The sequence below is a fragment of the Papaver somniferum genome, chromosome 7 (assembly GCF_003573695.1).
Source record: "Papaver somniferum cultivar HN1 chromosome 7, ASM357369v1, whole genome shotgun sequence".
Classification (NCBI taxonomy): domain Eukaryota; kingdom Viridiplantae; phylum Streptophyta; class Magnoliopsida; order Ranunculales; family Papaveraceae; genus Papaver; species Papaver somniferum.
The window spans coordinates 7,207,991-7,280,079 of NC_039364.1; the positions used below are offsets into that span (position 1 = coordinate 7,207,991).

General features: G+C 35.3%; 3 protein-coding genes and 2 long non-coding RNA genes across 8 annotated transcripts in view; 2 read left to right on the plus strand and 3 right to left on the minus strand.

Annotated features, from left to right (window-relative positions):
• The window catches only part of LOC113295043 (cystathionine beta-lyase, chloroplastic-like), an 8,312-nt gene extending 6,475 nt beyond the window's left edge, over nt 1–1,837 (minus strand). For all 4 annotated transcript variants that reach the window (XR_003332763.1, XM_026543405.1, XM_026543403.1 and 1 more), the window contains exons 1-3: nt 1,414–1,837; nt 1,161–1,327; nt 443–530 (exon numbers count right to left, since the gene is read on the minus strand). The gene's annotated coding sequence lies outside the window, so the exon portion shown is untranslated. The remainder of the gene's footprint in view (nt 1–442; nt 531–1,160; nt 1,328–1,413) is intronic.
• Nucleotides 1,838–10,047: 8,210 nt separating this feature from the next.
• On the plus strand, nt 10,048–11,148 carry LOC113298025. The gene is made up of 4 exons (XR_003333974.1): nt 10,048–10,138; nt 10,556–10,624; nt 10,732–10,867; nt 11,085–11,148. It is a non-coding gene; the product is annotated as an uncharacterized LOC113298025 (long non-coding RNA).
• Nucleotides 11,149–24,652: 13,504 nt separating this feature from the next.
• On the plus strand, nt 24,653–25,453 carry LOC113295047. Its single transcript, XR_003332766.1, has 3 exons — nt 24,653–24,785; nt 24,949–25,049; nt 25,313–25,453. It is a non-coding gene; the product is annotated as an uncharacterized LOC113295047 (long non-coding RNA).
• An 808-nt stretch (nt 25,454–26,261) lies between these two features.
• LOC113293998 (ATP-dependent DNA helicase PIF1-like) lies at nt 26,262–27,259 on the minus strand. The gene is made up of 2 exons (XM_026542434.1): nt 26,941–27,259; nt 26,262–26,845 (listed from the first exon to the last, which is right to left on the minus strand). The coding sequence occupies exons 1-2, from the start codon at nt 27,257–27,259 to the stop codon at nt 26,262–26,264; spliced, it is 903 nt and encodes a 300-aa protein (XP_026398219.1).
• LOC113293999 lies at nt 27,256–30,569 on the minus strand. Its single transcript, XM_026542435.1, has 4 exons — nt 29,417–30,569; nt 29,030–29,315; nt 28,414–28,884; nt 27,256–28,318 (listed from the first exon to the last, which is right to left on the minus strand). The coding sequence occupies exons 1-4, from the start codon at nt 30,567–30,569 to the stop codon at nt 27,256–27,258; spliced, it is 2,973 nt and encodes a 990-aa protein (XP_026398220.1).
• Between the last annotated feature and the right edge of the window lie 41,520 nt (nt 30,570–72,089).

Here is a 72,089-nt window from a genome sequence, read left to right on the forward strand (position 1 = left end):
AGCTTAAATTTTCCTTACAACTGGAAATACGAGCCTGTCTTATATATGGAGCAAACGGATGTCAGAACTAAATGTCACACTCAAAAAAATAGAGGAGACCTAAACTATATGCAGTGCAACTAATCGGTGATAAATAAGAGCGGATGAAAAAGCTGAGCGCTGCGAATATCAGCAACTACTTTAGTTAGACGGAGAATGACATCCAACATAACCAAGTCAAAGAGCAAAGGTTAATAGTTATTAATAGCATGGACACTACTTGGTCTCGTTGGCTAATGAGGTGACCCCTGTTTGTACAACATCAATTAAAAATTTCTGACTACCCGTCTCGAACGCAATAACTACAGTGTATTTTTTTATAATCAAGAAAAACCAAAAACGAACACATCAAAGCAAACCAAGCTCAACAACAACAATTCATGGAGAGAGAAAACAAGCCAACCTGTAAGATGTTAGCGACGTGCCGTGCCATTTTTACCCATACAGGATGGTATTCGCATTCAACCATTCCATGAGTCTTTCTTTTCCATCTGCGCACCCATTTAACACTTAGCATTCCATGATGATATGAGGCATTGACTTGGAATGCATCAAACAAATACAATAATAGAAAGATAAATTTCATTTTGAAAGTATAGACTAAAAAGTGTTTAGTTGCTAATTGTAAAAAAGGTGCTCAACAATGAAATCTACTGCTTCACATCCCACCACTCGGTCAATAACTTCTTCGCAGGCACCTCTATCAACATAATTTAACAATTTAGATATGCTGATACAGTTAAAATTCTCTAATTTAGCTGCTTAAACTCACGCAACCTAGTTTCAAGAGGCTGATCACCAGACATTAATAGGTTCAAATTTTTACACCCAATAATCTCTCCTTTAACTTAGCCGTTCGTTCCTCCCACTCCAAGACTAGTATATCAAAGAAATCGTGGTCATCAAAGCAATAACATTCAACGATTGAGTAAATACAAAGTCATCTCTTAAGTTGTACAACCACAGGCTCAAATGTACAAATCCCTCATCTAACATCAATTGTAAATTTCTGATAACCTTTTCCAATTCAATAACTACAATGTTATTTATAGTGAAGAAAAGGTACTAAAAATGAACACAACAAAGGCCATGTAAGTGAGACAGGGAGCTAACTACCCAACCTGTGTAATGTTAGTGACTTTCACCGTCTTCCTACCCCATACGGGTAATTCGGCTTTTTCACTCAACCATCCACATACCTCCCTAACAACACAGTCTAGTTCACTTGCAGGACCCATTTTGGGTTATGGCATGCCATGAAGACATGAGAAATTGACATCATTGCATCCTACAAATACAAAACTGTAAAGATGAATTGCTTGATAGAAATAGACTAAAAAGTGGAAAATTCAGGTGTTGAAAAATGAAATTTACCACTCAATTAGGTCGATAAGTTCTTCCCATGAACCTATGTCATACTCCTCCATGATTGAAGCAATTAAGACACGGCCAGCATACTCTAATTGCTCCCGTTTTTCATTCCACCCACACGAAGACATTTCATGGTTTTTGATCATGAAAGCACAGACATTCCATGATTGAGTCAATACAAGCTCGTTTCTAAACAAATTGTACAATTTGATTTGGAGTATTATCTGAAATCGGGAAAATTTATTTGCGTATCACCCCCTCTTCTTCCCTTCTTCGTTGATAGAGAGTGGATATGGCATGCCATGATTCTGAATTCTGACATTTTTCGTTGCAGAAGGATTTGAATTTTGAAAAAGGAAATAGCGAAAACCCTAGATTTCTAAATCACCACTTTTGAAACCAGATTTTATTTTTTAGGCACTCTTATCTACCGGTGCAAGCATTTACTGTTTTGGTATTTATCTTCTTAATTTATTCATCAATTTATTTAAATTAAAATGCTTTTTAATTTTAAATTTTTTTATATGAAATTAGTAGATTTAAATTGACCTCGGAAAGCAAATACAAATTTATTAACCAAAACATGACGATGTGGACGCTAACACTGTATATATTATTGAGTTTATATCTAAAGTATAACAGCGTGCATGCCATCTATTTCTATCTATTATATAAAGCCAACTAGGCTTACTGTAGCAGTGGAAGCTGTAAAAATGTGATTTCCAATTTTACCCTTATTTCATTTTTATTTTTTAAACTCAGCTAAATATATTGGGGGCATTAACATAATTTTGAGTATATCTTACAGAGTCTGAAATACAGACCAACACAGACTAATTTTCCATTACTGGATCTCCGACACTCAAATTTGTTCTTCTAAGTAACAAATTGCATTATATGACCTTCGTTGATAAAATCAGATCCTTGAGTTTTTCAACTAATTAAATGTATGAAGAATCAATTAAAATATAAATTCCTAGATTCATCATAATGCGTAGCTAAATTAGAGAATTGAATGATGCCTTCATATGGATTTAAGGAGAAAGAAAGGTAACGGTCAGAGCAGAGAGAGGGATGAATAAAAATGAATGAAAAAAAGAGAGGAAGAAGGTCGTAGAGGCGGGCAACAGAGGGAGGCTAAAGAAGAGTACCCAAATTGGGTTGAGGTTGAGGTTTTATACACTGATCACGATAGAAGTAAAATCCGTGTCAAACAGGCCGGCGTGGCCTGGCCTGCCTCTGATTGGCCTAGCCTGGGCCTGCATCCTGACCGGGGTTGGCCTGTCAATAAAGCTGGCCAGGCCAAGCCTGGCCTGGATCCTATTAAATGAGCCCAGCCTGAGCCAGGCCTGTTTTAATTTTGGCCGATCCAGGCCTGGCCAGGCTAGCCAGTTAAAGTATGACCTCTTTCTTTTCAAAAAATATATCCATAGTATTTCGAACTCATTACCTCGTGCTCATATATCAATGACCCAAACCAGTTGGGCAGCGTTTTATTTATGTCTAATTTGTCAATTGATATATTATATCAAATCAATTTACATATCCTAAGGTCAAACAATCCATTATTTATTTAAGGCAGGCGGGAAATTAGGAAACTCTTTAATGTATGGTTGCTATAAGCTGACAAAGACGTTGGCAACTTGGCATATTTAAAGGTCAATATATCAGGAATTTCCAATTTTATTAGGACAATTAATAGAAAATAAATGGAAGGAAACAACTAAATAATGAAATATTTATCGAGCATAGAAAGGAAACAACTAAATAAGAGATAAATTTATTAATGAAATATTTATTAAGTATATAGAAAAAAAAAATGAATTAATTTATTGACGAAAATTACTTACCGAGAAAAAAAGGAATTCATAAAGTCTAATAAATTTGTTTACGTAATAAATCACATATATTGAGAAAATATAACGGGAAAGATAATTAAGTCTTTAACGGGATAATTACTATTAATTATCTTAATTTTAATTTGAATTAGAATTGATAACGAGTTAATTACTATTATATGACCTTCGTTGATAAAATCAGATCCTTGAGTTTTTCAACTAATTAAATGTATGAACAATCAAATAAATATAAACTCCAAGATTCATCATAATGCACGATAGAAGTAAAATCCACGTCTAAAATTGATTCACATAGGTTATAATAGCACGTGCGGTGCGTTCTTGTGTTAATAATAGTATCATCAACTAAACCATCACTCACACTGGGTTCACGTGTCATGAGCAGGGATAGAAAAATTGACACAAAAAATCTTGATTTTCTGGCTCTTGAGTTTTCTCGGATATTTCCAAAATCATACTTCTCCTCTTATTGCCTACAAAAATTGACACAAAAAATCTTCCATTAGATAATATAATAGCCCAGCACAGCACGATAAAATTGAACACAGCTCAGTCCAGCACGTGACTTAATTAGCCCACACGGCATAGCACGTTAGTTAAATGGGACATGCTGGGTTTGATTAATGGACACAGTAACCCGGCACAGCACACGGCACGGATTAGCACGTGACACGACACAACACAACACGTTAAGAAAGCACGTCATAATATGTATAAAATACTTCAAAACATGGCATAATACATCATATTTTGGGTATATTTCACACACAAAAAAACATTTATCCTAGCAAATTATAGACATTTTATTATCGTTGTTTTGACTTATTTCATAATAACACATAATACCTAAATATTTGGAAAATATTTATATTAGAAAATATAATATAAATGTGCCCGGTACAGCACGACACGACACAATATGTTTATTTTTGTGGCACAGCCCAGCACAACACGCCTTCTAGCATGGCACATCACGGCACGTCATAATCTCCGGCACAACACATCACGGCACATAACACGCTAAGCACGTAACTGCTTACTTTTCGAACTTTTAACAATTGAAATACATACATGAATGACACTAACATATGGTAACTAAAACTCATTTGCGATAGAAATGACTTCTTAATGTACCATACTTTCCATGTGATCCACGAGAAGTTTAAAATACATCCAAAAAAATAATGGATATTTATAACTACAAGCAACCAAAAATGATGGGGATTTTTTTTTCATTTTCATGGAAATAAGACGCGGCATATGTGAAACACTCACAATTTCTATGCGTTTATTTTAAGGTTACGATTAGGTTTGGGTGCAATCATGTGTGTCAAACTTATCTAGATGCCTTATTATAGGAACGCCAAGTTTAAGTCAAGTTAAGTTTGTATGGGCCCACGTAGCACTAGAGGTGTAAATTGGGTTGTGCCAGCATGAGTACAGCCCAGCACAGCACGGTAAAATTTGAGCAGAGCTCAGCCCATCGCGTGACTTAATTAGCCCACACGGCATAGAACGTTATTTAAATGGGACATGCTGGGTTTGACTAATGGGTATAGCAACACAGCACGCGGCACGGATTAGCACGTGACAAGACACATCACAACACGTTAAGAAAGCACGTCATAATATGTATAAAATAATTCAAAACATCGCATAATACATCAGATTTTGGGTATATTTCACAGAAAAAAAAATTTATCCTAGCAAATTATTGACATTTTATTTTCCTTGTTTTGACTTATTTTCATAATAACACATATAATACCTAAATATTTAGAAAATATTTATATTAGAAAATATAAAATAAATGTGTCTGGCACAGCACGACACGACACAATATGTTTATTTTTGTGGCACAATCCCGCACAACACGCCTTCTAGCACGGCACAGTACGGCACATCATAATCTCCGGCACAACACAGCACGACACATAGCAGGCTAAGCATGTAACTGCTTACTTTTCGAACTTTTAACAATTGAAATACTTACATGAATGACAGTAACATATGGTAACTAAATTCATTTGCGATAGAATTGATTTCTTAATGTACCATACTTTCCATGTGATCCATGAAAAGTTTAAAATTCATCCAACAAAATAATGGATAGTTACAACTACAGGCAACCAAAAATGATAGGGATTTATTTTTCATTTTCATGGAAATAAGACGCGGGATATGTGAAACACTCACAACTTATATGCGTTTATTTTAAGGTTACGATTAGGTTTGGGTGCAATCATGTGTGTCAAACTTATCTAGATGCCTTATTATAGGAACGCCAAGTTTAAGTCAAGTTAAGTTTGTATGGGCACACGTAGCACTAGAGGTGTAAATTGGGTTGTGCCAGCACGAGTACTGCCCAACCCAGCACGGTAAAATTTTAGCACAGCTCAGCCCATCACGTGACTTAATTAACCCACACGGCATAGCACGTTAGTTTAATGTGACATGATGGGTTTGACTAATAGGCACAATAGCCCAGCACAACACGTGACATGACATGACACAACATAACACGTTAAGAAAGCACGTCATAATATGTATAAAATACTTCAAAACATGGCATAATACATCACATTTTGGATATATTTCACACAAAAAAAAAACATTTAGCCTAGCAAATTATTGACATTTTATTATCGTTGCTTTGACTTATTTTCATAATAACACATATAATACCTAAATATTTGGAAAATATTTATATTAGAAAATATAAATAATGTGTCCGGCACAGCACGACACGACACAATATGTTTATTTTTGTGTCACAGCCCAGCACAACACGCCTTCTAGCACGGCACAGCACGGCACATCATAATTTCCGGCACAGCACAGCACGACACATAGCACGCTAAGCACGTAACTGCTTACTGTTGGAACTTCTAAAAATTGAAACACTTACATGAATGACACTAACATATGGTAACTAAATTCATTTGCGATAGAAATGACTTCTTAATGTACCATACTTTCCATGTGATCCACGAGAAGTTTAAAATTCATCCAACAAAATAATGGATAGTTACAACTACATGCAACCAAAAATGATGGGGATTTTTTTTTCCTTTTCATGGAAATAAGACGCGGCATATGTGAAACACTCACAATTTCTATGCGTTTATTTTAAGGTTACGATTAGGTTTGGGTGCAATCATGTGTGTCAAACTTATATAGATGCATTATTATAGGAACGCCGAGTTTAAATCAAGTTAAGTTTGTATGGGCACACACATCACTAGAGGTGTAAATTGGGTTGTGCCAGCACGAGTACAGCCCAGCACAAGATGGTAAAATTTGAGCACAACTCAGCCCAGCACCTGACTCAATTAGCCCACACGGCATAGAATGTTAGTTAAATGGGACATGCTGGGTTTGACTAATGGGCACAGTAGCCCAGCACAGCACGCGGCACGGATTAGCACGTGACACGATAAAGCACAACACGTTAAGAAAGCACGTCATAATATGTATAAAATACTTCAAAACATGGCATAATACATCACATTTTGGATATATTTCACACACAAAAAAACATTTATCCTAGCAAATTACTGACATTTTATTATCGTTGTTTTGACTTATTTTCATAATAACACCTATAATACTTCAATATTTGGAACATATTTATATTAGAAAATATAAAATAAATGTGTCTGGAACAGCACGACACGACACAATATGTTTATTTTTGTGGCACAGCACGGCACGAGACAATATGTTTATTTTTGTGATAGAAATGCACATCACACCTTCTAGCACGCACAGCACGACACGTCATAATCTACGCCACAGCACAGCACGGCACATAGCACGCTAAGCACGTAAGTACTTACTTTTCGAAATTTTAACAATTGAAACACTTACATGAATGACACTGACATATGGCAACTAAATTCATTTGCGATAGAAATGACTTCTTAATGTACCATACTTTCCATGTGATCCACGAGAAGTTTAAAATTCATCCAACAAAATAATGGATAGTTACAACTATAGGAAACCAAAAATGATGGGGATTCTTTTTTCATTTTCATGGAAATAAGACGCGGTATATGTGAAACACTCACAATTTCTATACCTTTATTTTAAGGTTACGATTAGGTTTGGGTACAATCGTGTGTGTCAAACTTATCTAGATGCCTTATTATAGGAACACCAAGTTTAAGTCAAGTTAAGTTTGTATCGGCACAAGTAGCACTAGAGGTGTAAATTGGGTTGTGCCAGCACGAGTACAGCCCAGCACAGTACGGGAAAATTTGAGCACAACTCATCCCAACACCTGACTTAATTACCCCACACGGCATAGCACGTAAGTTAAATGGGACATGCAGGGCTTGACTAATGGGCACAGTAGCCCAGCACAGCACATGGCACGGATTAGCTCGTGACACGACACAGCACAACACGATAAGAAAGCACGTCATAATATGTATAAAATATTTCAAAACATGGCATAATACATCACATTTTGGGTATATTTCACACACAAAAAAACATTTAGCCTAGAATATTATTGACATTTTATTATCGTTGTTTTGACTTATTTTCATAATAACACATATAATACCTAAATATTTAGAAAATATAAAATAAATGTGCCCGGCACAGCACGACATGACACAATATGTTTATTTTTGTGGCACAGCCCAGCACAACAAGCCTTCTAGCACGGCACGTCATAATCTCCGGCACAACACAGCACGACACATAGCACGCTAAGCATATAACTGCTTACTTTTCAAACTTTTAACAATTGAAACACTTACATGAATGACACTAACATATGGTAACTAAATTCATTTGCGATAGAAATGACTTCTTAATGTACCATACTTTCCATGTGATCCACGAGAAGTTTAAAATTCTTCCAACAAAATAATGGATAGTTACAACTAAAAACAACCAAAAATGATGGGGATCTTTTTTTCATTTTCATGGAAATAAGACGCGGCATATGTGAAACACTCACAATTTATATGCGTTTATTTTAAGGTTACGATCAGGTTTGGGTGCAATCATGTGTGTCAAAATTATCTAGATGCCATATTATAGGAACGCCAAGTTTAAGTCAAGTTAAGTTTGTATGGGCACACGTAGCACTAGAGGTGTAAATTGGGTTGTGCCAGCACGAGTACGACCCAGCAAAACACGGTAAAATTTTCTCAGCCCAACACGTGACTTAATTATAGCCCACACGGAATAACACGTTAGTTAAATGGGACATGCTGGTTTGATTAATGGGCACAGTAACCCAGCACAACACGCGGCACGGATTAGCACACGACACGGATTAACACGTGACACGACACAACACAACACAACACGTTAAGAAAGCACGTCATAATATGTATAAAATACTTCAAAACATGGCATAATACATCACATTTTGGGTATATTCACTACACCAAATTTGCAATATAGCAACCCAAATTAGCAACAGAGCTAACGCTGTTGCGCATTAGCAACAAAGGAAAGCAATTGCTAAATTTTAGCAACGACTGAAATCTGTTCTAAATTCGTGAGTGCTTTTTTTTGTTACTATTAGCAACCTTGGGGACCTTACGCGTGCGACTTCGATGTGTGGCAGGTAACACTTTATAGTATTTTACCGCCCAGTCAACTGAAATCGTTTTGAAGCTCTAAGATTATTCTTCCCTTGACTCGAGTCCCGTCTATGACCTTGGTTACTTAAAAGATAAAACCTAGATTCTAGATTAGTTCTACTTTTCTTTCGCCTCCCCCCTTCTCACTTTCTTATGCTTCTCTTTCTCCTCCATTTTCTTCTTCTTATTCAAGTTCAGAAGCCTCTCATCCGACCACCGTCATCATCAATAATCCTAATAACCACTACCCTTCAACCGAATCTGAAGATTTTAAACCGTCTCTTTCAGTTGTTTCTCACTTTCATTTGTTTGTTTACCAAATCGGGAGAGAAGATCTCTTCGTTTTTTTTCTTCAAAATCCCACTACACCACTTCCATCACCACAAGAACTGGTACCCACCATCACCAACACCTTCGTCTTCTTCTCCCACAACCATAATCACCACTCGATCTTCTCTGACAAAAGTCACCATCAACAGCAGACTCGAAAAACTTAGTGGTATATCCGTACAAGTATTGATTTCTAATCTTCTCATTTTGAGTTTAATGTTTCGATTTTGTTTTAATTACAATTAATTCTTTCATATATATAAATCAATTTGGGGGTTTTCATTGGAATAAAACTCTAGGTTTTTGAAATTTGGGGTTTTTCAGCATCTGTATTTTTAGGTGGTGTTTGAATGGTTTGTTAGTGGTGGGAGAGATATATTGGTGGTTTTGGTTAATGGCAAGGGATTGGAAAAATTTAGTGGCGATAGAGGTATGTTGGTGGTGCTGTTTGAAACATGGAATACTGATCATTGAGACCTTTTTGAACATGCTCTCTTCTCTCTTCATTGGTGCATAACAGTGATTTTGAGTATTCACGAGCCTATTATATAGTTTTTTCATCTCCTGCAGATTATTTATTTAGATTAATGGTTTTTTGCATCTCCTATGCATATTTTCTTTGTAGGTTTCTGATTAAATTTGAGTGCATTAACCATGTAGAAGAATCTTCGAATATCCTTGAAATAAGTAATCCTGTATGTAAGCCTTTCAGACTGCAACAATATTTTCTTAATGACAAAGGTAAACTAGAATTCAAGTTGTACGTATTTCGTACGGTCATAGAAATCTTGTGAAACTTACACCTGATGGTTTATGTGCTATATATCAGCCATTGCACTTAAAAGCATCTTTGTTTATTGGTGATAAGAAGATCAATCTATCATGGAAAGAGACAGTTAAATCTACGCCTCCAACGACGTCTTCCACAGGGTATCTTGATCACCTTAGCTTTCCTGCTTTCATGGTTTATCATCAATCACCTTCTTTATACACGTTTAGATGCTACTGTCACTATTTTGCTAATGTTTGTTGTCTTGAGCTATAGTGGAATTTACAAACTATTAATTATTGGTTATGTCTATTTATTAAGTCAACACTTGTCATATCTTATAATTGCAAAGGCCTTTACCTTGACGTTTCATTTCTGATCAGTACATTTATGCGGGAAATTATTCAGTCAGCTTTCTGGTTGTCAGCACAGACTAATCTGCTTAACAATGATTTACCACCATTGCCAAATTTATTTTTAATAATGTGAACAAGACCACTACATTTGCTTAGTTTCATATTTTCTAGTATTTGACATGTAATTCCATAGCACCTAAACGAACTTGTAATTTCTTTCAGTTATTTAATAAGAAGAACTTCAAGAGTGCAAAACCATTTGGGAATAGAAAGGATACACGAATGCAACTGGTAGAAATATGCCGTATGCTATTCATGCTTTGTTATACATAATTTTTTATGGTTAGACTTGAGAATTTGGAATGTGGTTCACTATATTGACCAACTACTTGTCACAGAATTAGCAGAATTGTTCGCTCGAAACTATCCAAGTTGTGTTCTCGATCAAACAATGAGGGTGCTCAAAAGCTATTGCAGGAGATGAACCATTATGTTATTGGAAGCACCTCCGATCGTGCGAAGTTGTTAGTTAAGGTATTAAGTTCCGTATTATTTGGGAGTGTTTGCATTTTCTGTTTCTTCTGCTAATTTACTTTATCTTCTGATCTATCATCCACCCGCGCACAACCAAATGAGAGAAAACTTTGAACTTGAGGGTGTTGCACTGTAATGAAGATGTTTTTTTCGAGTTAAATAGGTTTATTGTAAGGAACGAATTAACTTGAATATTTGTGTTGTTGAATTAAAACAGATTGTGGTTGGAAGGAAATGAAAAACTGAAATTGATCCTGAATCATCTTGGTAAACCAGCTACCAGGTGTTAAAGTTGACGATCTGGCATATTTGGTTTTCGTTGCAGTTTGGGCTATTCATATTTGCAATGAAGAACTGCAGCATGCGGACGACATTTACCTGGAGTTACGGAAGAAGTATAGGTAAAATTGTTTCCACTTACCATTCAGGATGCAGACTGTAATTCATATGCAACTTTCTTGTTTAGTGTCACATTGTAGATAAACGTTTGTTTTTTTCCAATTTTTGGGGGTTTTCAGTGATCGCAGCATTACCTTATATGACTTGCGGTTGTCAGTGAGGAAGCTGATCATGAAGGTATTTCTTGCTAAATGTCATTAGAATTGTTTTGTATCATTCTCATGTAGCTTTTCCATATTACTAATTGAATTATCTTCCACGTCCGTGCTTTTAATACCCATGAGCGCATCTCAACTTATATTACTGAGAGATGCTAACATGCATTTGTATTTCTGACAGACAGAGTAATGCTCTCTGCTGAATAAGCCAACAATTTCAGTCATGAGAGCCTCACAAGTCTGCAGTACAAGCAGCTATCAAGCTACCAATATGCTAACTTATTAATGGTACAGTACTGCTTCAACTGAAAGCTTAATATTGTGATTCAAAAAGACATGGACTATTAGTGGGTATCCTTAATTGGAAGATGCTTGCTAAGATGATAATATTATGTAACCTGTTATAATTATGGAAAATCTCCCCTTTTTCAGTTTTTATTATAGTATGCTATTAGGTTTTGTTAAATACTCGAATGAGATTCATGGATTTTCCTTGATACTTCTTCTTGTACTTGCGCAGAAATCCAACTCTTTACCTTAAGCCAAATGAATGAAGCTTTCACCTGCGTACACAAAGCACATGGCATACGTCTTTCTTCCTTCCATTCCATGAGTAGGAGGTGTGATTACTGAAACTCTAATGTAAATAATTCACTCCACCTCAGTTGTATTAGACCTTCAAATCTTAAATAGTTTGAGATTATTTCCAAATGCATCATTCATTTCATGACTCAGGTTCACGACTTCATAGCCTTTTCCTCGTACTAACGGTCCCTGGTATGGAAGAACTTAAAAGTTGATTGGAGCGGAGGTATCCATACTTGCTCTCTTTTCATTTGTGCAATAAAAGAGTTAGTGTATTTCAGCTTAATTAAACAGTATGCGCAGGTAGTTCATGTATTTGTATTTCAGTTTTTTATTTTTTTTTTATTTTTTTTTGCCTTAGAAAAAGTTCATTTCCCCTTTCAAATATTTTGTAAGATTCCTTGATGTATTGTTATGTTAATAGATATATCCAAATAACAGTTCTTGTTATGTCATGACTTTTGTGTTGTGTTTTTTAGTTTCATTAAAATTTTATGTTGAATATGGGGGTTATTTGATTAAATTATCAGAGCAGAAAGAATCAGGACAACTGCAGGGAACTGGAACATTGTAGGACAACTGGGTTGGGGGCATTAGGTTCTTTTTTTTCTTGTTGCAAAAATTTAGCAACGCCAAGAACATGTTGCTAAATCTAAACCAGAATAATTATATCCAGTTCTAGTAAAAAATATCCCAGAATAGCTCTAAAATTAGCAACAAAGTAGCAACAACTTATTTGTTGTTGCTAAAATTTTGTTTCGCAACAGATGTTTCTGTTGCGACTGCAGTTGCTGACCGAAATTAGCAACGAAGATAGAGCTGTTCCGAAAAACTCCGGCAGGGTGTTTAGCAATGGCAAGAATCTAATGCAAGCCCGGTTCAGCAACAGATCGCAGCTGTTGCTAAACGTTAAATTTGGTGTAGTGATTTCACACACAAAAAACGTTTATCCTAGAAAATTATTTACATTTTATTATCGTTGTTTTGACTTATTTTTATAATAACACATATAATACCTAAATATCTGGAAAAAATTTATATTAGAAAATACAAAATAAATGTGCCCGGCACAGCACGACACGACATAATATGTTTATTTTTGTGGCATAACCCGGCACAGCACGCCTTCTAGCACGGCACGTCATAATCTCCGACACAGCACATCACGGCACATAGCACGCTAAGCACGTAACTACTTACTTTTCGAACTTTTAACAATTGAAACAGTTATATGAATGACACTAACATATGGTAACTAAATTCGTTTGCGATAGAAATGACTTCTTAATGTACCATACATTCCATGTGATCCACGAGAAGTTAAAATTCATCCAACAAAATAATGGATAGTTACAACTACAGGCAACCAAAAATGATGGGGATTTTTTTTTCATTTTCATGGAAATAAGACGCGGCATATGTGAAGCACTTATAATTTCTATGCGTTTATTTTAAGGTTACGATTAGGTTTGGGTGCAATCATATGTGTCAAACTTATGTAGATGCCTTATTATAGGAACGCCAAGTTTAAATCAAGTTAAGTTTGTATGGGCACACGTAGCACTAGAGGTGTAAATTGGGTTGTGCCAACACGAGTACATCCCAGCACAGCATGGTAAAATTTGAGTACAGCTCAGCCCAACACGTGACTTAATTAGCCCATACGACATAGCACGTTAGTTAAATGGGACATGATGGGTTTGACTAAATGGCACAGTAGCCCAGCACAACACGCGGCACGGATTAGCACGTGACACGACACAGCACAACACGTTAAGAAATCACGTCATAATATGTATAAAATACTTCAAAACGTGGCATAATACATCACATTTTGGGTATATTTCACAAAAAAAAAACTTTTATCCTAGCAAATTATTGACATTTTTATTATCGTTGTTTTGACTTATTTTCATAATAACACATATAATACCTAAATATTTGGAAAATATTTATTTTAGAAAATATAAAATAAATGTGCCCGGCACAGCACGGCACGACACAATATGTTTATTTTTGTGGCATAGCCCAGCACATCATGCCTTCTAGCACGGCACAACACGACACGTCATAATCTTCGGCACAACACCGCACATAGCACACTAAGTGCGTGATTTCGTGGACTGTGCTGTGCTGGGCGGCACGTTTTACACCCCTACGTAGCACAAAAATGTTGACGCTTTTTCACTGTAGATTCTTTTCCTTGTGGTTGTTTACTTGTATTCGATTTAAATTCAAAACAATGTGTCGAACACATCACACATGGGCTATTAGTGTTTGGCGAAGAAGAATATGTGAACAGTCAGATGTCTATTTCATAAACTACCTTTGTATGTACAACATCTATAAATTTTACATGCCAAATTTACAATAACGGTGATACCCATTTCATTAGTTCCACAAGACTAAAATAATTTTACATCAACTAAATATAAAAATTACATTCAACGACCAAAAAACTCACTATTGCTGAGAGGGAGAAAAAAAATGGTCACCAATTTATGATGCTGGTGCCACATTTTTTTTCTTTTTTTTTGGTTAATCAATAATTTTAATTTATTCAAATCAAAATGTGATTATACGATCGCGTACAAGAATAACAAAAACATCAAAATACAAGATAATAAGAACCCTAATACAAATGAAGATATCAATTACAGGTAAATCGCGAAGAAAAAGAACCATATACCGTAAAGATACACAATTTTTATAAATGTAGTAGGGAAGGATGATGGTATAATCCGGAATCTATTCCGACCGTTTAATCTAATTTTCTTCTTCTTCAATAAGAGATACTCTTATAAGAAAGGAGTTATTTTCCCAATATCTTGTAAACCCGAACGAACCCGGATGCCCTAAATCCCTTGGATTGAATATGGATTTTAAGCAACACCATATTTGATTGTCGATGTTCTTGAATCGAGAATAGCAAGTCACGAACCAGCGATCAAGGTTTGAATAAATCACCCTCAAAGGGAAGAGAAACTCGCCCCAAATGGCGAAGAAAAATCGCTCTAAATAGCGAACAAATATGTCAAATGACATCAAAAACAAAAGAAAACTACTTTCATTCAATGAAAACTTAAAAAAGAAAAGAAATCTTGCTCAGATCTGATCCAAAAAGGACCAAATCTGAGCAAGAGTTTAATGGAGGCCAAAGGATTTTTTCTTAGAGAGAAGAGGAAAAAAGAGGAGAGAGAAAAATGATTTTTTTTTTGTCTCTCTATGCCGGTGCCACCGTTGTATAGTGGTAAAGTTATCAAGTGATAACACCAATGATCTGAGTTCGAAACTCGCCAAGATCAAAGAGAATCTTTACCTATCAATAATATAAAAGAAAAAAAAAATTATGTTGTTGAACTTAGTTTGCAAAGTCGTCACTGCTGCTTAGAACATCCTTCACACTCATATTTCTCTAACTCCACAAATAACAATCCCACAATTCTTACTAGCAAAAGCCCAAACCTCAACCATTAAACTGCTCTTTGACTTTTTTTTCATCATTGTGGAGCCACAAATAAACTAATATACTGCCAAAACCAATCAATACCAGAAAGCATTTTACTGATGGCGATCAAGCTTCAACAGGAGTATTGTTGGGCAAAGGAGACCCTCCCGTTTTTGAAATACGATGGACCAAGCGGAGTGAGGCCCATAAAATTGTTAAATGTGAGATTATCCGATTTGTTAGTGTTTGAATCTCCGTCCGTGAAGCATTTTTCTCTAAATTATTGGTCAAAATAACACTTCATTATCGGATTCAGTTAGATGTTCGCTTGATTGAGGTGCGGAGTCGAATCTGAATTCCACCTTTTTTCTTTATACTAAAATATTATTCATTAATTGATTTGAAAACTTACATAATCATCTCCTGTCAATCTAATGATATCAGGAGGATAGTGGTTCATATAAATAAAGTTATTGGCTTCAAGCCTAGCTTTTTCAGCTATAGAATGAGCCACACTATTACTCAATCTATGAACTGACTTACAAAACCAGGAATTGAAACTAGAAAATTTATTTTTAATAGCTGAAAGTAAATGTTAGTTATGCCAATGTATCTGAGAATCCATTCTTTGCAGAGAGTTCACCACATTATCACAATCCATTTCAAAAACCACCTTCTTGTAGTCTAGTTGCTCCATCCATTCAACTGCCAATAATAAAGCTTTGCACTCAAAATTCTCAGCTCCAAATTCTGCCTCCAGTTCCTCATCTAGATTTACTCATTTGACCCCTAGTGTGGTACCTGCATAGTCCCGAATAATCAGTCCAACACTTCCTTTTCTTTGTTTCATACATATAAGAAGCATCAATGTTTATTTTCACATAATCAGTTTCAGGAGGTAACCAAGTCTTTATTATTGCATGATTGTTCTCATTTGTCCTGACAGCGGAATGGGAAAGAGTACACTGCTGAAACAAAGTCTGAATTCTAGAAATTGTACTATTAGCATTTGGTTTAGCATTCTGAAAAACCAAGTTGCATCTATCTTTCCAAATGTACCAGACAGTGCACATAAGTTTACAAATATAATCTTCATCTGCAAAATTGGTACCCTGAATATTAGTATGGTTTGAAAACCAACTTACCAGCCAATCATGAAAAGAATTGAAATTCTGCAAAACAGTTGAGATGTTAATATTCATACATCTGAATTCCACTTTGGATGTAGTTTAAGCAGGTCATTTCCTCAACGAATACTAAGCTATGTTTGAAAAGGAACATTTTTTGCGCTTAAACAATAGAGAAATTGGGTTAATTGCCCAAATATTTATAAAACATGGTTCTAATGGACGAGTGAAAATTAGTATGGGTGAAATGGACACCAAAAAAATAGCAAGAATGAATCTGGATTCATCCAGACTTAAACTTAAAACATAGCAAGGGTGAAACTGGATGCATCTTGATCTAAATTAAAAATAAAAAAAGTATTTGACAATGGGTAGGATGAAACTGTTTACTTCCTGGCTATTTTTATATTCTCGTCCATTTAAACAGTATCAAATTTTACATGTCTTTTTCACCTAGGAATTGTCCTTATTGGATTAATTGACCAATTTTGTGTAAACAATACTACTTCGAATCCGCGTGATAATATGCATCGTATGGTAATCTCATCATGCACAACGAGGTTTCAGTTAGGTCATATATTTCTAGCAAGGATTCACTAGTTCATTGGTTAGGTATCGGTCAAATACATTGGTATCGGTCGATCCTCATTTCTATTAGGTGGTTGTTTTTCATTTAAATTTGATGATTTTATACAACACATACAAGTTTTCATTGTTAATCTCATCGTGTATACGTTCCTGACCGTTGATAGAAGAAATATATACTTTTTTAAATACAAAAATCAAAGTAGTATTGGGAAAATTAACAACTACAGTAGATAAGACGAAAAGAGAAACTAGAAATAGAAATCGACCATTTTTATTTGAATAAGCTTAAACGTGTCATGTACACTAGATTTTATGCTCGTGCTATGCCCGGGCAGCTTCGCAAATCAACTACAAATAGAATAGAGTTGATGGTCCAAAGATATGCAAACAATCACAAATTATGCACCAAGTACATGTTGTACACCACTGTAAGAACAAATAAAATCATTGTTGCATAACTTATGAAAAACTAAGAAAGTACCAAAAACATAATAAAACCATTGTTACTTAACTTAACAAAAACTAAGAAAGTACCTAAACCACAATAAAACCATTGTTGCATAACTTAACAAAAACTAAGAAAGTACCCAAACCATAATAAAGGTGTCTTAAAAATAAGCAAATCTTAGAAGAAAAGTGTGTTTAATTTCAAGGACCATTCTGGACTGCTTTTTCCGCGGCTTCTAATTCTGCAAATTCTGCCTCGTCCTCCAAGTTTTCATTGTCACCATGCTGGCCAGTTTCCGGCAAGTTCTCCGATGCTCTTATTTCATCCATATTTTTACCTTTTTCATTATCACCATGATTGCCAGTCTCTACGGCATCGTTCTTTTGTAATCCCTTTTCTGCTAAGTCCGCCAATGCTATGATTTATTACATATTTTCATCTCCATCCATATTATCAGTTTCGTTGGTTGGTAATACCTGCAGCCAAATTTAGTCCGTTATTTTTTTCCCTTATATTTGATTAGAACTATAATTTGTGTTTGGTTTTTATTACCTGCTGCATATTGCGGAGTTCGTATTTAGCTTCCAGATCATAATTTATCGGATACAGTTTCCTGACTGAAAAATTACTGTAGCCAAAAGATTTCTCATTGAGGTGCACTTCGAATATGAATAACCTTCCCAGCGTATCCACTATTTCGAGAACATACTCTGCCATATTTTCCTGTTTTTACAATGTAACTGTTAGATTAATTTAGTATATGCAATTTACTTAGAACCTAAGAAAGAATGTATTTCATACCTTTATGTCAATGCTGTTGAATTTCCATGAGTTTTGATAGTCTTACATTATCAAGTAGTGGTTCTGCAGCTGGTCCCGAAACTATTATGACAGCTTGCGTGGTATTGTCTGTCACTATGAGCTGCAATTTGTATCGTGGAACTGGATTTCTCACTCTTTTCTCGCAACCTTTGCACCATGGAATTCCATCTTTCATGAGGTGTTCCTTGGTACATCTTGGACATGCCATGTAGAACCAAGTCGATCACTCTACGATACCGATCACTGTTTCCTTGATCGTGAAAGTTGTTCCTTGTCATGAATATATATTAATGGTTAGGATATTTTTTTAAATAGATAACCACTTGTTCTTGAAATTATGTATGTATATGTTACATTGTTGGCTGAATTATATAGCAGTTGAAGTCCTTCCATTACAGTGATTCTGTTTCCGAAAAGTAATTCCTCTATGGAAGTTGCATACTCCATTTCCTTTTCGTTGTTATCAATAACAACTACTTGAGTTGAATTTGCAAATCTGTTTTATCACCGGGTAAGTAATGATATTAGGTTTAACACTTTTTTGTGATTGTATCTATATTCATATATACTTACTTTGATTTCATTTCATGAACTTGTTGTATGTCCAGATCCACATATACGGAGGTCGACTTTGATATCTTGAAGTAATAGTTATCTAAGGAAATTTGTACGTTAGTATAGGAGGTATCTTGAAATAATCATAAAATTTTGTTTAGATGTTTTGGCTTTGCTTACCTGAAAACTTCTCCACTATTAGACCGGTTACAATCACCATCACATTCTGACCTTCAGTTATTGTTGATGAGTGTTAAAAAGTGCATATTTTTATCCCTTTTTGTTGGCATTTAACTCATCTTTTGTGCAGTAATTCTACATTTTATCCCATATTCTGTATTTTCATTGTTTTCAAGAATAAATATTTTTCTTACTTAATTTTGCATTTTTAGGTAATAAATAAAGTCTGGATGACTTGCGGAGCGGAAAAGAGCTGAAGAGTGGTGAAAAGCCGGAAGAAATTACGCAAGGAAGCCGCAAAGAATGGAGCGCACGTCCAAAAAGCTAGGAATGGGCTCAAGAAGGAAGAATTGTTCTTAAAGAAGATATGGGCTTGGCATACCCAAGGCCCAAAACCCTTACCCAAACCCATTTTCTATATCCATACCCGCCTCCATTCTCAACCGTTAGATCGGATCCATCTCATCATCCAATGGTCGCTTCTTCATCGTTCATCAAAATCTGAAGTCCCTGCAAAACACCATAGTACCTAAATTCCAAGCCTTCAGATTAGATCACATTTAGATCCTACGGTCGCTTCTTTGCATGCGCATCAAATCTCGATACTTCCGATTAACACTACAACACCGAATCTCGATCTTCGCCGTCAGTTTTGATGTATCTCGTCATCCAACGGTCTCCCCTCATCCATTTCCATCGCGTCGTTGGATCATTCCATCATCCTATAATCCTACGGTCCAGCTTCGCGAAACATCAAAATCCTCTACACCTGCTCAACACACTAGTATCCTATACTTATACCCTAACCAAACGCCCCCTCCTTCTTCTCCATCGACTTCTTCTCTCCCCCCCCCCCCTCTCTGCAGCAGAACCCGTACCACCACCTTCTCCATCATCACCACTACCCACTCCACTGCCACCGCCACCAACTCCTCTACCACCACCACACCTCCACCATCATCACCCCTACCTTCCTACAACTATTACCCATCTTTATAGCCCCCTAATTCGTCAATTTCTCCCCTGCCGAAACCCTAGGTGAATGGTTGACGAATTAGTGAAGCTAGAAAAGCAATTGAAGGCATGGGAATGGAGCTGGTGAACGAGGAGAGGAATGGGTTGAAGAGGGAAGCGTCAAATCGCAGGTTTGGTAAGAAAAATCCCTAACCCTAATTTTTCTGTCCATTTAGGGTTTGTTTGATAAAACCCTAATTACTTCTAGGGAGAGCATGAGGAAGAACAGTGGCAACATGGGTATGATTAAATTAGTCGAATTAGGTGAGAAACCCTAATTTTGTCACTGTTCAATTTGGGGATTTGGGGGAATTTTTCTGTAAACCCTAATTTGGGTGTCTGGGTATAAAAAGGGGACTGTGGGTGTGATGTAAAGGTTATGCTGGAATAGCCAGCATCCAGAACTGTGTTCTGTTAATACCCTAGATGTGTATGTTCTGTTCTGTGTATGTTCTCTGTTAATGTGTATGTTAATACCCTGGATAGAATTTGACAATATTCTCTGTTAATGTGTATGCTCTGTTCTGTCTTGTAATGTTCTCATGTTGTTCATGTCATTCTTAGATGTGTGAAATGTTCTAGGATAGAATTGAATCAAGGTAAACCACATTTTACTCTCACAGTGCATATCATGTATGCATTGTAGTTAGGATAAAACTATGTGATATTACCACAACTCATACCTTATTGATATTGTCAAATTCTCTGACTAATTGTGCTTTAGTCAGACATTTAGTGCTTAGGATTGACACTTTAGTTGTGATTCAACTGTCCATTGGTGAAACACCTTAGGTAAAAGGCAGGCTTGAACCTTTACCTTTACCTGCTTTAAGGAAGAATTGGCATGATCAGTTGAGTTCATCCTCTTGTCTTCACTGTTTTGTTTTTATTTTGCTCTTTTTCATGTTTAGACTCATTCCATTGTTTACTGTTTTCTTTCTTTCATTTGCTATTTTCTTCACATCACTGCCCCTGGCTTAGGCCTTGGTATGCAACTGTTTCTTTATCACTCTTGTTCCTGTTCTTTGTGTCTTTAGTTTCTTTTCTGTTTTGCTCCTTTCTTCTCACTATCTTGCTCACTGTTACCAAAAGCCCAGTGCAATTCAAATCAATTCAGAAGCCCAGCTCAAGCTAAGGCCCAGTTCACTTTTACTGTGAAAGTTCACTGTGAAAGCCCAGCTCAACCCAAAGCTCAAACCAGTCCAAACCAAGCCCAGGTTCGAAGACCAAAAGCCCATCAGTCCACTGAACTTAACCAAAGCCCAGGTCATAAGCTACAAAGCCCAAGGTTTAGTTCACAACCAAAGGCCCAGAAATAGGTTCAGAACAAGAAAATCCTAGCTTAACCTGAGGCTCATCCAACTGAGCCCAAGGCTCAGTTCACTCCATTGAACCCAAGTTCATATCCAAGCCCAGTAAACTTCAGAGGCTAAAGGCCCAGATCACTTCACTAAGCCCATAGTCCAAAACAGAAGGGTACTCAAAGCCCATTGACCACTCAAAAGCCCAGCAGCAAATTAGAACCCAAAATAGCTAGAAACTCCAAACACACCCAGTCTCTGTGGATCGACCCGTACTTGCACGAGCTACAACCGACGACCGTGCACTTGCGGTATTACTTTAGGCCCGTTTTTATTACGCTTAATTTTCACGCTTTCCCGGGCCCACCAATTGTCTGTTAATTGTAACAGCTTATGTTGTTGCTCTCTCTCTTTACTTCTTGTTCATGCTGATAGATATTCTTTATATTCTTTTATGCAGTCCTCAGATCCATGTTTTGGACAACGACACATTAATTTATATTCTCTATATATTTGCTCAATCACTTGTTCTCCTATGAATGAACAACTTCTCTGTCAATTTCTTTGATTATTTTTTTCTTCAAAACAATATTTAGAAAGCAGTAATGGTTTACGCTTTTAATGCTTTGAAGACATTCCTTAGTTGTTTTTTATCATGACAATTATTATACTCATCTTGAAATTCTTCATCTAGTAAATAAGCTTCGACCATTTTAGAGTCCCTGTTCAGATTTCTAGTTGTTGTATTTTCCTCATCTTCATTATATTCTAATGCCATGAACTGATTAAATGTCATCCCATTCCAGTTTTTTGGCAATTTCTGATACTCTCTAAACTTTTTAAGTTGGTGTCGTTGTGTCTTCTTAAACCTGTCCATATATGTTGTCATGTTGTAGTGATATTTGATCCATTCTTTTTTATCAAATCCATATATCTGAACAGGATCCGGCTGTGCCGAAGCTGTAAAACTGTAGTCAATGCGTTGGTGCATTATAAAAGATGTGATTTATCTTTAGTCGTCTGAATCTTTAGGGTCTCTATTATTTTTCCATGGAAGCCTTGTGTAAGATGTTTTCAGTTTTTCCATTGCCGTAAATTATGCTTTTATGGTAATCAGAATAGTTTTTTTGTGTTGGATGTTATTAGGGAGTTTAGGGTTTGGTCTATATTGTAATCTTTAGGGTTTCTTCCTTAAAAAGGGTTAGGGTTTGTGTTCGTTTGCTTGCATAGTAAGAATTACGCGTAGAAAAGTTTAGGATTTCTTTGGGTCAGTTTATTTGTTTGGACCAACTGGTATATGGATTCACAATTAGGATTTGTTGATAGAACTCATATTGCAAATTCATGAAAATAATGAAACGTCGTAATAAGAACTCAGAATCTTTAAAGAACACACACTAAAAACATAATGTAACTTAACATGGGAAGCTCACTTTAAATTAAGAAATCAAAATCTAAATAATAAAATAAGAACTATCAAACTGGATTTTCCTTCAAGCCTTTGTTGCTGGTGCTTTTGGAATAAATTCCTCATCAGTATGTTTCTGTTGCGTAAACAAGGTTTTTCTTGCTATGATCCTTTGTTGTTCCCATATTTAATGGACTATAAACTGGGTCGCATCTTGGCCATCAGGCAACATGCGCTTCTCTTACGTTTTTTTATTCCTTTTCGCTGTTTTTCCCATTGTTCATGGACTTTTATTGGAAACTGCCTCCTGTGTAGGAGGAATTGCAATGATTCGCAGTATGCGTAGGATGTTTGTCTGTCTATGTAAAGACGGTCACCACCTCCACGTAATTTTTTACCGGTGATATAGACATCATTCAGTTCCATAACCGTAAGTACATCACCGATATTGGCTATTGGTTCATCCGGTACAACTAAGTATGATTCTATGGTCTATATTATCTCTATCCGGGATCCAATACGTAGTTTGATTTTTCGCTGAGGTACACCTTCAAATTGTTGGTTGTCAAGAAATTCAATTGGAAATCCTACCTCGGGTAATTCATAGGGAGGTCTTAGCTTCAGTATGTCTTCGCTGTAATATATGTGTTCCTTAAATTTCACGTAAGAATGCCTTCTATAGTTGTATTCCCAATGAAGTATTGCTGATTCCCAAGTTTGCATCAAGTCTTTTAGTGTGGGTGGTAGATTTGGTAGGCAAGGAAGCTATAGATTAGATACAATACCATACCCAAGTTAGTTTCAAACAAAATAGTATTTTTTAAAAGCAGCTTGAGATTTAGTCAGAAAAACGTACCTCTTGTTCGAATCTGAAAACAAAGTAACATGTAAATGTTTGATAATTAATAAGCCATGAACCTTTTCTTGTTGTTTTTTTGAATTTGCGCTGCGTAATTCTATCTTCGCCCCATATTCTGTTAATGCTGGTTTTGTACTTCTCCTCCAAGTTTTTTTTTTATTTGTTCAGATCTCTTTCTTGGATCATGTCTAATTCCTGAATCCGCTCGTGCACCCATTATGTGTGAGCATGTTTTTGACTTAAAGATCCCACAAATGGAAAATATTGGATAAGATAATCCTTAGTGCGCTCTAATTCGTGGTGTTGTTGATCTAGTAATTTCATAATTTCATAGTTGATTAAACTCATGATTTTTTTTTCGAAATACTATTGTTGGCATTCCAAAATTGTTTAGATTTTTAGGGTTGTAAAGATGGGGCTTTAGTTCTTTGGCATCACAAACAAATATTTCTTCGGCTTCACTTTCTTCTTTCTTCTTAAATAGCAAATCTATTTCAGGAACCATGAAATCAATATTTCGATCGGCTATGTTAAATAACAAATCTATGGATCAGAGCACGCTCATCTGTTATAACCAAACAAAGAGTATGATAAAAACATGCTAAATAGATTTAAAATTAAAAATAAAAATTCGATAAAGAAGTTATTGTCGTACCTTTGTAATACATGCAGGAAGGAGTTGTTTTGATATACGTCCACTCAGTTGGGAAGCTATCAGACATAGTTTTCTGAAGTGATATAAAATTAGGTTGTATTGTAAACGAGTTGGAAATGGGCTTATGGAATAGATTTTATTATGGGCCTATGACTTCATTTACGTGTAGGGAATGGATACGGGTTTGGTAAATAGAATAGGCTTTTGCCGGTACTGGTTCCTACTTCGATAGAATAAGCTCCTTCAGAAGTTCGTATTTCGATAGAATAAGCCCTCTTTCATTTCTGAAAATGAAAATTGAGTTAACAACTGAATCTATCCACAAGACAGGATCTGAATGAAGAATTGGATGCACTCTTTTGTATAACCAGGTAGCCATTACAATATTCTAATTGATCTTATGAATGCTTTAGATTTTTTTAAATCTGTAGAATTCGTAAGAATTTTAAACCTAATTTCGTTATAATCTATGTCTGCTATTTTCTTTAGAATCTTATTATTATTTTCTTAATGAATAACTGAAACTGTCGATAGGATTCGAGTTTGGGGTTTTCGATTAATCGATTAATGGAATCGTTGCTGGAAACGAGGAATCTTTGAATTAAGAGTTGGACGCATTCACTCTTTCTAATCAGGTATCCATTACAATTTTGTAATCCACTTTTCTCTATCATGGTTATAATCAACCTAGATTTGTCTATCATGGTTATGAAAAAGTTTTTTAATCTACTTTTTAGCAATCTTTAGCATATTAGAAAAAAATTTATGACAGAGATTAAATTCTAGAAAAAGTTTTAACATATGGTTGGATAATTCAAACTAATAGATAAAATCTGAATCTATAATATCAAGACATATTCACGCTAGTCTAATTCCTCCATTGATTCCACCGTATCAGAGCTTGCTTTCTGAAAGGCACGCATGTTCATCTCCATCTGCATCTTGCTGTGATTTGTAAGCTTGCCTGATTTCAACCATCCCAGGCATCACCTCTTCATCCAAGGCTCCATATAACCTTTGTCTTCTCTTCAGTGTTGGTGGCCGGATTTAGACCATTCTTTATAAAATAAGTCTGCTTCATTATCCATTTTCTTTTCTTTACAGGTCTTCCAATCTGGAAACTGTTTCAGTAACATATTCTGGTAGGCCTCATCTCTAGTGGTGTGCTCATCCTTCAGTCCTCTGCTGTCATATCCAATGATATGTTTTTCTTTTCATCGGGAGCAGCCTCCTTAAATTGCACTAATGGTATGATTCTTTCCATGTTCTTCTCCAACAGGATCTGTATTATTTTTGTTCTATTGCACCTGCATGCAGTACTGAATTGTTATACCAACTAAGATGATATATAGAGGAAAAAATAAAAACACAAATTTCACAGAGAAAGAATGGTACCTTGTAGAAGAGGTTTTGTAAAATCTATATACCTAACATATGGTTTAATTGCTGCTGAATGAGATGCTTATATATATATATATATTTTAGGGTTTTAGGGTAGTTATATACCTATTTTATTTATAGTTATCTTAAATATATACTTATCATATTTAAATCCATACTTATCATATTAAAATCCATATAATAGCAAATATATTGATTTGCTCAAATCTATGCTGTTAATTTTCAGAATTAGCTGATTGGAGTGATATGTTATGGTTAGCAGTTTAAATTCGAACAACTATGCCTTATATGCTAATTGTATTTCATGATTAACCGTAGTATTTCATGAAAGAAAGACCTCTGAAAGCCTTAATTAATCTGAGTTAATTTGTAATTTGAACCCAAAATATTCAACAAAATCAAAATAACCATAAACAATTATGCAGGTAGCAAATCAAATAATCTAATTAATTTAAGATATTTTGAAATATCTCTTCAAACACAATATTTTGTGTACACCCGTCAGGTTCTTTCCCATTCTTCTTGATCAATATTTTTAAGCCTTGTCTTCTAGTGGTTCTTGAAATCGCCACATAAAGTTGACCATGCGAAAAAACAGGTTCTTCCAAGTAAACCCCCACATTTAGTAGGCTTTGTCCCTGACTCTTATTTATTGTCATGGCATAGCAAATTCTTACTGGAAATTTCCTTCTATGTAGAATAAATAGTAAACTTGTCTCAGGTGTAGTCATAATTATCCGTGGTATGAAAACTGTATTTCCAGTACCTAGACCTGTGAGTATTTCAGCTTCAATGACTGTTTCTCCTAATTGGGTGACAATTAAACTTGTTCCATTGCATAGTCCATCCGCGTTGCTAAGATTTCGCAGAAGCATAATTGGTACTCCAACCTTTAGAGTTAATTTGTGGATTGCCATTCCAGATTCCTCATGCTTGTTGATGAATTCTTTGTCGTAGAAAACAACACTTGAGTGAAATTCTGATGATTCTGGTCCAATTGAATCTGCACTTAAATACGTATGCTCTTTTCCTGGGATACATGATAAAATATGTGAATAATGATATATATCAAGTGCAGATATAATAGTAGATTGATCTGATGAGTAAAATAGGAACATTCCTTACCTGGTACAGATGATAAGACATGTTTAGTTATCTTGTGAACATACTCATTTGTGGACGCCAGTATACTCCGTTCAGCAAGGTAATTCTTATCCTGCATTTTCTTCAAAAAATCTGGATACATGGTGTCTACTATTGTTTGAATGTGATTCTCTTTACAGTGAATCGGTAAATCTGATGGTATCTGTATCCAATCCTTGTCTTCCGATCCATCCAAGCTGATTGCTGGTGCTTTACCATTTCCAATATCAAGAATCCATTTTTCGAACTCCTCTATTTCATCTCTTTTGTCCTGTGATGTATCTCCGGTGGATAGTCTCATTTTTCTGTCAGTTCAAAAACTGTAAAGTGTTTCCACAATCTAGATTTGCTTATAGAAGCATTTACTATGTCTTCTCTTGTTCCTTCCTTAATCACAGGTAGAATTTGTCGGAAATCACCGCCAAGTACCAATGTTTTTTTCCCGAATAATAACTTACTGTTATTCGCTTCCATCATTAAATCAGCAAGAGCTCTTTGAACTGCCTCAAGTGCATACATGTATATCATTGGTGCTTCATCCCATATAATCAAATCTACTTCGCACAATAACTCTGCTAGGGGCGTTTTCTTAAATAGATTGCAGCACGATATTTCATTGAGTTTCATCGGAATTTTGAACCTGGAATGAGCTGTACGACCACCTGTTAGCAGCAGTGACGCTATTCCCGAAGAAGCAACTGCTAGCAAAATCTTACCCTGTGACCGTAGCGAAGAAGTAAGGGTTCTCCAAAGGTAAGTCTTACCTGTTCCGCCGCTTCTATACACAAAAAATAGCCATCCAGCCTTGTCTTCAACTGATTTTGAAATCTCATTAAACGTTAATGCTTGTTTTGCATTTAACCCCTTCTTCAACTCCTCTGCATCTTCCATTATAATATCTCTGTCATAGTTCATCTCTTGATGAATCAGGGTGTTGTTAGGAACCTTTAATTCAGACATGTCTGGGTATGGTATATCCTTAAACTCATCCTCCTTTAAGGTTCGATTATGTTTCCAGAAAATCTTTTCAATGTCTTGTAGTGCATAGTTTTGCAAGACTTCATCCCTTAGGTTTCGTGCTGAATTTCCATAAAACTTCATTTTTTCGTACTTAATGTCTTCTGCTAAAAGATCCCAATTATCATTCCACACCTTTTTAGGTTCTGTTACTTTGCAATTCAACAATATTATCACAAACAATTCACGTAACCTCTTGCCTGTATGTGTTTCTGCTGCTTCCCGAATGGCTCGGTGCCATTCACCGTCATCTTCCAATAATCCTAGTGCCAAACATGCGGATTTGAATGTAGGATGAATTGTCTCACCCACTGTTTTATTATCGTCATAATTTTGGTAGCCTCTTTGCACATTCAATAAAATACGCAGGTAGTATTTCTCACCTGCAGTTGGATGGACATAGTAGATACATCCAATTTTGGTTCCCCTCTGCCTTACTTTCCATGTTTTTTCCCTTGGTCCCATCTCCAATGCTTAGGAAACTCTTTGTATGTCCATTTTCTTGCATCTTCATGGTCTCTATTAGCTTTCATCCATTGAATGAATTTTGATGCATCTGGATCTTCCTTGTCTAGAACATCTCTCAAATCATCGGTATCGTTGTGGTAGACTAATTGTTCCCCTTCGATATGTAATGGTAACCTTTCTATGCTTGGATTTCGATAATGAATTTTGAAACTAAGCGTCCTCCATATACATTCGCATCCTGATAGGTATCGACCCTCGAGATATGTATTGACCTCGTCCTTACTTGTTCTCTGTATTTCTTCAACAGCAACATTGTTGCTTGAATTTTTATTATTTATGTTGCTTGAATTTTTGTCTTTTGCTGGAATTACTGCAACAATAGCAGTTATCATGTCTTTTCCTTTGTGGATGCACTTGAATAAATATTTAATAGTCATACCCCTACAGTTGCAGATCTCAACATTGATGTGTGCATCATATCTCATTATCAAGTCCATATTGTATGGCACAACCCATTTATTATCTAGCTTGATTCCATCCTTTTCCGGTCCCCCAATATGTCTGACGTCTCTTATAAATTACAAACCCCGTATCATCAGCATATGTTTTGTTGTTATATTTCTTTGGAAAATTCTCCGTACACTTTTTATCGCGCATACATGGAGAGTTAGGTTTTGCATGTCCGCACGGGCCATGGAGCATATAATTGCAGACTGCATCGTAGGCATCCTTGTTTTCCTTTGGGTTTGGAATTTCCACGGATATAATTGAACCAATATGTGATGCGGATCTTGGCTTTTCATCAGGTGAAAGCCGCAACAATATGCGTGCATGGGGTAATCCTCGTTTTTGAAATTCGACAGTATAGAGAGCTGCAATTCCACACAAAATATTTAGAAGGAAGCAAATATAAGTAGATAATATCATGTATTTATTTTTATTTGTTTTTCAAATGTATGGTTTTGAAATATACCTCCTTGCACTTCTCCGAAATGCCTGCTTCCAACCAAATCCGACATTAACTGTTTGGGTTTTATGTGAAATACGCGGCTTATTATGTCTGGTCTCTCACTTGGTTTTTGTCCAGGAAACATTTTGATAGCTTCTGCAATTTCCGGCCAATTTGGATTACATGTGAATGTAATAAATAAGTCAGGGGGACCCAACTCTCTGCATAAGGCTATGGCATCTTGGTAATGCTGAATCATATATCTTGGTCCGCCTGTGAAAGTTGATGGTAAGATTACTCGACCTGTGCTAGCTGGTTTGGTGTATTTAGCTCTTACCGCTTCTTTTATGCAGTTATATAAATCACAACGTATTTCCTTCTGATGGCTTTTAACCCACTGCAATCTGCTTTGCTCAATTGTAGCATAAGCATTAACTACATATTGTTGGAATAGTCGCCCTCCACGGAGAAGAGTCTGACCATCACCTGCTCTTTGTTGTATTATGAATGCATAGTATTCCCTCATAGTTATGTTTTTTCTCTTCTTTCCATCACCTATTTCATCACCTATTTCGTCGTTGAATACAATCTTAGTTTGCTTATCATATGGAATATCAATATGAAAACCATCTTCACCATAAGGAAACAACAATGGATACTGCAATGCCATATAACTTGGATGCAACTCGGATATATCTTTCAATAAACCATTTTTTTCCTGAATGATTATATCCCTTTTTCCATCTGACTCTGGATCATCAACTACAAATCCAGCGATTTTAGATGTAGTTGGAAGATTGTATTGTCTTGCATCCCTTTTTCGTGTACCAATAAGACGAAATTCAACATCGTCTAGTTCATCTTGTTTGTACCTGTCCCTCCACATCCTGAATTTCTGGCTTAGCCAGTTGTGCGTGCCCAGCATGTTAACTAATCCAGCAACAATGTTTTCATCCAATTCCTTTGTGCTTTTCTTTCCATATTCGTCCATGGCTGTCATTGAAGAATCAACTTCTAAATTTTCATTTTGTTTTCCACTCTTTTGTTTTCTGGTAATAGCATTAATCCTATTTCTGACTTCATTTTCTATGTCGATAATGTACAGCTGTAAAAATGCAGGTAGCGTACCATCTTGCGGCAACAAAGATCCCATTAAGTGATGATTAAGACCATACATTGTAAATACCCATGGCGCTGAACCGTTGTTCTGATAATTTTTTCACTTTGGCACCTTGCGAGGTAAATGCAAACATTGAATTATGTGCCCTGATGTTCATTCTGAAATTTTGCCGCCTTTGGCCCCCCACCTATATATTGCAATAGATTGTTTAGAAATTCTGGTGCCTCTTTAAGCAGTGATAATTTGACAGCTCCTTTTCCACAACAAATGGAAAATTCTGGTGGGCTTTTCTTTTGGGATTTGTTGACCCTCTCCACATCCCACATCATTGCTTGACAATGAGGGCATACTGTCGTTGGTCCTCCAATATAATGCTTTGTCAACACCATCACTGTTCAACATAAACAGTTTTCTATAAGGTTAAGAGTCTATTTGCGATGCAGTGAACATATATTTTGGATTCAATCGAAAGAACTTGCATGTATATGGAAATTCTTCTTCTGAGTCATAATCTGTGGGACTGTCTTCTACATTATCGCCATCTTTTTCACCTAATGCAGAAAACTTCACCATTTAGGCTTGAATGTCAATTTGAAATCTAACATAAAAAAAATATGATGTATTCCTCAGGATTCTTTTTTGAATTTCATTGATTCAAATTATACATTTAAAAAAAGCATTACCATTCATGTAACTTGCAGCGAATGTTCTTGCTCGTTTCACAGGACTTTCAGATATGTCTTTTGCTGATGTTGTTAAGAAATTTTATATCTTAGCAACCAAAAAATATTTAAGAAATTTAATACATTTGTTAAATCAAGGGACATTTGTTAAATCAAGGGTGTTTTATACCTTTTCGTTTGTTTTTAGTCCGTAATCTTCTTAGCAACTTTTTCCTGTGTGTCCTGCATCTCTGGACAATGGTTTTCTTTGCAGCTTGTTTTGTAATGTCCTTGTGCCTTTTATTTCTAGTCTTATGGTAGAATGGTTTGCTTAACAACTGAGCAAGTCTAAATCTTCTAACAGCTTGTTTTTTCTGTGTGGTGTTTGTTGGGAATTTATAATCGACAGTTTTTGATGGTTCACCACCACGAATATCTCTGTTTGTGGCCCGGTTGATGTGCTGAAGCCTGATAGACCGCTTTTGGGCATAGAATGGTTTTTTGAGCAACCTGGCTAGCCTCTGTCTTCTTGCAATTCTGGAATTTTCTGGGATATTATAATTGACAGGACTTGCTGCTGTGTGAGTTTCTCCACCCAATATATCCCTGTCTGTTTTATGGCCAGTTTTTTTAAGCCTTCTAGTCCGCAACTATACATGGAATGGCTTTGTGAGTAACCTAGTAAGCCTTTTTCTTCTTGCAGCTTTGGGGTTTTCTGGATCATTGTGCTTTAATCTCCTAGATCGAAATTGCATATAGAATGGCTTAGTGAGCAGCCTAGCAAGCCTCTCTCTTCTTGCAGCTGTGGGGTTTTCTGGGATATTATACTGGACAGGAGTATTTGCTTTGGGGTTTTCTCCATCAAGAGTATGATTTGCCTGATTATCTGCTTGATTATTGTGCTGAAGACTCCTCTTGATCACCATGTTTGTGCCACCATTAGGGTTTTTGTTTGAGATTTTTTTTTTTTAAGTTTTGTTTTTCTTGCGGGTGTTTTTTTATGGGTGTTTATTTATTTATTTATTTTATTTTTCATCGTCATATTTGTTAGAAATTTGAAGGAAGAGGAGAAAATTTTTCTGAATTCTGGTGAGGAGATAGAATTTTAGACCAATTTGGTGAGGTGGGTGATGCTCACTTTTAATTTAGAGGGGAGTCTCCGTCACCGCGCGACGTTGGGCTTCATAGGGCTTACGATTTTAAAGGTTTTGATAACGTGTCATCTAAATGGAAGGGGAGAATTCGAAGTGGCATAAGCTGTTGGAGGAAACTGGTTAGAGATTAACTTTTACAAGTGCTTAGAGTTGTAAACAGTGCTTATAAACAGATTAACTTTTACAAGTGATTTGCACATATTTCCATTTAACAAGTGTTACGGTAGGAAGTGGTTAGAGTCGGCTAGTATCGTAAACAAAACTAGTCATAAAAATTCAAGGTAATCAAATTTGTGGTACAACAACTCTACTCAAATATTGGGATTCATTAAAATTCCATCTTAAAATAATTGATACAAAAATCCAAATTTTAAAAAATTGATACAAAAATCTCAAATTTCAAAATAGATTTAATCAAATTTTGGGTTCATCAAAATTTTGTTTTTTGGGATTTTTGTGTTACTTTTGTTTTGGCGGGTTTTTTGTGGATGGATAGTGACACTTTTGGGGTTATAACTCGCGGACCGTATTTTAAATCCCATGGAAAAAACAATACTGGGTCGAGGTGATATTCTTTACATAAAAACAAAGTTTTTTCAAGCGTTGTGGTTCACCGGAGCTTTTGGTTAATTCTAGCCCCAACCTATTTATATTTTTAGTAATTTTATAAAATTTCGGTTAAAAAATATAAGAAAATATTTTAATATCTAAGAAAATTTTAAAAAATATTAAGAATTAACTAATAAAAAAATAAATGTATCAGCTAAAATATATTTAATCACAATTACACAAAAGAAAAATCACATCATGATATATATTTTTCATCATGATTTCATCATAAATTAAACTAATCATGCAATTAAAAATTAAAAAGTCCAATGTCCAAATACACTTCCTAAAATCAAATTAGCCCTAATTACAATTCCAACCTACTAATAATTAAATTAACCTTGATTACAATTTCACTTTAGATCATTGTTTAAAATTAGGAAAGTACCCCGAGTTTTGATTATTACACGTTGATTACTTCCTCCTCCCAGAAAACATTGATTTTTAATCCCGTCAAATAGTTGAAACACAAAATCATTAAAAAAATATATTGAATTCTTTATATAAAAACAGAGTTTTTTCGAGCGTTGTGGTTAACCGGAGCTTCTGATTAATTCTTTCCCCCACCGTTTTTATATTTTTAGTAATTTTATAAAATTTCGGTTAAAAAAATATAAGAAAATATTTTAATATTTAAGAAAATTTTACAACATATTAAAAATTAACAAATAAATAAATAAATATATCAACTAAAATATATTTAGTCACAATTACACAAAAGCAAAATCACATCATGATATATATTTTTCATCATGATTTCATCATAAATTAAATTAATCATGAAATTAAAAATTGAAAAGTCCAATGTCCAAATACACTTCTTAAAATCAAATTAGCCCTAACTACAATTCCAACTTACTAATAATTAAATTAACCTTAATTACAATTTCACTTTAGATCATTGTCTAAAATTTGAAAAGTACCCGGAGTTTTGATTATTACACGTTGATTACGTCCTCCTCCCAGAAAACATTGATTTTTAATCCTGTCAAATATTTGAAACAGAAAATCATTAAAAAAATATATTAAACAAATTGAAAACAAAGTCAAAAAATCACAGAGAAAAATGAAACGCTAATGGGAAAAACAAAACAAAAAAACTTAGGAGTATTTCGCATAAAATTATTTTCTTAATAATACTGTTACTCATTCAATAACATAACCAAATAAAATAATTTCTATTATTACTAGATATAAATGCGTAAAAGATATTCGGTGTCTTTTGGACAAAAATATCTCAAGGAGTAAATGTAGTATTTTAAAATATTGTAACAAATCCCTTATTATGGAAGTTATATAAATTTTAAGATATTATTGATATAAGAAACTATTTTTATAGAATTTTTGGGTTTGGCAATTCATTATATAAAGAACTCAAGCAAAAGCCAAATCTCATTGTTGCATGTTCTTTTTTTTTTTTTTTTGCTTCTAGGGTTTTGCATTTTCTTTCTTCTTTTGCAATTGTGGTGCAGGGTTTGTTGGTTTGATGTCTCCTATATTTTTGTGATTTGTTTTACATGTACGATTGAAAGTGTAATATATAGTTGTGGCAATGGGAACTCGTGAATGCTGATACCAGAGGTTATGGAAATAATCATGATGTTTTTGTTTATGTTTACATTTGGGTTTTTATTTATTTTTACCCTCCTATTTTTCTTTTGTTATAGATTGGTGTACGACCTACGAAATCAAAGAAAATCATAGCATGAAGAATCCAAGGTCGTGATATTTGTTTTTCCATTCGAATGATGACCTAGGTAAATATAAGAAGCTCAAGAGTTTTGTTAAATATTAGGTAAATATGGCCGGGTGTATATTTTGTTTTCATTTGAATTGTATAAATAAAGAGATTATGGCGGTTAATAAGATGACACAATGCTAGCAATAATCTGGGGTGCAACAAGTACTGAACCTGTTAAAAAAAGGTAAGAAAAAAAAATCATGTTTGAGTTGGTATTACTTTTGTAATTTATCTCATCGGTTTGAAAAGTTTTTTTTTTCTTTTTTACTTTTTTTTTTATTTTTTTTTTTGTTAAGATAAATATGTTTTTGTATCATCAGAAAATGTTAACCCATGTTTTGCAATTGTGTACGGCTCCCAAAAGAGTTGTCAAGGCTCCCTGTAATCGCCAAGAAAGTATCTTTGTACAAGGAGAGATAGAGGTGGGTGTAAAATGAAAGAGAAGTTCCTGCAATTTTAGTTTATAATGTTTAGATATAGTAACCCGTCGTAGATTTGATTATATTTGGTTGATACCTAATCAGTAAAAATTTCACCATGCTCAAAAGAAGATTTTTGATCGAAATCGATAAACTGTGATGTAATGCTTCAACATTCTGTAACTTTTATTTGCTTGATAGATGGGTGGGTCTTGAATTTCTCATTGTTGTATAAATGCTTACATTAATTTTTGTTTGGAGTTATGGTTTGTTTTCTAAAGATTGTGGAAAGTGTATTCCACCTTCATAAGGTTATTTACTTTTTATTGGCGATTAGAATTCTTAGGTAGGTGGTTTTTATACTGCGGTGGGAAAACACTAATTACTTCGATAGTCTGTATTGTTTTCTGTTTTGCTATTTTATTCATGATGAATAAACAAGTTATACTAGCAATTATTGAGCGCTGCATTCAAAGGAAAAAATAAACCGACTAGTGTTTATTTTTCCTTTTTATTCGGCCTTCATATTTTGATGTTTAGTCTTGTTTTTTCTTTGAAGAAAAAGGTTAAAATTCATTAATCAAGAAGATCATGAACAAGAAAAAAAGAAAAAGAAAAAGAAAAAATAAAAATAAAATGAAAAACGTACAAAAGGAAACAAAGCTCCACTTATGTCAAGTACAGACCACAACAATATTCAACAGAAATAGGAAAACAAAAGCATGAAAGCTAAATACCTCCTACTGTCAAACAAGCTAAATAACTTTCCAATGTCCCTATCCTTCCAAGATTTCTGATATTTATCATTTAGCTCACAGAAAATGTTTGTCTCTTTTCCGCTATGATCTCCTAACAAATCAGAGATATTTTCAATAACTGTAAGGGGTTTTTTCTGAGAAGCAGAGTCTTCAGGATTATCTTGACCCAATTCAAAGAGATTCCTTAAGTATGTATCCTTCCTTGTAGATGATAGGTGTGGAATACACCATATTAACTATCTATTGTTTATGTTTTCTCTGTGTATTTTACGCGTGTTTTGAGTTTTGTATCTACTTTGGAGTCATGTGGAAGAAAAGCAGAAGAAATCATTCACTTTAAGACAAAAGGTCAATATCGTCATTTCATAAGTGAACACTATTCGGAGACAAGCCAAGGATAAGGGGCAACTCTCTTTTGGAGGAATACTCAAGACATGCCAGCTGTGGTTAAGAAGTTGCTATTGGGTGGCCGTATCCCAGCAGTGGGTGCAAATAGCTGTCCCACTTTTATAACCCTAAAATTGAGTTTCTCTCATTCATTCGTTTTAACATCTGAAATTGGGAAGAAATGAGAATGAAGAGCAGCAGCGACAACAGTTAAAATCGAGATCGAAATGATGTTCATAATGGATCGAGAAATTGAGAGATTAAAGATGAGATTGAGATGAACCTGTGGTGGTCGAAGAAATGAAGTCTGGGTTCGATTTGATGTTGATTTTCATGGGTTGATGTTTTGAGATATTGAATCAGAGATGGAATTTGAGGGTTTGGTGGTTGAAGTTGCTGCTGTCCGATTGAGAGAAGAAGATGAACCTGATGCTGAAGGAGGAGATCTGTGATGAGATTGAGGTTTGCTGTGAAGATCTATTGCCTTATGGAATTGATAAGATGAACTGAAGGTTGGGTTTGATGGTGCTGTTGGTGGAATATGAAATACAGATGGGGCTTGAATTGATTCCGCGAGAAAGAGGATGAAATTCACGGCATAAGCAGTGCTGTTGTCGATCTCAGAAAGGGTACTAGCTGTTTTGAGATCCAGAGAAGATGCCAAAGATTTGTTGTTGCTGTTGTCTGAAATGGTAAGGAGATTATGAGTTTCGATATCTGAGAAGATGGGTTCAATGAAGTACAAGAAATTGAAGACCGTGATGAACCTGCTGCTATTGAATTGAAGATGGGTATGTCGAAGTTGGTTTCCTGTTGCTATTGGGTAGAATTGATGCTGCTAAGAAGAAGAAATCGATGCTCTTGAGAGTGAAATTGAAAGGAAGCTCAGGAAGTTAGCAGTGGGTTATAATCAATTTGATGATTTCGATTGAGACTTGGGTCAGTGATGGTGTTGGTGGTGCTATTGATTTGGTCTCGATGAGCTGAGCTGATAAAAGCTGTTGAATTGCAGTTTAACTACAACAACTGGGTTGAATTAATGGAGGCAATTGTGTTGAGTGAACCGCTAAACTAGATGTATGATAGGTGTTTACAGGTTTTGTTACAGGGAAAGAAAGGCCTGAACTTGGCCTGAGAAAGTCCTGAAAACAGACAATACTCGACCGAGTTCCGATTCAGGCGAGTCAATTCAGTGATCCAGGTGAGTTGAACAGATAACGGCGCCGTCAGTCGTACCGCTAAAGATGACGGCGACTCAGAAAGACTGTTAGTTTGACTCAGGTAGACGACGACAGAACTCAGGTGGTCGACAATGACTTTTCCGTCCAAATTCCGGTTATCCCGATAAATTTTTGCAGACGACCAAAATTACAGATTTTTGTGTGGATTCTTCTCATGGGTGTGAATACTTAAATTTGGAAGTTTGATGGAAAGTTGGAAGATTTGGAGAATTAGGCTCAAATTGGGAAAGTGGTGTTATTATGGAATGAGGATTCTTTTTGTACAAGGATTGGAGAGCATTGAAGCCTATAAAAAAAGGAGTTCTCTACACTTCTACACCTCTACACCTCTCTACACACACAACACTTGTGTTTTTGCTTGCTTTCAAAATTATTCTTTTAATTATTTGTGTGAACTTTAAAAATTCCCCCTTTAATTATTTATGTGAATTTCAAAAACATGAGTAGCTAATTTTCTTATTGATTGAGGATGAATTCCTAGTTATTAACATGTTTTGAGTTTTGTTTTTAAATCTACTTTGAAGTTTTTCATATGATTATCGTTTGTTTTTACTAATAGGAATGTTTATACATTCATGGTTGATTGATAGATTGTTTAGATGGCCAACTAAATTGATTTGTTAATTGATCTAAAGCTATTGAAAGTTAGGGGATAAGTAATCGTTTCTTGACTCTTTACATAAGTAGCAAACACGAGATCTTGCGGAGGGATTCCGTGAAGCAATTGTGTATGGAAACAACGTTAGCAAGTTGACCTTGAGCTAAGAGTCTAACTACTGATATCAACCTAATAAATTCATAAATCTTAATGTGTTTAACTAAATTACATCTTGAGTGAGCTACTACTAGGCCTAGTTAGTAAGTTCGCGAATGATTCGCGAATCATTCGCGAATTTTTCCGTATCACGAATTTTACCGTCTTATTCGCGTACGTTTGCAACTCCGAACCCAAGTCACGTATTATGTGGCATTCCCGGATTATTCGCGAATCGTTCACGAATTTTACGTATCCCGAATGATACGTCCGCTTAATTCGCCATAAATTCTTTAGCTTTTACTTTTCAAAAGACTCCACTTTTTGGGTTTACTGCCTCCCGAACATACACGACCGAATATTAGACGTGTTGTAATTTTTATGAAACAAAAACGACTGAAGAGATTTGAAGGTGAAGGTGAAGGTGAGAGAGATCTCAAACGCACTAACCAAGCATCTAAACCAGCATACGACGTCCTTTTGGATAACTAATGTTGTATATATTATTAATATCATCATATTGAGTTTATTTTTCCTTAAATAACTCACACATTTGCATAAAAATTGGTCTATGACCTTATAAATACAAATTATTTGTTATATATAGATACCGAATTTTCAGAGCCGAACTCACATTTATAAATCGAATTATACACGTACGTATGCCGTTCCGAATTAATGACGAATCACGTCCTGTTGACCGAATTTTGGACCGAATCTGGATTTTACAAAACCGTATAATACTCGTACGTTTGCCGTTCCGTACGTTTGCCGAATCCCGAATTGCTAACTAGGCTACTAGGTGGTTTGGTGAATAGAATCCGGTAGTTGAGAACTTCCGTATCCGGAGATACTAGGGATTAGGGGTTTAGCACTGAGCTAGCTGCTTTACCTACGGTTGGTGATAATCTGTGACTAATAAAAAGTGGAAAAGAACATACCTTGAATCATTGTTTTTCAATGAAGAAGGATTCCTTGATCTAATCTCTCTTATTGATTTCAACTTAAACTTTTAATTGCTTTATTTACTTTATTTTGTTTTTAAAATTTAAAAGCAATCCCCTTTTTTATGACAACTAAATAACTAAAACCTCTTGCTCCTCGTGGGAACGAACTTGACTACATTATATTACTTGTTAATTTGGTGGAAAAATATTAATTAATTTGTTGTGGTTACGACACGCATCAGTAGACTCAGTGACATTAGCATTGATACCATCGTTTTCTTTATTACTTACCTCAATTCGAACTATATCAGAGATAGTGTCTAAGATGCTGAAAGGGTTTGAAAGACGAATTTTCTCGGCAGGGAGCTCATCTTCTGTTCTACTTGTGTTCTTCTTTCTTTTAGATATGTCTACCCATTCTTCTTCAACTGGTTGTAACTCTAACTCTTTTTGCTGGACATTGCCATCAACTCTCGTGGTCCCGTCTAAAACAGATGCATTCGAAGCTTGATTTGCCTCTTGTGCAGACTCTTTTGAGGTCCCATCTCTTCCAATACCACCATTAAGCTCTGCATTTCTTTGAGCGACTACATCTTCTGAATTACTCAAAGATGGAATCAGATGCAAGGCGATTTCCTTAGGCTTTGCCATTAAGCTACACTTGGCATCATAGTGTCCAAAAGTCTTGTAGTGAGAGCATACTCCGCCTTCACCACCAGTTTTACATTATCAACTTGAATGATGTTTAGTCTTTTTTTTTTTTTTTTTTTTTTTTGAAATTATAATGGACATTATCGTTTTTGTTTACAGCTAGAACCATGGGTTTTTATTAAAACAAATTCTAACAGGGCTTATCGTTTTTTTTCTTTTTTATTTATTTATCTGTCTGTCGGACTGCACAATCTCCACAAGGTACACCATTTCCTTATTTTCTGCTGACCTCAATATATAACTCTTGCAAGTATTCTGTTGTTGTTGACCATTATTAGCTATTAGTAAGTAGCTTATACAGTAAGTAGCTTATACGAACCATCTTCATTTGCGAATAGAGGTTGAGGAGAAGATGTATGGGTATCTGCTGAGTTTTTAAAGGAAATGGTACAACAACTTCATTGAGCCTAAGATGGGTGTGGTCGGTGCATACAATGGGTATAGATTTAACGGCTTGATAAAATGTAAGACCAACGTTGTCGTTGCATACAAGTATTCTTCCTCATTTTTCCGTTTTAATAATCATTACTGAAATATACATGGATTTTCTGTGGTTTTGTCAACTTGCATTCTAATTGCTTTTTGATTTTTGGTTTATGCAGTGTCGACTTGGCGTAAAAAGGTTGTTTTTGCTGTGATATATGCGCTCCTGCCTCTATGAAAATGGTGATAAAAACTGTCCAACACACAGTCAAGAATGCCAATGGTGTCTCCAACAGAAAGTTAATAGCTCTGGGTTTGTTAGCAAACTTACTCAATTGAACAAAGAATACAGACATGAGAAGAGAGAGTCTTGGCGAAAAGAGGCTTATCACGGTCAAACATGCTGCTTATCATCATCTCTGACATCCCAAACAAGTCAAGAACACCAAAACATGGTTTCTTCTTGGGAAGCAAGTATCACTGTCTATGTATATATCATATGTGGCAAGGATGTTTAGTTTCATGGTCTTAATGTGTTTCTCACGTACATTTATATTTTTTAACAGTTGAATGAGGAATTGGAGTACAATGTAAGTGCGAAATTCCCCTAATGACATCTCATGGCATTTGTTCATAATTGTACAAACCATGAATGCAAATTCAGTATTTATTATGCAGAAAAGGCGCATTGGTAAACTTCCACAATACGAAGGTCTACTTCTTTGTAGTTGGTGATATTTTACTCTTTTTTGCAGGGAGTTTTGCAGGGAGCACACGAAGAATCTAAAGCTTCTTATTCAAGAACCATCGGTCATTGCTGAATGCTGATCCAATTTTTCATTTCATTTTTTTAAGGATGTGGTACAACTTAATTGTGATTTGAATTTCTCTCTTTTTAAGGATTTTTTTTTTAAGCTTCTTAAGTCCATTTTTCTCTACGAGGTTTTTTAATCTGTTTTCTTGTCATATCTTTGAGCAAATAATATAGTAATCTCTTAGCCATGTTAATTTCTCTGTATCTTCATATGCTGTTTTTCAGAGAGATCATTGATACTGGAGCCACTTCAGATTCCGGATGATCCCCTATCTCCTAGGTACTTTGCCCAACCCTTCGGGGACTGAATGGTGCACCGAAGATCGCTACTTTTATTTTATCTCTGGTTAGATACTGAATGGCTCAATCCAACATTGTTTCTGCCCCTTCACCCTATGGTTAGAAACTCCAGGTCCTCTTGCTCATACAAATGATGGATCCTTATTTTTTATTTCCATTTGCTTATTTTTCCTTTTTTACATCTACTTAGTTTGTTTGCATGGAGTATCTTTGTTTCTATGCGCCTTTGCCTTTCTTTTATTTGTTTTCTTTCTTCTACTTCATCAGTTCTGGGCTATGGTTAAAATTTCTTTGTAGATGAGGTTGCCAATAGTTGACGTACAGGTTGTACTCTATCTTGAATTTTTTTTCTTGAGATTCCCATTTGCCGCGTTGATAATTTTTTTTGCACTGGATGCCTGATAGTGGAACAATATTAATATCTCAAACATAGAAATCAAGATTTTAAACTCTTCGGTAAGGTGTTAGGATGTGTCCTCAAATGAAAAATAAAACAGAAAAAAATTTCGACTCCCTGAGTTGTAAATCATTTGATAAATAAACAGCTTTTGCATCATCACATTTTCGCTCTTCAAGATAGTGTGAATACAAGATAGTGTGAATACTCACCAAAAAAAAAAATGGGTTAAATTTGGTAGCGTGAAAACGTCAATTTTTTGGGTCTTCACAAGATTGGGCCGCATTCATATTTGCATGTGACAAAGCATATGGATTTATTTATTTATTTTTTGATGGGAAGCATATGGATATTACATGTACAGTGAGTCCATTTTTGTTTTTTGAATTATAAGTGCAGTGAATTGATAAATTGTACTGATTGGACCTTAAAGTTTCGTGAAACCAAACTGTTGTTAAATATTTCAACTGGTTATTTTTACGGAAAATGGGTCATTTGTACAAATATTTTTAAAATACGGTTCAAATGGATGAGTAAAAAATAGTTTGAAGGAAATGGAGACAAAAAAAATAGCAAGGATGAAACTGGTTCATCCTGACTTAAACTTAAAAAATAGTAAGGATGAAACTTGATGCATCCTGATGTAAATTAGAAATAAGAAAAAATATTTGAAAATAGGCAGGATGAAACCGTTTACATCCTGACTATTTTTACATTTTTGTCCATTTAAACAGTATCAAAATCTAACTGTCCTTTTTACTCAGAAATTATTGATTTTGGTCTTTTTAATCAATTTTGTGTTAAAACTGGGCACCCGTGTACATCCGAATTGGGGAGGAGAACTAAGAAATGACACAAGGTGCTGGAGAAAACTGGATAAGAATTATAAATATGTACAATGTCAGCTACAATTAATTTATGTTAACCAAAAAGTTGTTACTTGTATGGCATCAAATTTTGGACTGCTTCAAGAATATCTTGTTTTCCAGAAAAATTTGTAAAATTATTGACTACTAACCAAATGCGAATTTGAGTCATTTGAAATGAGATGCCTCGCAAAGTTGTGTTTTTTGATGTAAACACTCGAAGCTCTAGTTCACTAAATGAGCTCTCTCTTAGTCAAGATTGCTAATAGGGGTATCGGATGAAGTGGGGGTATACTAAAATCAAGATAAGACAAAACTGGTTTTCATATAGGACAAAACAAGTTTTACCTTGGCTTGGTACACACCCACTGAACCTAGCACCCTCCGTTAGCAGCCTTGCTCTTAGTTAACAGTCTTAAAAAAAAAAAAAACATAATCATGTACTTTCTGAAAAATTCATCTTGAAAAATTTACAAAAATTAACCACTTTTTTTTTATGAATATCTAGTATTGGTAAACACTTTGATGTTTTTCGTATCTCCAAACTCATAGAGGGATAATCAAAATTTTGAATAAACCTGAGATAAGACTGCATGTCTGCAACATCGGTCATCCGAAATAAAGTACATTGGTCAAGGAGAGAATTTATAATGTACAATGTCAACAACAGTGTGGTTCCCTTCAAATGCTTGCATCTTTTTGTAGTACGACCACCATCATCATCAAATTATAATTGAAGCTTTAAAACATAGCAGACGTCAAAACATAGACAGTCACATAGCGTGTTTGAAGAGTTGTTCTAAAATAGATGAACATTGTACATATGGTCCCAATCTGTCCTTCCAATTCAAAAAGGTAACCAAAGAGGATAAGATATCAAAACAACAACAACTTATCTTCCTTGATTCTCATGATCCTATATAAGGGTTTCATCAATTACCCGATACTATCATAATTTTACATTACCCCAATTCAAAAATGATACTTAAAAAATTACATCCAAAGACCAAAAAAAAAGTCACTATACCTCAATGAAAAAGGTCGCCAAATTCTTTTAGTTAAAGAAATAAACTGTTTTAGTTATAACTTATTAGCCGAAACACATGTGTGATGCACATGTTTAAATTTGATATATATATATATTTTTAATTTTGACACAATCCGCTGGGTTAAGGAGACCCAAACCAAAGAAAACAAAACCAAAAGAAAAAACTAAAGAAAGCTATCTTCTTCTTTTGTGATAAACTTGCTGATCCTTGTCAGCTGCTAGGATTTCTTTGAAATCAGGAGAGAAATCATCATGTCGAAGCTCCACCCAAGTTCCTCCAGGATATAGCCCTGCTAAGAAATCAACAACTTTATTGGTCTCTCTATAACAATGAGTAATTCCCCATGAAGTAAATTTCTTGCACAGCTCCTTAATTCTTCTCCAAATTTGAAGCACACATTCCAAGGTGGCTCAGGCTCAGGATTGGTTAACAGGTTAAAAACTTCCATAGAATCAGTGGCAATGTGAACTTTCAACTTTGATAACTTGAGAGACATCTTGTACCCCCATTCCATTCCTTGCAATTCATGAGCTAGCACAGAAATAGGAGGGCTATCACCACTAGCAGCACTTAAAACCTCAGCAGTATGATCTCTAATAATGGCTCCAAAACCACCAGCTTCATTAGATTTTGACCCGTAAGTATTTATCATTACTTCATCAGTAGCAGGGGCAAGTCAGGTGCGATCAATTACTTCTGGTTGGACAAAAAGGCAATCAACTCTCCATCTGCTCATAAACCATCCGGTATTTATATTATCCTCTTCCTAACACAAAACATTAGACATTTTAAACCTTACCTCTGGAACAATAAGTAAATTCACTTGGTCTTGGGAATTCCGGAGAGTTCTGAAGACTCTATTATTTCCACTACGGGAAAAATAGTGATCTACAACTGTAGATTGACAACTCGTATTTTTTAAGTCGTAAAGGTGGCATGTTTTACAACCTTTTTTAAAAAAAAAGTTGTCAAAGTAAACAAACGTCCAACTCTTAGGACCAGAGAGGACCAAAGAGTAGTGACGAGAATCTAAACCACTACGTTTATATGAAAAGAGTTGCACAGAGTAGTGACCACCTTTATATTTTAAAAAATCATACCATAAAAGTAGTGAATCACTGTATAACAACTTCCATAAGAGTTGTTGAAGATAAAAAAAATGATTTTTAAAAATGTTCTTGGTAAGGTTCGAACCCAATCCTACTAGGTGTTAGTATAAGTCATCAACCATCCTTCCGGACTCACAATATTGGTACTTTTGTGTTTTGTTTATTGGTGGTCATATTCACAACTGTTATAAGAGTTGTAATAATACAAATATCCTTGAAGAAAAATGAGGCTCATGTGAGTCGAACCTGGGCCTCCTCTGTTAAAGTTTAACGTTCAAACCATCCTAACACATATACATATCTGACTATGTTTCACATATACTTCAATATGTACCAAAATGTTAAGCTGAGCCTTAAAAAAAAGTCCAGCAAATGCATCACTTTGCCTGAAACATACAAGGAATTCTCTGAATTATAGACATCCAAGTTCTGGTGAAGCAAACTGAAGAAGCTGCAAATGTTGAAAGATCTGAAGTATTAACTGCAGAAAAAATCCCCTTTTCCCTCCTCATTTATCCGGGCTTGATACCGGCAATGAAATGATATATCATTTCAATGGCGGAGTTAAAAAGGGGGGGTTCATCTCAAGAGAAGATAGCACATACCAACAATATTATAAGTCATACAAATGAAATATGAAACAGGTAAAATGAAATCAGGTCTTACACATAAAATGAAATCTTATTACATACGAAGACATTTCCCTAGATTTGTAACTAGATCAGGCATCTGATTTGTAGAAACTCTAACTTTTTCTTTTGCAGCAATGAAGATAGCATCTGAAGCCCATGTAAAATCTCCACATTGTTCACATACAAGGTAAGCTATGTGCTTATTGTGTTGATCGTTGCATATTTTTAGGTTGAGTTTTTAATTGCAGGTTGAAGAGAAGCACAACTGATTGTGCAGTCGACAATTTTTATAAGAGTGGTCATCTTCTCCACAAGCATCACAACTTTTCTCTGATGGTAACAACAATAACTTGGCTTTGGAAGGGTCAGAAGCATCATTGAACCATTCAAAGTAGGTGCAGGTAGGTATGGTGCACTTGAAAAACATTTTTCCATAGGTTTCAGTTGTTGTAGATCGTAGAAATGCTCTCACACCATTACAAGGAACATGCTTGCACCTAGAATAGAGCCAATGACACAATTTTGTCTCATGATTCCCTTGTTCACACATATCACACTCAGTTAGGACATTTTCATTTTCATCTTACTATTGCTGTTGTTGCTTCTATTACTGCTACTTGGAGAGTCTTTCACACCTCCACCCATGACTAATTCAGTGTTTTTAAAGCCTAATTGAAGAAATTTCTTAAATCTACATTGATTCACTTAAAAGGAAATTTCTTAAATCTACACTGATTCACTTAAAAGGAAATTTCTTAAATCTACACTGATTCACCCATGACTAACTCAGTTGACATTTATCAACTCAACTGAAATTGAAGTAATTCAATATCATCATTCTTTGTAATTTTAATAATATCATCATTAATAGATCTATTTTATCCAAGTAGGAAATCAAAAACATAATAAAACACTAAAATGGGTTATAGAATCGGACCTGTATACTTGAATAAACCTTCCTTAATAGCTGGTGAAGAAATTTTAAGCTCGATCTATTGCTTGAAGAAATTTTAAGCTCGATATGTTACTTGGTGGTGGTTCAGGAGATGGAGGAGGAGGAAAAACTGAAGGAAAGAATATAAGTGGGGGGGAATAAGTGATGGAAGATTAAAAAGATAAGAAGATAAATAGACCTTCTACAACCTTTATAATAGTTGTCAAATTAAAAATTGACTTTGAAAAAAAATTGAGGTTTCTGTGAGTCGAACCTGAGCCTTCTCTGTCAAAGTCTAGGATTCTAACCATCCTTCCACATTTACACGTTTGATTATATTGTACATATATTTTTATATGTAACAAAAATTTCAACCGAGCCTTAAAAAAAAGGCGCAAATGCACCACTTTGCCTGAAACATACAAGGCATTCTCTGAATTATATAAGGCCTACAATCACATTTCAATCAACACCCACAATACTAGATTCATGCAAGTATTTTCTGCAAACTCCAGTCCTGTAGAAGAAGCTCAAAAAGTTCAAAGTTATGAAGATCGCCAGCAAACAAACCCAACTGCAAGATTAGAGACTAGCGCCTGATTTAAGTAACCAATTTCTACACATGATCTTCAGAACATCTGCATTTAGAACTCAATAAATCCCCTTTTCTCTCCTCCTTTATCCGGACTTGAGACCGGCAATGAAATGATATATCATTTCAATGGCGGAGTTAAAAAAGGGGAGGGGGGGTGTTCATCTCAAGATAAACAGATATATAACATATCATACCAACAATAGTATAAGTCACAAAGAGAAACAGATAGCATGTCAATTTAAAATAAAAAATACAATCAAAAGAAATATGGAGAAAAAAAAACCAAATTCAGTAGAAATGAAAAGAGTAAACCCACCATCAGTAGCATTTCTTTTTCTTTTGCTTATTCTTCTTGTTCTTCTTCTTTGTCGGAACCACTAAGATAGGTACAACATCAGTTCTTGCATAAATCTCGGTCTCGTCATCCATTTGTAAGCCAAGAGTTGAAGGTTCCACTGGTTGGAAACTTGTGTCTTCCTGTTCATTGTATTCCTCTAATTCATGGAAACCCCTTGGTGGTGGTTTCAACATCACAAACCAATTCGATGCATCTGACTCTTGAGAATAGAAAACTTGCCGGTCTTGTGACGCTAAAATGAATGGATCATTTTGATATTGGTTCTTATGCTGACGTAAGTTGACCAATGTAAAACCTTTTTCTAGCTTGACACCAAAATAGGTGTGAGCCCAGTCACACTTGAATAAGGGAATTTGAAACATATGTTGGTAGTCCAACACGAGAAATTGTTCTAAAACACCATAAAACCATTGCTTATTTGTGATGATGCAACTAAAGATTTTTATTCAATTGAAACACCATTGTTTTGCGTGACTCTTTGAATATCCTTCGTAATAAACCTTGACCCATTTATTTGCAAGATTTTATATGATACACATTTTTCTAAAGGACCATATAACAACCACTCTACTGTATTTGATACTGACATGCCTTGACCAATTTGCATTTTAACCTATCAATAAAATTTAGTTAGCAGAACACAAGTGACCACAGTAATGGATGCAAGCGCTATGTTTTGGCTTGGTAAAATCTAATTAAGAAGTGAATAACATAATCATCTCTAGTAGTGAAATATAACTTGTTTTGTGGGTAATGCTAAAAAGAGGTACTACGTACTCAGGAAAAATGAATCTAATAAAATGCAAACATATAACAAATGACCAAGTGGTGGTGCACGTAACTTTTTATTTAACCAATCTGCAAATGTTTCCGAGTGTATGGAAAGGAGTTGGTCTTCACTGGCAGTATCGGAAGATCTTAACTCATCCATATGCATTCTAATAAGAACAAAATTAATATGGAAAGGATTCGTAAAACACAAGTGCTTATACTGCTAACAATTTTAAATGAACATATAACGTCATACTTATATCAATTGCTGCCGTGTTAAAAAGCACAAAAATACCTGCCGGTGTGGATTCATGTTGAATGTCTTCATTACAGCTTTTATTTACTCCTCCTTCAGAAGGTTTGTTCGCATGAGCATAAAAATACCTGACGCACTCCATTCCCATGTAACACTCTGCTATACATTCTTCAGGTTGTGCGTAATTTTTTACGTATTCTTTGAATGTCTTCATATACCTGCGACAGACCAAACTTCTAATTATTAGCACCAAACTCCCATTTACACATAACAAAACTATAACATTGTACTTAAAATAAATAAAAAACTATTCATACTAATGAAACAAGTAATACCTTTCAAATGGATACATCCAAAGATATTGTACGGGTCCACATAAACGCACTTCTCGAGCTAGGTGAATTGTCAAGTGTACCATCACATCAAAAAATGATGGAGGGAAGTACATCTCCAACATACACAAAGTCTCAGCAATTTCATCTTCAAGTTCTAATAATATAATGAGATCAACTGCCCTTTGGCATATTTCGTTAAAATAAGAACATAACCGAAATATGGTAGTACTTGGCCCATCAGGTAAAAGTCCTTTCAAAGCTACAGGTAATATTTGCTGCATCAGAACACGGTAATCATGAGCCTTAAGAACACCCAAGCAACCATCTTTCAATAAATGCCTCATAATATCGAAAGTATACCCATATGGAACCTTCAGATTTCTCATCCTATTATAGAATATAGCCTTTCCCTTACCGCTTAAGTTACATGGTGCTGGTCGAAGCCAAGTTTTTCCATTTTTGACTGTTGGATGCAATTCTTCTTTGATTCCCATACTTTTCAGATCATTACGGGACTTTAAGCCATCTTTTGGTTTGTTCTTAATATTCATATAGTATCAATGACACTCTCACAGACGTTTTTTTCCGTATGCATAACATCAATATTGTGCCGTAGTAACAATTCCTAGGAAGGAAGGAACATATAACATAAAAATTATGAGAAAGTCACTTGAGTTGTACTTTCTCATAACTGAGATTTAAAAGGCAGATAGGAATTTCAGACTGAAAAGAAGATAATTTGAGGTTATAACTTACCTTCCAGTAAGGCAAGTCGAAAAATATTGACCGTTTATTGAATATCGGATGGTCATCATCCTGTGCACCAGAACTAGCACCAGCACTCGTACCGGCATCAGTAGCAACATCCCTTTTCCGCATCCCACACTTAGAGTTATTGTCATTTGCACCTGTTTCCCCATTACTATGACCCTTTTTCTTCTTACTCTTCTTATTTTCCTCTTTATCTTTCCTTTTCTCCACCTTGTTCTGCTTCGCTTTTCCAAAGTCATTCACAATAATGCTCTGACGTTCAAAAGCCTCTGCACCAGACATAATAGGTGGCTTTTCCTTATTCTCAATCTATCCATTGAAACAGGCTTTCTTCTTACTCGATCGAAGAGGATGATTATGAGGTAGAAATCTCCTATGATTCATGTAAATAGTTTTACGACTAAACAACAACCAGTTTGAAAAAGTATTATCACCACAAATAGGGCAGGATGCTTTCCCGTTATACGTACATCCAAATAGGTTACCATAAGCAGGAAAATCGTTTATCGTCCACATCAATAATGCCTTCAAGTTAAACATTGTCTTACTATACGAATCATAAACCTCGACCCCGTTATTCCACAACTTAATCAGATCATCAATCAATGGTTGCAAGTATATATCGATGTCTCTACCTGGTTGTTTCTTCCTGGAATCAGCAAGCTTAAAATAATATTGTCGCCTTGCATAAACTGCTGAGGGGGAAGATTATATACCACAATCAACACCGACCAACAACTGTGGGTTGGGGAAAGATCGCCAAACGGATTAAATCCATCAACAACAAGCCCAAGACGCAAATTACGCGATTCTGAAGCAAACTCGGGGAACTTTGTGGGTATGTGCTTCCAAGCCAAAGAATCCATTGGATGACGTATCTTCCCATCTTTACTCTTATGAGTCGCGTGCTATATCAACTGCTGAGCTAGCTCTGCTAATTTATACAATATCTTTAATCTCGGCACAATGGGGAAGTATCTAAGCACCTTCATCGGTATATTATTTTTGGGCTTGTCTATCATGTCAGCATCGTCCATGTTAGATGTGTCTTCATTCCACCTAGAATAGTGAAATTTAGGATATTCATCTGCGTCTTTCAAATCATTTCTAAACAAACAACAATCATTCTGACATGCATGTATTTTCTCATAAATGAGTTGGAAAGCTTTCAACAACTTCTTCACTTCATAAGTTGATTTAGGAAGACAATGACCTAGGGGCAACACGGAACCAATTGTCTTGAGAAGATCATCAAAAGCCCTTCGAGATAAACCATTTACTGTCTTATGCTTATACAACTCAATAGTCATAGATAGCTTCGTGTGTGTATTACAACCAGGGTATAAAGGGAAGTCAGCCTCTTCAATCTCGTTCAGCAACCCTTCGTCGTGGTTTGGCAACCCTTTGTCCTGCCTAGGTTCACAAATCCCTTTCCCTGGTTCGACATCACCTTCAACGTTAGCATCTGTCCACATCTGGTAGAAAGTACGTTGACGTGTTTCTCCCTCTTCATGAACATTATTAAAACTGCTAACCTTCTCCCTGTGAAGAACCCACTCGGTGTAAGTAGGGATTCATACCCCGTTTTAGCAAGTGCATATGTATTGTACCAGGAGGAAGTGGCGCAGCAAGATTCTTACAATATACACAAGGAAAACTAAACTTAGAAGGATTTCCAAGTTTCTCATGAGCCAACTCTACGAACTTCTTTACTGCATCCTGGTATGGAACTTCCCCCTACATTAAAACTCCAATGGTTAGTCTAAGATCGATTAATCTCATTATGAGACATACACATCAAATGAAAAAAATACATCTACAAGCCATGACCCTGTAGAGACAGTTATGACTTGGCTTTACCTTGGCCAACGAACCCAATCTTTATTCATCATTTTACAAGTCAAGAGTCAGTCCTGGTTCAGTTCAATATGAATCTCTATTTCCTTCCCACTGTCAATGAAAAAAATACTCATATTAAAACATATATAAAGTGCTAAAGGTTCATAGCTCTATCATTACACAGAACAAATCAAACAACAAGCCAGCTAGTGCATCCATACCATCAGTTAGCTAGACTTCTTTTCAGCAAAATTCGTACTTCACCTGCTCCCCTATACAGTTAACTCAATCTACAAAAATAAAAACCCAAAAAAATTAATTTCAACCATTTGAAGAATTGAATGCATCTACACCTGAATTAAATTCGAACAATCCAAAAAAAATTAATGCAACTGTTTGAAATGATTGAAATTAAATGCAACCCTAAAAATTTGATCCATGCCAATCATCAAAATTTAATGCTACCAAATCATCAAACGAATTAAATGCAATGATTGAAATTTTTTTAAAACGAATTTAATGCAACCCAATCATCAGACCCTTAATTTAATGCAAATTAAGATGAAACAATTACAAAAAAAAATTAAAGCAATCAGCTACATACCCGTGAAACAGATCGAGAAGGTATTAACAGAGCTTAAGAAGCTCGATATGTTGATGGAGAAGCTCGATTTGTTGATGATGTTAACAGATCTTAAGAAACTCGATCTGTTGATGGAGAAAAAAACGATATGTTGATGAAAAAAACTCATTTTCATTGTTTTGTTTGCTCGATTTGTTGATGATGTTGAGTGATGGTGGTTTGATTGATGGTGTTTCGGCAGATGGAGGAGGTGTTTTCTGTGGTTCAAAGAAAGATAAAAGAAGATAAGAAAAATATAAGAAGTGTTGGAGGAGGTTAAGCAAAGAAAAGAAAAGGATAAAAAGTAAAAAAAAACAATGGACGGTTAGAGTTTGATGTAAGGTTGAAATGGACGGTTAGAGATTGAAATAGAAGTTGTGATGCACTAATTTTTTCTCATGGCCCTTTCACAACTCTTAGAAATAGTCGTCGTAGGGGTTTTTTCGTCCTGCTAAACTTTTTCACTTCTGATAAAAAAAAATTTCACTTCTGCTAATTTATTTTCACTTATGCTAAGTTTTTTCACTTCTAGTAAGTTTTTTCACTTCTGCTAAATTTTTTCAATATTGCTAAATTTTTTCACTTCTCGAAGTTTGCGAATTCGTGTGTGTTTAGGGGTTTATGAGAATATTCCAATGAAATCCTACCCGAAAACTGCTAAAGATCCATCGTTCTTGCGAAGTTCTAGTCCAATAGTGGTCCACTCCTGGCCAGGTTTCGATCTCCGAACAAGTTCACTTCTCGAAGTTTGCGAATCCGTGTGTGTTTAGGGGTTTATGAGAATATTCCCATGGAATCTTACCCGGAAACTGCTAAAGATCCATCATTCTTGCGAAGTTCTAGTCCAATAGTAGTCCACTCCTGGCCAGGTTTCGATCTCTGAACAAGTTCACTTCTCGAAGTTTGCGAATTCGTGTGTGTTTAGGGGTATATGAGAATATTACCATGGAATCTTACCTGGAAACTGCTCAAGATCCATCGTTCTTGCGAAGTTCTAGTCCAATAGTAGTCCACTCCTGGTCAGGTTTCGATCTCCGAACAAGTTCACTTCTCGAAGTTTGCGAATGCGTGTGTGTTTAGGGGTTTATGAGAATATTCCCATGGAATCTTACACGGAAACTGCTAAAGATCCATCGTTCTTGCGAAGTTCTAGTCCAATAGTAGTCCACTCCTGGCCAAGTTTCGATATCCGAACAAGTTCACTTCTTGAAGTTTGCGAATTCGTGTGTGTTTAGGAGTTTATGAGAATATTCTCATGGAATCTTACCCGGAAACTGCTAAAGATCCATCATTCTTGCGATGTTCTAGTCCAATAGTAGTCCACTCCTGGCCAGGTTTCGATCTCCGAACAAGTTCACTTCTTGAAGTTTGCCGCTGGTTGATACCAAACTCCTGGCTCATTCTCAACTGAGAATTGCACATGGCTTCGGTATCCCAACCAGCGGTGGTTAGTTGCTTGGTGGTCATTATATGATGCTTTATTGAGTTTATTCCTTTCAATTTTAAGAATGACTTGTTTTTAACATGATAGTTTTAGCACATGTATGAGAAATTTGCTATCCATGTAAGTAAAGTTGATGTAGTTTTAGCACATGTTTGTTGTTATGGTGGTATGTGGATTGACATGTTAACATGATAGGTTGTTTTTAACATGTTAGCTATATGTAGCCATGTCTATTAAGCTTTCAATAACAAGTAATACAATTTTTCTTAATACATTATGCTCTCTAGAATTTGATTTTTGCAATATGATTAGCCATCAAGTAAATTTGTAATTTCCGCTGGTGGGAGTACCGAACTGTTGGCTCATTCTCAACTGAGAATTGCGCAGGGCTTCGATATTCCAACCTACGGTTGTCAGTTGTTTGGTGGTTATTTTAAGTTTGATTTGTAACTTGATAGTTTGTTTTTTTAAGTTTGATTATTATGTGGATTTCTTTAGGGTTAATATTCTTAACATGATAGTTTGACTTTTTAAGTTTGATTCATATGTGGAATGCTCTAGGGTTAATATTCTTAACATGATAACTATTAAGTGAATCTGTAAGACCTGCGGGGGGGTGGAGGTGGGGGGGGGGGGGGGTATTCCAACCAACAGGTGTCGGTTTCTTGGTGGTTGCTTTCTATTTCTAAGTTGTAGACTACTCTCAATATTGTTTGTAACATGATAGCTATTTTAGGTTAATGATTTCTTAATAACTTGCTAGGTTCATGCAATACGTGGTTTGATTTTGCTAAAGTCTTATATCTTTTTGCAAGGTTTGATCAGAGCTAGAACACTATCTATCTTATGAGCGAAGCAATTGCTCATAAGAAAGTGAGTGCACCAGCTCATTCAGCCTCAGTGATTTACATGTGGTGTTTTGTCGTGTACAATGTCCGTGTTTGTGGTGATTTCTTATCCGATGAGATATGGTGCAATATTTAGAGTTTGACTTTTTGGTTATGTTTTTGTAGTAGCTGCGTAGTGTGGAAGGAGGTGAAGATCCAATTTGTCAGCAATGGTAAAGAATAATAAGGTGAAGACTTATATATCATATGGTTCAGTTTAAGTTTATGTATTTAGTGCAAATGATGTTCTTTCAATCCTTTTGATTAACTTATTTTACTTTATGTTACAGGTTAACAATGAAGCAAAAAGCAAGAATTTGGTCCCATCTCCCAAAAAGGTAGTATGCAAGAATTCGTTCCCATCTCTCAAAAATGTAGTAATCAAGAATTCGTTCCCATCTCCGAAAAAGGTAGCGAGTAAGCAAGCAAAAGGCGTCCAAGCCAAAACTGTCACTTCTGTCTCGGCTCCTATTAGGGTACGTAGTAACATATCTCTTATGATTCAGTTTCTTTTTACTTGAATCAATCACTTTATTTACCATCTCCTTTTGATTAACATAGTTCAGTTTATTTTGCTGATCATTTTAAAATGCAAGAGTAAAAAGTTTCACGGCAAACAAACTTCTAATAATAAGAAGAAGAGTTCAGAGCTTATTGAAAGCGAAAACACTCCAAGGCGATCATATCCTAGGTTTAAGAACAGCTCAGAGGATCCACATAGTGCTGAAAAGACTACTCCAACACAATCATCACTTCGGAAAACTCAAAGTGCAGTTGAACCAGCCGCTGAAAAGCCTACTCCAACACGATCATCACTTAGGAAAAAGAAAAGTTCAGTTGAACCCGAACAATCTCAACCAGGAGCATCTCAAGCTGCACCCTCTACTGAACCCTCTGTTGAACAGTCCAACCAGTAGAATCTCCAATTGCACCCTTTACTGAAGAAGTTGTTCCCAAGCGAAGAATTGCAAAGCAGAAATTGTACACAGGGCCATGTCCGAATGTGCAACTCAGGAATGTTGATGATGCTTTATCAGATATTGAAGACGAAGAAGAAGAAGAAGATGAAGAACTCGAACAAGAGATTGATGTTGTTGAAGAGGTGGAAATATAAAACACGGAAAATGAGAATGATGTTGACGTGAATGATGCAGGAACTTGAAATGAAACCGAAGTTCATCAGGTATGACTCTTTTGCTTATGTTAGTTTTTCCATCCTAAGTCTTTTCACTCTGAATTATCTGATAAAGTATGAGGAAGTCACCTGAGTTGTATCCTTATTTAATTTTTCCATCCTTAACTCTTTTGCAGGCAAAATCCAAAAGAAAGTACGTTCCACGCGACCCAACAATGATGAGTGCACTAGGGCTTATAGCTGATAAGAATGGCAAGGAAGCTATGAGCTTTAACAATAAGGATCAGCCTGTTGGTGATCCTTCGGTTCATCTTGCAAGTGTGTTGGGAGTTTTAGTTATGAAAAACATCCCATTAAAGCACAAGGACTGGAGACTTTTCCCTAGAGAGGCCAAAGATAACATATGGGCGATCATCATGGTAATTTCTTGACTCTTCAACTCTTTTACTTTTATAATGTATTTAGAAGATTTATACACTATCCATTATCTCTTTAACTCTTGTAACTCTTTTGCTTGTATTTGCAGCAAAGGTTTATTGTCAATGATTTTTACAAAGAAAACTATCTTGGGAATATGGGAAGTTATCTAAAAGAGGATAGGTCTAGGAAAGATGGTAAAATCCTCGCCTTGGATGAGCTAGAGGAAGAAGAAAGAGAGATGAATCTGGCATCACTGAAACCAGAGAATGATACTGTCAATGAGTGGGAAGAGTTCGTGGCACATGTTCGCTCGGAGGAATTCAGAGTAAGTGTTCATATCGCAATAAGTTAAATTATTTTTGTGTTCATCCCTTGTACATTCACTATGTTTAGTTAATGACATTATGTTACTTTATCAGGCAAAAAAATTGCAGATGCAACAAGTTAGACAGAAACACACCACTCCACACACTCTCAGTAGAGAAGGTTATGCGAGACTCGAGGATAAAATAGTATGTTGTGTATTTTTATTCCTATGTTCATTATAGGTTCATTGTATTCAAATTGTTCATATGCTAACTAGATGGATAACATATTGTTTGAAGCAAAAGAAGCAGAATACAAAAGAAGACATTGATAGAGTCGAACTTTGGATAACGGGTCACAAATAAAAGGAAGGGAAGGAACCTAATCCTGGTGTTGTGGAGGCTTTAGTGAGAACTTAACTCATATTTCTCTTATATTTTTTGTTAATTTCTTTGCTTAATATATATGTGTGTTTGAATGATGCAAAAATGGGACTAACTGGGTTACTTGTACACTAATGCAGGAAAAAATTGAAAGAGCAGCAGAAGAGCATGGTGCTGATGTTGGATCATCTGTGACAGACGATCTTCTCTCCAAAGCTCTTGGTGACGACAAACCAGGGAGACTGAGAGGTATTGGATATGGAGCGACAAATACAAAGATGGTTGTCAAGAGCCATTAAAAGAAGATCATCAAAGATTGTAAGGACAGTATGACTGAAATGAATACGAGACTTTCACTGTTAGAGGTTAGATTCTAATTATCGTTTTCGTTTCTTTTAGTTGAAAAATTGCAACATGCGTCTCATACTGCTGGTTTGGTGTTGGTATATGAAAAAACCTTGAGATGTGGCTGCTGCCATGATGGCTCACACTTGAACAAGGCCAGTCCAATTGTAAGTGTGTTTATATGTTTCTATAAAAATGCTGGTTAGTCTTTATTGCTCTCATTATGAGTTTATGATGTTGTTGTTGTATTTTTCCTGTAGTCTGGAAATGATAGCAACACCCATGGTATTGATAGCACTAGCAGGACTATTCCCCAGTGTGTAAATGACAGTCCAATTAGCAGACCAAGGGTGGAGGAAGTGCTAGGGAAGGGTAAAGCTTACAGGTTGCTCAGTTGGTACAATGAGAACGAGGTTGTTGCTGGCGCGATTATTGCTGAAACAGATCCAAAGATGGAGTTCCATGGAAAGCCAATAGGTTTCGGCGCATACAAAGTAACTGTGACTACTTATCGTGTTGATGATGCTCATCTCTACAAGCCATTGGGTGACTTGAAGCGTGTGTTGGATGCTGTAGGAACTTATGTCACATGGGCCAAGGATCTGATAATGCCTTCCATCTGATAATCTGTTAATTTGTTTAAATGTTGATCAGGAGACAATGGTTCTTTTTTAGTTGCTTTCATCAGTTTAAAACAATGAATGTTTCAGGAAACAATGCTTATCTGTTAACTTGTTTAAATTTTGATCTGTTGACTTGTTACATTTTAATGGTTTTTATCTGAATGAATGGAAGTCAATTTATATATATTTGTTTGCATCGAAAAACAATTTTATATATTTTTTTTCCTGAAATGTAAAAGAATCACAACTGCTAAACATGGTTGTAAATCGAAAACCTATAATGGAAAAAAGGTTATCACTACACAGGGCATGGGTTGTGAAACAATTCATTACAACTAAGCTAAGAGTTGTGAAACTGTAATTATACAGCACAAAAAAATATTGTGATACATTTTTATGCTACACAGAGTAAGGGTTGTCATACAAAAATAATGGTTGTAATACTTGTTTCTGCTACACATCGGATTTTTTGTGAAAAAGTTGATTACAACAATGCACTGGATTGTGGAAACAAACTTCTACTACAAATACAAAGGTTGTGATACATGTTTCTGCTACACAAGTTAGCAGTTGTAAATATGATGTCATACTACTATGAACTTGGTTATGATACGAGTTTCTCCTATACATATTTTTGTTGTGTAAGAAATACTTACAACCCAAGTAATGATTGTGAAACATGTCTTATATTACGTTGCCTTCAGTTGTGATACAGGTTTCTGCTACACAACCCTCTTGTTGTGAAACATGAGTTGGGAATGTCCTACAACTGTAATAATAGTTGGGAGACTGGTATAGACACAACTGTTATATTGGTTGTGTTATATGTTTCTAAGACATATAACTTGGTTGTGAAACAAATTATTACAACAACTTGAAGAGTTGTGTGAGACGTTGCCAAGTGATTTGGATTAAGTTTCACAACTGAAGAAAGTGTTGTACAAAACTGAACCACAACCACGTTTACGACTCTATCTGAAGAGTTGCAAAGAATTGAAGACTTTCTACAACCCCCCCTGTGCAACCTATAGATAAACGTCGTCTTATATCGTACGACAACTGTTTTCTGGGGTAGTTAATCGCTATTTTTCCCGTAGTGTTCGTTCTCTCCAAATATGGTAAATGAAGCTACTAAGAGCAAGTCTCTTGATGATAGATACACTATCCTTCCCTGAAAAAGTTTTGAGAACACCATCTAATTTCCTCATCCCAAGTGGTTGCTAGAACTCTGATAAAACCAAGTTTTAGAATTAAGCCACTCCAAATGCCAGAAGAAAACATACAATCATGAAAAAGATGGTCCTCAGTTTCTTCCTCTCTTCCACAAAGAACACAAGAAGCATCAGATATTTCTCCCCATTTCAAAAGTTTACTTATGGTTTTTAATCTTTTATGAAATGCAATCCAAGAAATAAAAGAATTCCTAGGAATGTGTTTTCGAAACCAAACCAAATTCTTCCAGTAAGGAGAAGGAAGATGATTAGATAAGTATATTTCATGGAGAACTGAACTGTAATGCTGGATTTCCAAAAAACCTGGTCTTTCTCATGAATGTTAAAATATGCCACAGTAATTTGAGCCACCGTATCTTGAATATTTTCTTCCATGAAAAAAGGAAAATCCCAACCCTCAACAGAGCTGAAATCAGCCACTTTAGTATCATGAGAAGCACCAATACTCTCTAGAGTAGTTGAATCAATCCAATCCACTAGCCTTCCTTTAGGGTGCCAATTTTTATAGAAAAAGATAGTAGCATTGGTTCCATCCCCTAGCATAACACCAATGTGTTGTTTAGCCATCTCCCTATGCTCAAGGATTCTTCTCCAACACCAAGAACAATCCTGAGGAACAGCCATAGACCAAAAATCCTGAGTTTTAATAAGATTGCTTTTTACCCATGTAGTCCATATATTCTCCTTCCCAGAAATTGGGTCCCAGATATGTCTAAGGATTGCTGCCACATTTGTATACTCAAGGTTTCTAACACTTTACCCTCCTTCCTCATAAGAATGGCAAATGTGAGACCAACCAATGGGATTATGACTCTTCTTAAGATCAGTACCAGCCCACAAAAATCTCTTAAATTTAAAATTGAGTTCCTTTATCACTCTTTTAGGAATTATGAAGCAAGAAAACCAGAAATAAAGCATACCACTTAAAACAAACTTAATAAGCAAGGCTATGCCTGGATAAGCAAGGAAAATAGATTTCCAAGATTTCATTCTATCATCCACTCTCTCAAGGAGAGGTAAGCAATCCCTATAAGAAAGTATAGTAGACAATAATGGGATACCAAGATACCTAATTGGAAGTTTTCCTACAGAACAGTCTAGAATGAGTAAAACCTGTTGCAAAGTATCAACATCCATAGAAGAATGAAAGAGAGAAGTTTTTAAATTATTCAAGACCAGCGCAAGAAATGAAATCATCCAAAGCAACCTTAAGGATAGAAGAATGAGAAGTAGTACCTTTGAAGAAGATCATAACATCATCAGAAAAGCACAGGTGAGTGAGATTTGTAAGTTTGCATCTGGGATGAAATCCAAAATTCTGCAACTTCACCTGTCTAAGAAGAGTGGAACTTAACATTTCATTGCTAAAACAAACAGATAAGGAGAAATAGGGCAACCCTGTCTAAGTCCCCTCTTTGCTCCAAAAAAGCCATAAGGAGAGCCATTCACCAAAATAGAGAATTTTGCTGAAGAAATGCAGAGAGAAATCCATTCAATAAACTGATCAGGGAAACCCAATTGCTTTAGAACATAAAAAATAACACTTCATTTAACTGTGTCATAAGTCTTTTTTAGATCAATATTTAAAGCACACCTAGAAGAGCCATTTGATCTATGATAATTCCTTACTAGCTCATGTGCAACCATAATATTATCTTGTATTGATCTTCCTGAAATAAATGCAGATTGGTTCTATCTAATGAGTCCACCCAAAATCCTCTTTATTCTAAGAGATAAAATCTTGGTAATACATTTATAAATGACATTACAGCAAGATATAAGCCTATAGTCTGAAACAACTGAAGGGTTTTTATTTTTTGCAATCAGGGTAATGAAAGTGCAGTTCACTTCTTTTAAGAGTTTAGATTTAGAGAAAAAATTCTGCACAACTCCAACCAGATCATCATCCACAGCAGACCAACTACTCTTAAATAAATGGCTTGAAAACCCATCTAGGCCTGGAGCTTTGCTAGAACCAATCGAATGTAAAGTTGTAACAATTTCCTCTCTAGTAACAGGCTTAATAATATCAGCTACATCATCCTGGTTTACATAGGCTTCAAACCTCGAATCTAAGAAATCATCATTAGCAGCATCATCCAAATGATTTCCAAAAAGATTTGAATAAAAAAAAATGCATTCATCAGCAATTTCTTTGTCCTCAGTGAGCATAACATTCTCATTGTTATAAAGAAATAAAAAGTTACTCCTAGACCTTCTCTCTTTTAAAACAATTATGAAAAAAAGAAGTATTAGAATCTCCTAAATCCAACCACTTAATTCTAGATTGTTGCTTAGCAGCAGATTCCTCATATTTAGTCAGTTTAACATACTCAACAACGTATTGTCTCTCCCTTCTAGCAAGGTCCTGATTAAGAGGATGAGATTGTAAAAGCCATTGAGCCGAATCCATTTTATATTTAGCTTGGGAAACCAGCTCAGACATTGCTCTAATTTTATCATTAGGAGCAAGGATAGAATTGAAATCCCCCAATAGGATCCTAGCTCTGCTATTAAACTCAGCAAAAAGATTTATCATATCCCATAAGGCATTCCTGTTTAAATAATAGTTATCTCCATAGACCAAAGTGACCATAAAATTCATCATAGAAGAAGAAGTAACGTCTAAAAATAAGGCTTGAGCAGAAACATGAAGTAATTTAACTTGAATAGACTTAGGATCCCAGCCCACCCAGATTCTACCAAAACTGCTAATGGAATCATTGTCTAACCAACACCAAGAAGGATTGATATTATTCCTTATTCTCTATTTATTAGAAACTTGAACATGAGTCTCAACTAAACCAATTAAAGAAAGACTATTATTCTTGATTAAATTCTTAACTTATAACTGTTTCAAAGGGTCATTTAACCCCCTGATGTTCCAACCTCCAATGGTGAACATTATTTTAATTTGGGAAGAGAAATAGTAGCCCTAGCAGACTTCTTTAAGTCTGCAACCTTTGGAAATAAATTAATTGATGGAGGAGAAAGGACTTCTCTTCTCTGAAAATGAGCTCTAGAACAAGAACTAGAAGGATCTAACCCAGACGAATTTTGTTGAGAAGTCTGCTGCAAACCTTGTATATTTTCTTTATTCTGAATTAAAAGTTCATGGGGGGTGTCCGTACCTTTATCCAAGAGAAAAAACGGTTTAAACTGGAGAGACACATTCACTTTACTAACTCTTTCCTGAGTACCCTCCTTTAGGACAATGGGTATTTCTTGTTCTAGCTCCATATTAACAACTGTCGAAAGAGGAGAACTTTCCATATCAATAATTTCAACATCAGTAGGAGAAGTTTGATGATCACTAGAAGAAGATTGTTTCCCTCCTTTTTTTGTTTTTGTAATCCATCCTTTCTTATCCATAGAAGAATTTTGTTTAGCACTTGTTAGTAGTTTCTTTGGAATCCACTTTTGCACTAACTTCTATGTAGATTGAACTTTTTTTTGGCAGTGAGCTAAAACATGACCAAATACAGAACACTCACTACACTTAGGAGGTTTCCAAGAGTAATCCATCTTAATTTCAACTTTGTCCTTCCCTCCCAAAGTGAAAGTGAAAGAATCAGGAAAATCACATTCAACATTCATCTCTAGACAGATCCTTGCATAACTCATTCTTGTTTTACTTAGGGTTTGAGTGTCCATCATGAGAGGCTTTCCTAAAAAGCTAGAAATCATACTCAATCCCTTGTTGTTCCACATGAACAATGGAACATTTCTAAAATTCATCCAAACTGGAACAAATTTCAATTCAACTATTTTCTGTTCAACTGTCCTAGACCAAGGTTTGACAATGAATAATCTATTGGAAATAAACATAGAACCCACTTCTAAGGCTCTAGTCCTATCATCAGCAGATTGAAAATCAAATATGAACATGCTTTCACCATGAATAGTCAATCATTTGGAGGTTACCTTTAGGCTTCCAAGCTCTATTAACAGCATTTCAAACCCAATTGAAGGGAAGTCTTCGCCCAACAAAATCTCCAATTACCTTATCTTCACACTGACGAATATCCTCATTCAAAACTTCATATGGAATATCCATTGACTTCTTCCAATCAATCATAGAATACGAATAGAATTCCATATCAGCCAAGAGATCTGGTAACTTCTTCTTATCAAACAAAGATGACCATGAAGCTTGAGAAGTATGAGATCCAGAAGAAGGAAAATCTTCAAAACTCGGAGGAATAACAGGATCAGTAATTAGATTAATAACATTAGATAACGAACCATTACCATCCCCCAATAAAGAAACCTCTAGAGGTTTGGAGGGAACCACTAGAGGTGCAGGAATCAGAGAAGAGACCGGCATCTCGCCAGAGGAGATGCCGGAGAAGAAAGTGCAGTAAATCCTAAAATCGCCCCAAAATCGCCTTTGAATTTAGCCGTCGAAAGTTGACTTGTCTTTAGTTTACTACTTAAATTCGATTTGTTGAACATTAAAAAACTTGAAAACAATAAAAAAGAAGCCTTAAAATAAAAATTTAAACTCTTACTTGTACCCGTTAAGTATCTAATCAAATCATTTCAAATATATAAATTTTACAAAAATCCGACATATATTTTAATATATATGAAGTTTTTAATTTTATTAATCTAAATTTTAAACAATAGCATTTTTATAAATATGTGAATATTTAGGTATGTACGTGTTTACGGTGGGGGTTATTTTGTTTTTGGTACTTAGGTTTTGTCCAACTTTTGAGTTTGGTCCAACATTTGTCCAGCTTGGTGTTTGGTACCTGGACTTGACGTTGACTTAAATTGACTAGATTAAATCTTATTTTAATTAACTAACCCTCATAATTCAAGTTATTTTTTCTCCACCGTTGATCTTATATATATGTGGTCGGCAGCTATTATTTCACGATATTAACAAAAAAAAAAAAACTTCTATCTTTTTCATCCCCCAGAACAACCACAATCTTCATCTTCTCTTTTTCCCTTTGTTATCAGCCACCGAGACCACCAGCACCATTCCTCTTCTTCTTCCCGTTTAAAGAAAACTAATTGATTTATTCAACTCACTCAACATTTCTTGTATCGGTAAAAGAATTTTCGTTCCATGTATAACAATTGTTTGAAAACCCATTCAATATTTCACTGAATCATTAGCTTTGGTAGTTTGATTATATCGAAGAAGAGGAGAAAGAAGATTTAAAAACCAGGAAGAGAATAAGGTAATGATTATGCATGTTGTTCGTACTTTGAATTTCATGACATTTTAAGGATTTGGAGGTTAGGGTTTTCTTCATAAGATTTTATGGATTTGGGGGATAGGGTTTTCTCGAATTGTTCTGAGTATTAATGTAAAGGAAGTTGGAATTAAGATTTGGTTTTAATGGTAACAATTTCTAGCTATGAGTCATTCTTTGATTTTGTTGTATAGATGAATTTATGCCCTGATATATTGAACTGAATGTATGAAAATTCATTACGTCTGTTTGATATGAATGTTGCTCATTACTGATTTGAACATATTACATATGTGGATTTCGGTTTTGTTTAATTGATGGTGGATTCTTATCGAATAGATAAATGGGTACTCATCGTTAATGTAGAACTGTAGTTCTATGGATTTAACTTTATCAATTGAGCTTTTAGAGATGAAATTAGGATTTATCAATTGGGGATTTTGGTAATAACATGTTTGAAGTCAAGAAAAGGATTGATTTGTTTCGTGAAGATGATAAAATCATCTCTGAATCAACGATTGAGGATGAAAATGAAAGATAAAATCTTCGGCCATGGACGTTGGTTGAGTAAAAAATGAAGATGAACACAGAATAAAGATGAACTCAGAGAAGGGTATGAATTGTATGACTGTAAACTCAATCAATAATTCATTTTTGTAATTTTGTATTTTCTTTTTGTATTTACTTAACAGAAGTCAATATATAACCAAGTCAAGATAGGTCAACGTCAAAAACAAGTACCAAACGCCAAGCTGGACAAATGTTAGACCAAACTCAAAAACCGGATAAAACCTGAGTACCAAAAACAAAACAAACCTGATGCAAAAATAATTTAATTAATCGATGGCAGGATTGTAATCTCTTGCCAGAAGATTACATAGTTCTTCAGAAAAATTATTAGTAAGATCTAAATTAGTAGTTGTTTCCCTAACAGTTTTAGCAATTGCATCAGCTACCTGATTGTCATCTCTACCAATAAAAGAGAAAGAACATTGCAAAAAGCTTGAGCTTAAATGTAACATTTTCTTAAAAAGGTTCCTATTCTCCCATTGAATGAGAAGAACATCGCCTGTTATTGATTGAATGATAAGTTTTGCATCAGCTTCTATGTGAATTTTCTCTAAATGCTTCTCTTTGGCCCAAACCAGAGCTTCACGTATTGCCATGCATTCACTCATCTCAAAATTCCATCTGCATAGCATCCTTTAATCCCTTCGCATATGCCTGTATGAGAACGTAGTACAATACGAGTGCCACTTTGGTTAGTATCATAATCAAAAGAAAAGTCTACATTCAGTTTTGAGATATGCATGGGAGGTTGCCAATAAGAAATTGATGAAGTTCAGGTAATTTTTTTTTACCGAGTATTATCTTTCTTTTTTGGAAATGGCCTTGTTGAATGTTTTCTCAAGAAACTCGTTGGAGCAGCTGCGGCTGGGGCTGTGTCAATTAATCACTCATGGGTTGCTGCCAATCAGGTCCATCCCCATGTTTTGTTTGCCTGAATCGTCATTTAAATTGTGCTTTCTTTGATTGCTTATGAGTAGAACCATTGCATATAACCATATAGGTTAAGTTTCTCTTTAACACTGTTCGTTGTTTATCTCCATTGAAGTGCCTAAACATGCAAAAGAACTTGCTGACACTAGTTTAACTGGAAGTTGTATCATGGTACAGGACATAGCCATGGCATTGGTATTCGGATTAGGATATGCAGGGATTATCTTTGAGGAATCTTTAGCATTCAATAAAAGTGGAGTTGGATTATTGATGGCATTTAGTTAATGGGTTATCAGAAGCATCGGGGTAAGATTCATTTCAATTTCTTGAGATTTCAGCTTAATGGGAAAAGTATATAGAAACATGATACTGGCTATTTTCTTTTTCGAAATAATCAGCTGCTCCTTTCATTTCTAACCTCTCTTATCTGGAGGTTTTCATGTTTGTTTCTTTCCCCTATTAAGTTCTTATTTGTTTGGTTGTGACAATTTGTTGTCTTTTCTGGTACAGGCTCCCTCGACTGATATAGCTGTGAATGAGCTCAGTCATACATGTGCAGAAGTTAGTGAAATAGTATTTTTTTTTTGCTTGGTGCAATGACCATAGTAGAGATAGTTGATGCTCATCAAGGATTTAAACTGGTTACTGATAATATAACTACTCGGAAGCCACTGACTCTTCTTTGGGTGGTGAGTGGTCGCTACTCCTCATTGACTGATTCTTCTGATTCCATTTCCATATTATGACATGGTGTATTGGTGTTACCTCTGTTGTTTCTATTGAGCCATTTGCTCCAAAAGAATATAAGTAAGGGGTTATGCACTTTTTACTGTCAGATGCCTACATATGTATTATACAGCCAAACTAACCCTTGAAGTGTTTGTTCACACTATTGTAAAATGCATTCTCAGCAGAAACACGTATATTTTTTTTTATTCTAAAAATCTGCAAGGACAGAGAATCACTGCCATTTTTTGATGGCTCATGCTATGAAGTTCTGGTGGCTTCCGATTATCCCATCCATGTCTAAGCTGAAATATTGAAGTACATTAGATATAGATTTGCCTAAGAGTATAGTCATGAAAATATATTCTTGATGTAAGTATACGTTAGATGCTTTTTGATATCTTCATGTGATTGAAATGCATGACGTTGCTGTGATAACACCATGGGTTCTTGCTGTACATTCCAGGTTGGAATTGTCACTTTCTTTCTAAGCTCAGTCCTTGACAACCTAACATCCACCATTGTGATGGTCTCGTTATTGAGAACTAGTGCCTCCATCGGAATACCGAAAGTATGTCCCAATCATGTCCTTTGTTTCAGATGTTCCTGGCTAATAATGACATTCTTCATTAGATCATTTCTAAAATTTATATTATGAATATCATTATCTTTGATTTGACATGTTCGTGTTTTGTATAATCTGAATTAGTAACATTGTGGCAAAAAGCAGACTACAAGTTGTGGAGATTCAGGATTTGCTGGTTTCTTTACACTTGAATGATGAATGATCAGATAGGAACTTAAACACAAGAATGATGGCAGTATGAATCTCTTATTATGAGCTTGATGCTACAAAGTCGAAGGAGTGTTCATCTTTAGTTTCAAAATTAAGGAAATTGTAATCATCATTTTTTAAAGAAATGATTAGTTTGTATTTTTGATCTTTTTGTTCCTCTAAAGATTGTCTTTTTTTTAAGAAATGATGTAAATTGATCTATGTGATATAATAAAACATGATTCAGTTTTTAATTTGGTTCATAATTTGTTTTAGTATCAATTTTAATTGTAATTTCAATTTAGGATTATCTAAATAGAAATAGGCCAGATACTTTCGGCACCAGAACAACAGATGTAGCGGGCAAAAAGTTTGATAGCTCAAAAATGCAAGCAACCAACTTTATGGCAAAAAGTGTAGTAGCTCAAAAATGTAAGCAACCAACTTCGGTAGCTCAAAAACGCAAGCAACCAACTTCAGGGCAAAACACTTGGTAGCTCAAAAATGTAAGCAACCAACTTCAGGTATTTCACTTGCTCTATTATGGTTGGTCTATCTATAGAGTGATCAACGTTTTACTTGCTGTATTTTGGTTGGTCTAGCTTTAAAGCGATCACTATTTTGCTTGCTCTAGGGTGGTCGGTTTAGCCATGAAGCAAGTAAGAAAAAAGACGCTACATGATAGTTGCTTGATTACTAAAGCGATTGCCTAACTGATCTAAACTTGTAGAAATCCCACCTTTTGCAACTCGAGAGCAAGAGCCAAATTAAGTCGCTTTAATGGTTAGAGCGACTCAATATGGGCTTTTCCAACCAAAAATGTCTGGTCGCTTAATCCAACTTTTCTTGTAGTGCCATGAGTATTAATATTATGAATGGGTGCATTATTATCATGGAAATGAGATTGCGGAGTGATACTGTATCCTATGCACTGACGTAAAGGGGTCAAGGAGAAAATTTATTGAAGACTGTTCACGAAAAGTGTTCAACTATGCAGCCTATCCCTATTCCTAGGCTTAGCACAAAAAGAAGAAGCTACATAACATGCATGAGTTTGTTTGTCACACTACATTTTCTTAATAAATCATATCACTGTGCCTCATTAAAAGTCTCACAAAGTTGGATAACCAAATCCGAGTCAATCATCAAAAGAGAAATCATATTTGAAAAGCATATCATGTACTGAAGATCGGATGTCAACAGCAACGTCGTTCCCTTCAATTCTTGCATCTTTTTGGGGGACAAAATCACCGTGCATGGCACCATCATCAATATATAATGGAAACTTAAAAACACAGTAAACATCAAAAGCACATGGCGTGTTGTTGTGTTTACAAGAGTTGTTCTAAAATAGATGTATAGTGTAGATATGGTCCCGATATGTCTTTTCACCTTAAAAGAGTAACGAAAGAGGAAAAGATATCAAAACAACAACTACTCTTCCTTTCCATGAGGGTTCTAATGTTTGGGACGAAGAGTCTGTGAACATAAGGTCAGATGTCAATTTCATGTAACCACCTTTTACCTTTCCATGTCCTTGTACAGATTCTACATCTTCACATGCCAAATTTACACACCAGCGGAAGATACCCATTTCATCAATACACGACTATCATAATTTGGTTGCGTCACCCCAGTACGAAAAATGATTCTGAATTTTTTTTTTTTCTTTTATTTCTTGATCTGGTAAAAATTTTTGATGTCCACAAGTTTTAAACTCAAATCAGTGGTATCATCATCCAGTGTCTTTATCGTTGTGCCAAGTGACGCCGGTTATTCAGAAAACGGAAAAACTCACTACATACCTGTAAAAAAAGTCACCAAATTCTGTTGTTGAACTTAGTTTTCACAGCATTTACCAAGAATTATCAACGAACTAAACTCTTTATTACTTAATAATACTTCAATTAAAGAGATGTGGATGGTAAATCTTCCCAATTTAAGTTTACAATCATGACTCTTTTATTACAATTCATAACTATTATCTCTCCTTCACTATCACATTGAAGATATGGCCGCCTAGCAAATTGAATCAACAAAAAGAAAAAGACAGTGCAAACTGATTGATATTGGAGATCAAGTAAGATGGTCAATGTGAAAATTTGTTGGAGACTGTTCACAAAAGAGCTCCATAACATGCAAGGGTTTGTTTGTCACAATACATTTTTTTTAATAAATCACTCACCTCACCCTTATTAAAAGTCCCAAAAAGTAGATAACCATATCCTTAATCAATCATCAAAAGTGAAATCAACTTTGTAAAGCAGATCATGTTCTTAAGATTGAATGTCAACAGCAATGTTGTTCCCTTCAACTCTTGCATTACAACACCACAATGGCACCATCATCAATATATAATTGAAACTTAAAAACATAGCAAACATCAAAAGTACGTAGCGTGTCACAAGAGTTGTCCTCAAATAGATGAAGTATAGATATGGTCCCAAGCTGTCTTTCCAACTTAAAGAGTAGCCAAAGAGGAAAAGATATCAAAACCAGCAACAACTACTCTTCCTTTGATTCTCATGATCCCATATGGGAGTTTTAATGTTTGGCCGGGAAGATCAGTGAAATAAGGTCAGATGTCGACTTCATAAAACTACCTTACCTTTGCATGTTCCATGTACAGATTCTACATCTTCACATGCCAAATTTACAACAGCCGAAGATACCCCTCTTCATCAATTGCACAACACTACCATGATTTTACGTTATCCCATGACGAAAAATGATTCTTAAAACTTTTTTTTATTTTCTTATTTTTTTATTTTTAATCAGGTTTCAAACTCAGATCACTAGTACCAATGATGAATCCAGAATTTTAAGATAGAGGCTTCAAATAGAATAATAGAGAACAAAAAAATCTAATTAATTTTTATTTTTTATATTACACATAATAGATCGTATATTACAATGCCTACTAGCCTTTGATACATCTTATATATAGTATCCACAAAACACTCGACAAGTACCTTATATACGTCTAAAAAAGAAAAGAAAAAAGATAAAAACTCTTATTATATTCAACAATGCCCACGATATGTAGTCATACCTTTAATTTGTGTAATATTCCTGTCATTTCTAATACTACAAAAAATTTCTCCTTCAATGCATGTTAGTAAACAGTTATTTAACCACTCATTATAAATTCGGCTTCGCAAATGATTTTTCACTACATCCATAACTGAAAATGCTCTTTCAACCGTAGCTGTAGCAACCGCCGATGTCAAAGGAAATCATGGAGATATCAGTTGAATATTTAGGCAATGGCCTTGAATTCGGTAATGGTCTTGAATTGACAGATAATAATGAGTTTGAGTGGTGACTCTTTTCAGGATTTACTTTGTATTTGCTTAGAAAGATCATTAATAGTTAAAGTTAAATTTTCTTTTTCTCCGTGTTATTCACTTAAAGTTCTTACTTTCTTGAGTTTACAATAGCATGAAAGGAAGATAAAGTGACGGCAGATTTTGGTCACGAACTTAGACAATAAGCACAATTGTGCAGTAGAATAAGATACCACACAATATGATGACGGAAAATAATGAGTTTAGTTGGGCTTGAGGGGGCACAATATTTATGTGAACTTGGGTAACTAACCTAGTTATTTCTTGTTTGGTCCTAGGCCTATATAGTTATTTATAGTAGGGTCCAACCGGAATTTTTTTTATCCGGAGGTCCAAAATTAATTAAAACATGGAAATGTCTATAATGCCCATTACTACCAAAGGTGTGTGTCACACTGCTTGCAAATTTGAGTACATATCTGATACACTGCTTAAAAATTCGAGTACATATTTGCTTCACTGCTTACAAATTTGAGTACATATCTGTCGTACTGCTTACAAATCCGATTATATATCTGAATGCTTACAAATTCGAGTACATATTTGCTGCACTGCTTCCAGGTAGAGTACAAATCTGTAAGAACCAATGATAAATAAATTAGAAAACGTATTACATCACATACATTGTAGGATCATACAATGTAGCAACCCAACCTTCTATGTTCCTCCAAATCCATTTGCAGCACACCTTCTTTCAAACACACGTCACAACCAATTTGTAACTTCATCAAGACCACCACCGATTTCACAAGCTTGCAAATCTGAACCAACAACAACTCATGTTCCTATCATTCAAAATCTGTCACTTGTTGCAATAAGTTCTGAACTGCAGCTCCAGATCATCTCCATATCCAATTCCAGTACTAAATCAAACGTAACAAAGAGCATCTATTTCAGTATTTCATATACGTACTGAATCAAACATAACAAGGAGCACTTCCTATGAGTATGCGATATATGTACTGAAGATTCATGAACTACAAATCAACAGTATGACAACAACAGGTGACAGATCTATGAAAAATAAGAGAATCGAAAGACATATTACAGTATTTCACATAAGTACTGAAGGGTAAGACTAAAAAGGAGCAAAAAAACAGCAAATAACACTTCCTATCAGTATTATACATACATACTCATGGATCGAACCAAAAAAATTGGAAAAACTTCAAATAACAAAATTAGAAGAGTTTTGTATCAGTACGCCATATATGTATTGTCAATTCATACACGAAAAACAACTGTAACAAACCTAAAAAATGTTATAATGTTGAACCAATGATAAATCACAAATAACCGCTACATTTTTAGTTACCTGTAACCCTGGGAAAACAGCATTGTTAATCGCAGATTCCATATCAACCCAAAGAACAGGATCTTTCTTGAAGAAAATCATGCCACCTCTGGGACCTCGTAATGACTGCAAATTGAAACAGAAGACATAGTAAACAATATGACCCTTGAACCTAAACCAATAAAAACAAATTCTGCTTGTGTTGGTGTCAGTAGTTGAAGTCTTGCAGACTTCATGAATGGGACTAGGTGTACCTTGTGAGTGGTGGTTGTTACAACATCACAGTATTCAAATGGGTCGGCAAGAACAGATGCAGCATCGAGACCACTTATGTGAGCCATATCCATCATGAGAAAAGCCCCAACAGAATCTGCAATCTTCAAGAAACATAGCAGGAAAGCGAATTAGGTGTGTGTAATGGGTTAACTAGTATGATTCTCTGATCACTAAGAATCACAACTGTTGACAATCAACTAGCTCAGTTTCCTATCAGTAT

Coding starts and splice junctions, on each gene's coding strand:
- LOC113293998 (XM_026542434.1), bottom strand. CDS start 27,259: ATGAGACTATCCACCGGAGATACATCACAGGACAAAAGAGATGAAATA. Junction 26,846..26,940: donor TGTCTTATCATCTGTACCAG/GTAAGGAATGTT, acceptor CATGTATCCCAG/GAAAAGAGCATACGTATTTA.
- LOC113293999 (XM_026542435.1), bottom strand. CDS start 30,569: ATGTATGGTCTTAATCATCACTTAATGGGATCTTTGTTGCCGCAAGAT. Junction 29,316..29,416: donor TTTCGGAGAAGTGCAAGGAG/GTATATTTCAAA, acceptor GTGGAATTGCAG/CTCTCTATACTGTCGAATTT. Junction 28,319..28,413: donor CAAGGGAAAAAACATGGAAA/GTAAGGCAGAGG, acceptor GAATGTGCAAAG/AGGCTACCAAAATTATGACG.